The sequence below is a fragment of the Sus scrofa genome, chromosome 2 (genome assembly GCF_000003025.6).
Source record: "Sus scrofa isolate TJ Tabasco breed Duroc chromosome 2, Sscrofa11.1, whole genome shotgun sequence".
Taxonomy (NCBI): domain Eukaryota; kingdom Metazoa; phylum Chordata; class Mammalia; order Artiodactyla; family Suidae; genus Sus; species Sus scrofa.
In genome coordinates this window covers 3,000,381-3,061,328 of record NC_010444.4, presented here as the reverse complement: position 1 = coordinate 3,061,328, position 60,948 = coordinate 3,000,381, and the positions used below count along the sequence as shown (strand labels likewise).

General features: G+C 61.1%; 2 protein-coding genes across 14 annotated transcripts in view; one reads left to right on the top strand and one right to left on the bottom strand.

The window, feature by feature from the left end:
• On the top strand, positions 533-30,226 carry CTTN (cortactin). 13 transcript variants are annotated; one of them, XM_021082648.1, is made up of 18 exons: positions 535-623; positions 4,953-5,047; positions 6,947-7,033; positions 7,157-7,230; positions 9,977-10,106; positions 13,046-13,156; positions 13,950-14,004; positions 16,062-16,172; positions 18,237-18,347; positions 18,835-18,945; positions 19,256-19,366; positions 20,575-20,630; positions 22,003-22,072; positions 24,018-24,166; positions 26,319-26,408; positions 27,011-27,167; positions 27,909-27,980; positions 29,101-30,226. In XM_021082648.1, exons 3-18 carry the CDS (start codon positions 6,947-6,949, stop codon positions 29,235-29,237), a joined length of 1,632 nt encoding a protein of 543 aa, XP_020938307.1. In that variant the 5' UTR covers positions 535-623; positions 4,953-5,047; the 3' UTR covers positions 29,238-30,226. The 13 variants fall into 13 exon arrangements, with proteins under 13 accessions (XP_020938313.1, XP_020938307.1, XP_020938310.1 ...); XM_021082650.1 differs by having other exon boundaries at positions 544-623; positions 4,957-5,047; XM_021082649.1 differs by having other exon boundaries at positions 594-809.
• Positions 44,370-60,948, bottom strand: part of SHANK2 (SH3 and multiple ankyrin repeat domains 2) — a 499,107-nt gene continuing 482,528 nt past the window's right edge. Inside the window, 5 exon segments of the mRNA XM_021082645.1 lie at positions 44,370-48,221; positions 56,098-57,712; positions 57,715-58,497; positions 59,849-59,869; positions 60,659-60,770. Of these exon segments, the coding sequence (XP_020938304.1) occupies positions 47,651-48,221; positions 56,098-57,712; positions 57,715-58,497; positions 59,849-59,869; positions 60,659-60,770 (3,102 nt within the window). The 3' untranslated portion in view covers positions 44,370-47,650.

The following is a 60,948-nucleotide window of genomic DNA, read 5'->3' as shown; positions in this document are numbered from 1 at the left end:
GGTGGGTGGAGGAATGGATGGTGGATGGATGGATATGCGGACGGATGAACGATGCATGGAAAATTGAGGGAGGCTGCGGACGATGTATGTATGGGTAACAGGTGGATGGACGGAGGAGGAGGAGGAGGCTGGTCCCTCAGGCGACTGGCTGTCACAGTTACCTCCTGCGTCCTCAGAGCTCAGAGTACTTGGCATTGTCCTCCTGCCTGGCTCCTTTTCTCTTTCTCACCTTGGGCAGTGCTATAAGTCCAGGAATACCACCCCGGATTGTCTGCCTCTGAGCAGCCTGGTCCGCACACGGTGGGCGCTCCGTGATTTACTCCGCAGAGTCATTTCCCTGTTCGGCACACTTTGCAGGCTTGAACCCGGGCGGAGCTCGCGCCCGTTCTAGCGCTGGGCGCCGCGGGCGCCACGTGGACCAGGGAGACGCCAGAGAGCGGGGAGGCTGCGGAGAGCGCCGGGCCGGGGCCCCCTCCTCGCCTCGCAGGGCGGGGGCGGGGCCTCGCGGGACCCGGATGCGGCCCCGCCCCCGCGGAACCGGAAGTGGAGCGGGGCGCCTGGGAGCGGCGGGCGCGGCGGAGCCGGGACCGAGCCGGGCTGGATTGGACCGGCCGCAGGCGGCGGTGAGCGAGCGAGCGAGCGAGGCTTCCGCCGGGCGGGGAGGGCCGGCTCCTCGGTTGAGGTCCCGGGGCGCCTCCAGGTCTCAAAACGGGAAGGAAGCGGTGGCCGCGGCGGTCTCGCCGCACTTCCGCTCGCGGTTTCGGGCGCGGGGGGAGCGCGGACGAGGCTTCCCCGTGCCGGGGACTGAGGTTTGAGAGACGGGGCTGGGCCGGCTGGGGCCAGCGGGAGGGGGCTGGGTCGCGGAGAAGGGGGCGGGTTGGGGGGAAGGAAGGGGCCGGGCCCGAGGGGGAAGGGCGCGCGGTTCCAAGGGGTCTGCGGGAGGGAGGGGGAGGGGCCGGGGCTGCGGGGAGCAAGCGGCAGGAGAGGGGCCGGCCCGGAGGGGTCCGGGGTCGAAGCGGAGTGTGCCCGGGCTCCTAGGAGGAAGAAGCCGGAGGGCCGAGGTGGTCCAGGGTAGGAGAGGGGCCCTCTTGGGAGGAGTCCAGGACCCAGGGGGTCGGGGGGCGGAGGGCCGAGGGGGAGGGGCCTGGACGCAGGGGTTTAGGGGACGCGGGCAGAGAGGGCTTAGGGTTCGGGGTAGGAAAGGAGCCCTACGGGAGGGGGGTCTAGGACCCAGGGGGTCAGGGGACGAGGACGGAGGGCCGAGGGGCAGGGGCTGGGGTCTCCCCGCAGCCGGGCGGGGCCGTCGCTGCGGGGCTCCTGCGCCCGCACCTACCGGGAGGTGTTGCAATCAGGTCAGTGGAAATGCAGCGACTCGCGCAGCTGCGGAGCCGAGAGGCTCTAAATCGGGAACGATCCCTCCTCTGGGTGTGGTGGCAGTCACCTGGTAGGTGCTTTGGGTAGTATTCCGACTGGAGCCGGATGCCCCGCCGGAGGGTCTGGGGTGTGGAGGGGCATCCCCGCCCCTCACCACCCCCTCTGGAATCTGGCGCGTCGGGCCTCCGGGGGAGGAATTCCACTTTCCGCTGCGCTGCTCGCAGCTCCCGAGGCGTCCCAAGCAAGTGCTCCTTGCCTGGGCTCCGTCGACCAGGCCTCGCGGGACTTTGTCGGGGCTTAACTCAGCGGTCCAACCGCGTGATTCAGCCTGGCGCGCCGCAGGCCTGGGCTGGGCAGGGCCTGGGTCGGAGGGCCCGGCCCGCCCCGCCCCCGTCCCCGTCCGGGGTCTGACTGCTGGGTGAATCACCGGCTGCCTGCCCGAGGCAGGCCCGCTCCTCTCCTGGACGGAAAGTAGGGGCTGCGAGGGGTCCTCAGATGCAGGGTTGTCTTTGATGCCCTGGAAGTTTACCCTCTACCACACTTCACTTTTAGTTGAAGCATTTTGAAGGACTTACCTGTAAAACACTTTTATTTTTTTTTTTAAGGGCTGCACCAGCGGCGGAGGCATATGGAGGTTCCCAGGCTAGCGGTGGAATTGGAGCTGTAGCTGCCTGCCCACTCCACAGCCACAGGAACGCCAGATCCAGGCCTTCTCTGCAACCTACATCGCAGCTTGTGGCCTCACCGACCGGATCCTTAATCCACTGAGCAAGGCCAGGGATTGAACCTGTGTCCTCATGGATACTAGTTGGTTCCTTACTGCTGAGCCAGGACGATGGGAACTCCTTATCTGTAGAACACTTGTAAATCAGATGAACCTCACTGGTGATTCAGAGCTTGGATGCAGGCCCCAGGTGGTCCTGTGAGGCACATGGCCGAGTGAGAGTTGTGAGCCCTGGGCACTGCCCCACCGCGGCCCTGGGGCAGCCGGGAGCTGGGGCTGGGCTCCACCAGGGGTCTTGGGTGTCCCTGTGCAGGCAGTTGCTCTGGCTCACCGTGTGGAGATGGACCTGGCATGGGAGTCCGGGGGGGGCGGGGTCGAGTGGGTCCTACGGGCCCAGCTCTGGCTGCTCAGATGCCTTTTGTTCTCTGGTTTTCTATCACGCTGGAGAGGGCCGGGTTACTGGAAAGCTAGTTCTGCCTGGGTGGCTTCATCGTTTTTCATCCCGCACAAAGAAAGCTGCCCTCCCCCCCAGGCGACCTGTAGCCTCCTGTTTGTCCCTAGGCTGGCAGTTCCGGCCATTGACATAAGTGGGACCGTGTACTGTAGGCCTTTTGCAGCTGGCGTCTTTCATCTGGCAGACTGCTTTCAGGAGTCACCCGCGTCGTAGCCTGTGTCAGCTTTTCACTCCTTTTATTGCCAAATGGCATTCCGTGGTGCAGATAGAGTACGTGCTGTGTGTATCGGTTACACAACACGGACGTGGGTTGTTTTCACCTCGGGGCTGTTGGGAATAGTGCCGCTGGAGCTCCCATTGTGGCTCAGCAGAAATGAATCTGACCAGCATCCATAAGGATGCAAGTTCAATCCCTGGCCTCCCTCAGGGGGTTAAGGATCCGGCATTGCCATGAGCCGTGGTGTGGGTTGCAGACTCAGCTCGGATCCCGAGTTGCTGTGGCTGTGGTGTAGCCGGCAGCTGCAGCTCCGATTTGAGCCCTAGCCTGGGAACCTCCATGCGTCATGAGTTCGACACTAGAAAGATGAAATAAAATCAAACGTGCTGCTGTGAAGCTTCCTGTTCAGGTTTTGTGGGAAGGGTTCCTCTCTCTCGGGTGCACCCCTAGGAGTGCAATTGCTGGGTCACGTGAGACCTCTGTATGTAACTTTTTGAGCAACTGCCGGATTTTTTCGTTATCTGTTCCCACCAGCAATATGAGAGGGCTCTGATTTTGCCACACCCACACCAAACTTGTTATTGTCTGTTTTGCTTTTTTTTTTTTTTTTTTAGTTGTCGCCACACCCCCGGCATGTGGAAGTTCCCCTTCCAGGGATTGACTCCAAGCCGCAGCAGCTGTGACTTAGGCCATAGCTGTTGCAATGCTGGATGGATCTTAACCCACTGCGCCCCAGCGGGGACTGCGGTGTGTGGTTTTGACTTGCATTTCCTTGGTGGCTAATGATCCTGTCTGTTGAGGAGCTTATTATCCTTTCGTGTACCTTTGGAGAAATGTTTGTTCAGATCCTTTCCCCTTTTAAAAACGTAGTTAATTGTCTTTAATTATTACATTGTAAGAGCTTCTCTTATATTCTGGGTGTGTGATCTGAAACAGTTTCTCTCATTCTGTGAATTATTTTCACTTTTTTGATGTGTTCTTTGAGGCGCAAAGTTTTATATTTTGTCCAATTTATTTTTTTCTCTTTTCACTTGTGCTTTCGGTGTCGTGGCTAAGAACATGGCCACGTTCAAGGTCACGAAAATCTATGCTGATGATTTTTTCTAACAGTTTAATTTTTGTTGTTGTTGTTGTTGTTGTGCCCACAGCACATGCATGTTCCAGGGACAGGGATCAAACCAATGCCACAGCAACCTGAGCCATAGCAGTGATGACACTGGATCCTTAACCACTAGGCCACCAGGGAACTCCAGAGGCATTATCTTTGGATAACAGCCAGGCTTTTGATTTTTCAAAGAGTTGTTTTCAAGAGTTTTTAAAAATTGTAAACATTTGAGAGGGTAAGAAATTGTTGTAGCTTTGAGCTCTCACCGCCCTGGGGTAGATTTTTATAGATGCAGGCTGATTACAATAATAACCACGGTATCCAGAATGCACTCAGCAGCCTGCAGAAGTTAGGGTTTCCAATGGGGAAGTTGAGGAAGGCCAGCAGGGCACCGGCCCCAGGTCCCTAATTCGTCCTGAGCTGCTTGCTGTACGATTGGTTTGTGCTGGTGGCTGGAGAACGAGGGGGGGGGTTTTATTCATCTGTAACGTGCAGCAGTGTGGGGTCCAGTCAAAGCTGCTGTCTGGCCTTAGGGAAGAGATGGTGAGCTGGTGGCTTGGGGAACTGGGTTCTAGATCCTGTGCAGTAACCGTATCTCTCTAGAAATGCACCCTGCTGCCCATGTGCTCCCTGAGTCACCCCTCTGCACTTTCCAACAGCAGCCACTGAGCTGGGTTTTATCCCAGCCACGTCGTGATCCCATCAGGAAGTGCCTTTCTTATATTATTTTTTAAAACCCAGAGTAGTAGAACTGTATTATTTTTAGCAGTATCAGAAATTAAAATGAATCCAAAGTGGAAACCTATCAGGATTATAGCAAACAGGAAGTGTATGCTAGCAGTTGAGGCAATAACTTCTGTTGGCGTTAGGAAGAAACTTCATACAGTTCTAAATCTCACTGTGGCTGAAAAATGGGCGGAGTTTCTTTGGCTCGTAAAATGCAAATCTTCCACCTTCCTCTCGGATTTCGCTGCAGCATTCAGAGGCCTCTTCCACCAGCCTGTCTGCGCCTTCGGATCTGCCCAGAGTGCCTCTCAGCAGCCAGCCTTCTGAGCTTCTTACCCTTAATCTTTTACAGACAGAATCATTCCCAAATGCCGGGGAAGCCTCGTTGGATCATTGTGTTTTAAGCAGAGCTTGGTGAACAGCTTCCACCTTCCCCTGGAAGAGAAGGTGTGTGCGCCATGAACACTCCAGCAGTCTCTCCCCTGGGCGGTCAAGGGTAAACCCCTTTGACGAGACAGGGCGAGACAGGGCGGCATGTCCTCTTGCGGGCTTGGCAGAGATCGGGCCAGTATTTTTCTGGGAGGGAGTTCCTTGTTTGGGGGAAAAAGTCAGTTTCCAGCATTGCCTGTGGTCCAGAGAGGGGCAGGGGTCCCACGGGATGCTGAGTGGACGGCCTGGGACCTCCTCTCTGGGAGCCTCCACCTGGCCCTTCTGCCGCTTCCCTGGGTGGGAGCAGCCTGGGGGCAAGTTATCCCCTGGCGAAGCTGGCTTCCAGAACGATGGGAAAGGCTGGGCGCTGCTGGCGTTCTCCCGATGCGTCTGGGGGTGCGTCTGGGACGGTCGCAGGCCAAGGCATCTGCTTACACCTTGGCTTGAGGGGGGACCTGAGCCTCGCTGTCGCTGCCCCCCCCTGCTGTGCGACTGGTCCCTAAGCAGCCGGAACTACAAGCTGCTGAAGTCCTGCAGGTGGGCAGCCCTTTCCCTGGGGCCGGGAGGGGCCCGGGGCAGACTTGGCTCGGGGAGGCCGAGGCGGGGGCAGAGCATCGGCTGTCTGGGCAGCCGCCCTCCGTCTGGAAGCGGCCCTGCCGGGCGAGGGTGTCCGGCCTTCCTGTCGGGGCTGAGCGGTCTGGCGGCTCTGGAAAATCGTGTCGAAAAGGCCCCCACCTGGGAAATTCTTGCCGAGCTTCGGCAACCAAGTCGGCGGGAACAAGGCTGGAGGTGGCCGTGCCTGGGCGTTGACGTCCTACCTGGTGGCACACGACTCCCTGCCCAGGTGACATGACAGGAGTTGTGTCTGGACGTTGGAGAGCCCTGTGTTTGCTTTGAACTGGCCACCCGCCGGGGCTGGGCTGATGCGCCCAGATCGGGGGCTCAGGCTTGTCCCGTCTGGTCTGCACGGAAGGCAGTGTGGTGGCACAGGAGGCGAGACCTGGGCGTCCTCAGTGTGGACGTGGCGTGGTCAGTTGAGTGGAGATAAGCTCTCACTTGAAGTGTTAGGAGTCCCTTTTGCAGGGAATGAGTCGGTTCTCATGGGTCGTTTTCTCTTGAAACCCCTAAAGGCAGCTCTTGCCTTTGAAGTTACGAAAAGGTCGCACACGCTCCGGTGCAGCCGCGTGAGTGTTCCGACCACAGATAAAACGTGGAGAATTCCAGGCCCTGCCAAGGGAGGGAGGACGAGGCCGACTTCAGGGTTTGCTAGCGCAGGAAGCTGGCTTGGCATCCCCTGGGCTCCCCAAGCAGAAGGCAGAGCCACCCTCGCGATAGATGCGTCCGAGGCCGCGTTAAGAGCAGCGTTGCTGGGTGTCCCGTCACCCGAAGTCGGAACGGGTGCTTTTTAAGGACCCTCAGTTGGGATGGCGCCCCTCCGGCAGGATTTTTAAGGACCCCCAGTTGGGATGGCGCCCCTCCGGCAGGATTTTTAAGGACCCCCAGTTGGGATGGCGCCCCTCCGGCAGGATTTACCGTCGGTGCTGTTGAGCACATTCACGGCCGGGCAGCGCTGTCCTCGGGTCCCCAGGGGACGGAAGGTCTAACGGAGGGAGGATGTGCACGTGTGGCTTTTTATCTCGGTTCATCTTCTGGGCACTTGCTCCCCCGCGAGGAGGCCGGGAGGGCGTCTCTGGGCTTCCGGTGCCGTTTGATGGCAGTGTCAGGGCGTCCCCACGTCTCTTTGCTCCTTGTGCTGTCACGCAGGCATGGGGGGGACACGGGGGGATGCGGGGCGGCCGGACCATGTGGCTCCCCCCGCCCCCGTGCCGTCTGGGGCTCTGGGGCCTCCGCAGCGCGGGCCATTGGCCTCCGAGGACGGCTGCCCCGGGCCTCTGTGACGCCGCGCTGCCCTTTCAGATGTGGAAGGCTTCGGCGGGCCACACCGTGTCCATCGCCCAGGACGACGGGGGAGCCGACGACTGGGAGACCGACCCCGACTTCGTGGTACGAGGCTCCAGCCGGCCGGCCTGTGCCTCTCCCCGAGCTGCCTTTCCCAGGCTTCTGTTGGGGCGGGGGGCTGGTGGCTGGTCGGTTTTACAGGGCGAGCTGGTTTGTTGTTCTTTTCAGAATGACGTGAGTGAGAAAGAGCAGAGATGGGGGGCCAAGACCGTGCAAGGGTCCGGGCACCAGGAGCACATCAAGTAAGAGACTTTGGTTTGTTTCTTTTTTGTCTTTTTAGGGCCACACCCGTGGCATATGGAGGTTCCTAGGCTAGGGGTTGAATCAGAGCTGTAGCCGCAGTGAGGGATCCGAGCCGCGTCTGCAACCTGCACCACAGCTCACGGCAACGCCGGATCCGTGACCCCCTGAGCGAGGCCAGGGATCAAACCTGCGTCCTCATGGATGCTGGTCGGGTTTGTTAACCACTGCGCCACGACGGGAACTCCACACAAGAGAGTTTGTGTGAAATGACGTCCTGACCGACGGCGCGAGGCCGCAGGGAGCGGCCTCCTCCCCGATTCTCACATTGGGCGCCGCGAGCGTGACGATGAGCGTGAGGCGTGGCGTGTGTCTGGATGGAAGTGTGCGTGTGTGCGTGTGTGTGCACGGGCGTGCTCCGTGCCTTAAGACCTCGTGTGCAAACGACCTCTCTGCGGGTCGTTCTAGAGCCTCTTCTCAGCCTGTGAGTTTCAGCAGGAACACGGGTCCCAGCCCCGCTTTGTGCCGACGGGACGTTTGCTAAAACAGGCCTCTCTCCGTGTCTCTGAACACCTTAGACCCCAGCCACCCCCCTGGATTTTTATTTCTTTGTCTCTTTCTATTAGTTTCTCCCTGTCTGTTGAATTCTCAGCACTGTATTCTCATAAAGCCCAAGACAGGAGGCCGAGTGAAGCCTGTCATTGTTCCTGCCTTGGCACCATCTCAACGTGCCACCTCGGGCAGCTTGTCTTCTCGTCAGGAAGTGTAGCTAAAGGGACTTCCAGAATGTGCCCAGATTTGTTTCAGGCTGTGCTGGCCGTGAGGCTGTCAGCACGGACCAGTGACCTGCTTCGGTCATTTGCAAAAGTTTGTCTTCCTTGGTCCTCGTAGCTTCTTTTTTGTGGCTGTACCTGTGGCATGTGGGTGTTCCGGGGCCGGGGAACAGATCCGAGCCGTAGCTGCCCCTGTGCTGCAGCTGCAGCATCACTGGATCCTTTAACCCACTGCTGTGGGCCGGGGGTCTAACCTACGCTTCTTCCGCCACCCGCACTGCCGTGCTTGGATCCTTAACCCACTGTGCCACAGCGGGAACTCCACCGGCCCTTGTATCTCTGCCATAAAATGGAGGTGTTCTCGGCTGATAAAGGTTCTGTAAATTGTCCGGAAGGGAGGTGAGTCTGCAGCGCGGGCGTTTTGGACGTAGGTCTTCCTCCCGCCCTGACTGGCCACACCCACGCCCTCCACGCAGACCCCTTAAGGGCCTGGGGGGTTCCCGTTGTGGTTCAGTGGGTTAGGACCCTGGCCAGTGTCTGTGACGATGCAGGTTCGATCCCTGGCCTTGCTCAGTGGGTTAAGGATCTGGTGGTGTTGCAAGCTGTGGCACAGGTTGCAGAGGTGGCTCCTGTCCTCAGTGGCTACGCCTGTGCTGTAGGCTGGCAGCTACAGCTCTGATTGAACCCCTACCCTGGGAACCTCCTTAGGCCACGGGTGCGGCCCTAAAAAGACAAAAAAAGGAAGGGCCTGGACAGAGGCTTGTCGGGAGCTGCCTCGGGTTGTCTGTGAGAGTTAGGCCGCCTTCTACCTGCTTTGTCACTCGTGCCCCTCTCTTCTGTCCAGATGTGTTGGGGAGGGCAGGTTGGAGCAGACCCCCCCTGGGCAGGTGGCCTCCGGGTTGGGTAGGGTTCTGAGAGGACATGGGGACAGGGCTGTCGTTGGTGCCCTGTGGGCCTTCCAGGTTCCGGCCATGCTGGGCCTCCTTCCCCTGTTCGTCAGGCGCCCGGCTGGGTCTTTTTAGGGCCGAAGGTGCAGCATATGGAAGTTTCCAGGCTAGGTAGGGGTCAAATTGGACTGCAGCTGCCGGCCTGCGCCACAGCCACAGCATTGTGGGATCCAAGCCACATCTGCGACCTACACCGCAGCTCACGGCCACGCTGGATCCTTAATCTACTGCGCGAGGCCAGGGATTGAACCATATCCTCATGGGTACTAGGTGGGTTCTTAACCCACTGAGCCACAATGGGAACTCCCCCGGCTGCTTCCTAAGCTGCAGTGCTGGGCTTGTTCGGATGGTGAGGTGTGGACGTGGGTGTCTCCCAGGCAGAGAGGCACCACGTGAGGTGGCCTTCACGCTGCTCCGGCTTCCTGACCGTGGCAGCTGCAGCGGCCCCTGGCCTGCCTGGTGTTGGCACCTCACGTGGTCTGTTCCACTGTCCCAGTGTTCAGGGTACAAATGGCTTTTACGTTGTAAATTCCGAGAGTGTTTCACTTCACCTTTGCATAGAAAGTGGAGTCCTTCAAGTAAAGAGACTCCGTCTAACTGTTGGGCGTCTCTGGCCTCTGTCCGGGGGCGTCTGGACAGAACCTGCGGGGCTGTGGCTGTGTTTGCCCCTCAGCTTCGGCTGACATTGGTAGAACCAGCTGTCCTGGCTCAGGCTTCTGCTGAATGCCGAGCGGCTTTGTCCATGCGGGAGAGAGGCCACGTTTCAGCGTGCCTGCCTGCCTGCCTGCGTGCGTGCGTGCGTGTGTGTGTGTGTTGGGGGGACCCACCGTGTGTGTTCAGATGAGGTTCTTTTTTCCATTCACTTGCTCGTGACTCTGCGAGCCCGGAGTCGGGGGAGGCGGGATCTGGGCCGCGAGTGAGGACGCGGTGCGGGTTTGCAGAGAGAACGTCCCGTCCCCGTTCTTGCCCCGCGACGCCGGCACGCCGGGCTCTGAGCGGATGGCGCCGCCCCGCCTCTTCCCTTCCAGCATACACAAGCTGAGAGAGAACGTGTTTCAAGAGCACCAGACCCTCAAGGAGAAGGAGCTCGAGACGGGACCCAGAGCCTCGCACGGCTACGGAGGGAAGTTCGGCGTCGAGCAGGACAGGATGGACAAAGTGAGTGCGCGGCCGCGTCGTGGGCAGACCTTTTCCTGGGCCGGGGAGCTGGGAGTCCGCTCTGGGAACAAGATGGGCCAGGGGTTGACCTCACCTGTGACGTGCGCCTCCTTTTTAGAAGCTTTTTTAGGGTTCTGAGCTGCTGGGGAGCGGGGGTGTGCAGGGGGCCTGGGGCAGGAGAACAGGCCTCCCAGGGGTCAGCCCGGCCACCAGGCAGAAGCCTGGAGCAGCCTGGCTGCAGGGGCGGGTCCCCCCGGGGGTGTGCGGCGTCCCCAGTGGGTGTGTGCGAGGTCCCCACCAGATGTGCCAGGTCCCCAGCATGTGTGCGAGGTCCCTGGTTGGGGGGGTGCAGGTGCCAGTCTGCAGCCGAGGCCGCGGGTCTTGTTTCACGTTGTGGGAGAGAATTCAGCCCACAGGCCCGCTGTTGTCCTTCGTCAGCCTCTGGTGACCTTCAGAGAAGAGCCTGGGCCCCAGCAGCAAGCTGCTGCCCGCCGGGCTAGGGGCAGCCACGTCCTCGTAGGTGAGATAGGTTTTAACGGATGTCACGGCCGGCACGCGAGGTCTCCTCTGCCCTCCAAGGAGGGCGCACGTCCGCCTGGGGCTGGTTCCGCCCGGCAGAGAGGACGGCGGAGTCGTGTGCGCGCCTGCGGTGAGGCGGGTCGCTGTTGCGCAGGTGGCCCTGGAGCCGATCGCTCGCCGGGCTGGGAACCCGAGATGCCGGCCTTTATTCCGTGTGGCGGCGTCCGCTGGGGTCGGGTTCCCGACTGTAATTCCACACTTGCCCCTTGTGCGGATGGGACTGGCGTCTGAGCTGGCACCACCGGGCCGTGGCACAGGCTGCTGCCCACCCCCGGTCACCAGGGAGCAGGGGCTGAGATGGGAGGAGGCTGCAGGGGGCGGGTGCTCCTCAGTGACTGTCAGCCCAGGGGAGGGCTGGACAGCAGACAGGGCGCCGAGCCGCCCTGCACCTCACAACGTCTGGTGGCTTCTAAGAGCACGCGGGCCACCCCGGGTGTGTCCGCAGCAAAAGCATCGAGTGGGTAGAAGCCCTTCAGACCCCAGTGCTCGCAGGGTACCAGGGACTTGAAGCCGGCGGGAATTGCGGGTGCCTTTGGTTCTCAGCTCTGGGTTGGAAAAACGACGCGTCAGGGAAGATGTTGAAAATCCCCGGGAAGCGCTGGGCGAGGCCCACGGGACTGCTGTCACTTTGGCTTCTCTGCTGCCGAGGGCGCTGCCCTGTGCCGGCCAAGTCTCAGCCCCCAGGCCCTCTGCCCAGGCCTCCCTCCGGCAGGTGGCTGCCTCTCGCGGGCCTTCCAGAATGAAACACAGGCGGAGCCAGCACGCACGTGGCAGGGGGCGAGGACGGGACGGCGGAGCAGCCCCGGGATCTGGTCTGCATGGTGGTCGGAGCATCTTACACCCCTCCTTCAGGCTCTAGGGGGCTGTGGTCCCCAAGCCAGGCCTCTTCCTCGACAGCCACAGCGGGGACCAGTGTGTACCTTCATGCTGCTGGCAGCGCTCTGCCCGGTGCCCACTGTCTGGTAGTAGTCCGTATAAGAGCCAGGGCAGTTGGGGGACAAAGCCGCTTTGACCAAAAAGCTGGAGGAACTGCTGAGCCATTGCTCTGGCCGTGTCTTCAGAACAGCGCTGTGACCTTCTCGTGGTGAAGGACTGCGCCGGGGACCCTCTGGTTGCGCTGCCGCTTCCATGTTCGTCTGCCAGTGTTTTGGGGGTGAGACCCTGGCAGCTGCGGTGGCTGGTCTCTGCCATCGGAATCTGCAGGGGCTCTGTCTCTGGGGCTGGGCACCCAGCAACGGGCATCGGAGCGGCCCCCGGAGGAAAGCAGCGGCTCCAAACCCACTCGGCCCCTGGCCTGTGGCAGGCGTGGACAGCTGGCGCTGCTCTTGTAGGCCCTGACCAGCGTGTGAAGTGCTGCGTGGCCGGGCAGCGCCCCCCTGTAGGAGGTGGCGGGGGGCCCTCCGGGGTTGGGGCTGACTTGCCCGAGGAAGAATTAAGGTTCGGTCGTGCCGCCTCCTCGCCCGGCACTGGGTCACATGTTGGTGACGTGTCATCCCGTGTCCTCGATGTCTGGGGGGGGTTCCATGGCCACTGGCCATCCTGCTGAGGCAGCAGGTCTGGCTCCTGGTGCCCAGCTCCAGGGGTGAGGAGCCTGTGAGGCTGGAGCAGGCGGGGGCCGCGCAGAGTCAGGGGGAGTCCGTTCTGTCTGCTTTGCCGCAGCCGTGGGGCCCCAGGCAGCTCCTGAACTTGCTGTGTGGCTGCAGCACGGAAGCGGCCTTAGAGCGAGCGGGAGGGGACAGCGTGGCTGTGTCCCAAGAAGCTTTCTTCCCCAGACGCTGGGGTGCCGGGTGTGCCCCGCGCCGCCGTTTGCTAACCGCGTAGCAAACGCTGTGGAAAGCCGGGGGCCGGCTGCTTGGACAGGAGGTGGCCTTGAGCAGAACGTCACCAGGCTCACTCCCTTCTCTGTCAGCGGTGCTGCCACTGCGGTGGACAGGCCCTGCTCCACCCTGGACGCCTGAGTGGTCGTTGTCAGCAGCTTTCCTGTGAGGGACCTTAGGCAAGCTGTAGGCTCCGTGGTTTCTGGGTGGGGACCGGCCCCCTTCTTCACTCCCAGTCACGTCAGGAGCCCCCACTTGGGCCGGGGCTCCTGGGCAGCTTCTGGGGAGCTTGAGAGGGAGAGAGTGCGGTGAACGCTGGACCGGGCGCCCGGAGTCAGCCCCGCGCGCCTGCCCAGGGCTGTGACGTTGCGATGCCCTGGGCGTCAGCCCCCTGGGCCAGCTTCCTTGTGGAGTGGTTTCAGCCGGGGTCGCCCACACTGACCCGAAGCGGGGGCTGCCCCCGAGACCTTGTCTGGGGAGGGAGGGCTCCAAGGTGGGGACACTGGCGACCGTCTGATTCTTGGTTTCCGCGACCTGTTCCAGTCGGCCGTGGGCCACGAGTACCAGTCGAAGCTTTCCAAGCACTGCTCGCAGGTCGACTCCGTCCGGGGCTTTGGAGGCAAGTTTGGCGTCCAGGTGGACCGCGTTGACCAGGTGAGCAAGGCCTGTGGGCCCCTGGGGCCCCTCCTTGTAGGTGGGAGCTCGCTGCCAACACCGACGTGCAGCCAGGCCTGTCCTCCAGACCTGCAGGGGTGTCGCAAAGGTGCCTCGACTGGGTCAGCAGGGCTCAAGGGGCCCCTTCCCAGCTGCTTTGGGACGAATGGTCCTTAGGAGGCGAGAACAGGGAAGGGCCAGGGCGTTTTGCACTGGTTGCTGTAGCAACCCCGAGTTGGTCTCTCTCATCAGATGGCCCCGGGAGCCTCACGTTTGCCCGAGAATGCCAGTGGGGGCTGTTGAGGATGCAGACATGGCAGAGCGCCCCCACGCCTACTCCCAGGGCTGTGCTCAGCGCCCACATGCCGTTTGGGCAGCTTGAGCCCCAGCCTGTCCTCCGAGTCCCTGGCCCGGGGCTGTCAGCCCCTTTTCTGGGTTTTCGCAGTTGAGAGCCTGGATCAGGGAGCTCGGCTTGGCCATGTCAGGCCCGGGTCCACACCTGCCAGTCTCCTAGGCCATGTGCCGTGCCCGCCATGGTGCCGGCTCGCTGCCGTTAATGTCCCTCTCCTGGAGCCCGTTTGAGGAGCCAGCTGAGCTGGGCAGCCCCCAAGCTTTGGTGAATGTTTCACGGGGCGCAGGTGCAGAGCCCCAGGGCCTGGGCATCAGCGGCTCAGGAAATCAGGGATCAGAAAGAAGATGCTCCAGGTTTTCTGCAGCATCCTGTGCATCGTGGCCGCGGAGTAACTCTTTCAGAGGCATTCGAAAGTGCGTTTCCTGTTTTCTGTCCCTGCAGTCGGCCGTGGGCTTTGAGTACCAGGGGAAAACTGAGAAGCACGCCTCACAGAAAGGTACGAGGTCGGGGCGCAGGTGACATCCGGAAGGCAGCCCCGCCCGGCCGCCAGCAGGAGGACGCGGTCACTGGAGGCCTCGCCTCGCCCTGGAGCAGGGGTCACCGTGGGGGGGACATGGCTCTTTTCTCCGGGCTCTGGGTCAGCTGGGTATCATGTGACGGCGAGGTCCCCACATCTTGTGTCCCCGAGCAGCAGCCACGTTGCAGCAGATGCTCCCTCCCTCTGTCTGAGCAGCCTGGTCCCCTGAGAGGCTGGCTCTTTACTTGGCAAAACTACCTTCCCTCCAGGGACGGGTCCCGGAGCCTTAGAGGACTGAGGGTTTTGCCGCGCACCTGCGGTCCTTGACGTGCCGTCGGCTGACCCTCACCGAGTCGTGCTGGCCTCGGGGAGCCTCGTTTAAACCAAAGCCTGGCCCTTCCTCAGAGCCCGTGAGGCCTGCTGTGCAGGCTTGTTTACTCCTGCCTCTTGCAGGTCCTCGGATGCCCTGGGGAAGTAGCTGGGCCTGTGAGCACGCTCGGCCCGGCCTGCCCGGTCCCCTGGCTTGCCCTGTTGCATCCAGTCTTTTCTAGAAAGGGTTTCAGGCTGTGCAGCTTCCGTTGTGCACTGACCTCTGCTTGAACGGTTCCTTCCCCGGTGGGACTGCGGCTCCTTTCTGTCCTCCGGCAGTCAGAAGGGGCCAGGCTGCAGGGCACAGGCGGCATCCAGTGTCGCTCATGTGAGACACTGGGTGGTGACTCGTGCATTTTAAAATGTGTGCTCGTCTGTGTGAGTAGATAACCCACAGAGACCTACCGCGGGCGCAGGGAAGGCCGCACGATGCTTTGTGATATCCTGTAACGGGAAAGAGCCTGAAAAAACACTTATGTCCGTGCGTGCCTCTAACCGCGTCGTCACGCCCTGCCCCAAACTCAGCTCCACGTAGTAGATTGACTGCGCCCCAATAAAATGCGAGCAAAAGAACTAAAACAAGTCACACGTAAACTGCTTTGCCCGTAGAAAGGGCTCATCTAATGACTTGATAAAGGCGCTTTCATAGTTGGAAAGGAAAATAAGAGCTGTGCTTGATCTCTTGGTGAGTTGTCACTTGAGACCATGTCTTGCTTAGTTTCAGTTTATTTTATTTTTTTTCCCACACCTAAGGCATGTGGAGGTCCCTGGGCCAGGGATCAAACCTGCTTGAGAGCAGTGACCCAAGCACTGCAGGCACGAGGCTACATCCTTAACCCTCTGAGCCACAGGAAGATCCCGTTTTTATTTATTTTTGTTTTTTTGGTCTTGTTGCCATTTCTTGGGCCGCTCCTGCGGCATATGGAGGTTCCCAGGCTAGGGGTCCAATTGGAGCTGTAGCTGCCAGCCTGCGCCAGAGCCATAGCAACATGGGATCCGAGCCGCATCTGCGACCTACACCACAGCTCACGGCAATGCCAGATCCTTAACCCACGGAGCAAGGCCAGGGATCGAACCCGCAATCTCATGGTTCCTAGTCGGATTCGTTAACCACTGCACCACGACGGGAACTCCCCGTTTTTATTTTTAAAATGTTTTTGGCAGTTCCCATTGTGGCTCAGTGGTAACAAGCCTGACTAGTAGCCTTGAGGACATGAGTTCAATCCCTCGCCTTGCTCAGAGGGTTAGGGATCCACGGTTGCCGTCAGCTGGGGTGTAGGTTGTAGACGCATTACGGCAGCCGCCGGTGAAGCTGCAGCTGATTTGACCCCTAGCCTGGGAACTTCCGGGTGCTGTGGGTGTGGCCCTAAAAAACTAAATAAGCTTTGATTGGAGTAGAGGTGTTGGGCAGCGGTGTAGTCCTCTTGGCTGTGCCGCAGGGACTTGGGCACATGCACGGGCACACTTGTGCTCCTTCTCTGGGTCTCCTCCCGCGTGGGTCGTCACAGCGTAGCGGGGAGAGCCCCCTGTGTTGCACAGCAGTCTGTGAGGCCGCCACTCCTGTCCAGGAGCTCGCCCGCGCCGCCCCCCCAGGCTGCGTGTTGAACCAGAGGGACCCTCCTGGGTCAGGCCCCTTTGCTCGATCCCCTGCTGCCCTGTCTCTGCAGATTACGCGAGTGGTTTTGGCGGCAAGTACGGCGTGCAGTCCGATCGTGTGGACAAGAGCGCGGTGGGCTTCGACTACCAGGGCAAGACGGAGAAGCACGAGTCGCAGAAAGGTGGGCCCTGCGGACGGCCGGCAGCCCAGCCCAGCGCGGGCTGTCCCGGCACAGGCGCCTCCTCCTCCCTGTTGTCAGTGGGTGTCTGTTATGGTTACATGCCTTTCTCCTCCTTCCTCTGCCTTTTTCTCTTTCTCTCTTTTTCTCTCACCACACTCGCAGCATGGGGAAGTTCACGGTCTAGGGACTGAACTCAGGCCACTGCAGAGACAGCACTGAATCCGTAACCCGCTGCACCGCGGCGGGAACTCCTGACTTTACGTTTTTGATCCATGCTGCCACCTTGTCCCTAGAAGCCATCCTGCCTCTCCGTGCACTAGGCCATGCATGTACGGCCTTTTGTCCCCCGAGGTGGTGCTCGTGGAGGTTGACTTAGAAGACTCAGCCCCCACTGCCGAGGTCCTGCTTTGTTGGCGCTTCTGTGTTGTTTGCTTTGTTTGGCCTGCACGTTTAAATCTGAGAGTAATTGCCAGCGTATAAACCGAGAGCTCACATGTTTTCAAAACCCCACATTTTAAGAAACAGGAGTAAAAGGCACCACCGGACCCACCCCAGGCTTGGCCTTTCCTGGGGAGCCGCCGTGGGCCTGAGGGGCCCCGGGTGGGGAGGCCCGCTTGCCCCGAGCGCTTGGCCTGCCGCGGGATTGCGGTAAACTCGGCCCTCTCTCTGCTTGAAAACAGCCTCTGCTCCTCTGCCCTGTGGGCCCCCCGCTAATCAGGTCCTGCTGTGGATCCTGTCCACTTTTGCCAGATTTTCTCCCCGAGATGCCCTCGAGGAAGAATAAATACGCCTCCGGGAAGTCGGGGAGCAGAGGCCGAAGTGCCTGGAGCAGCATGGCTCCTGGGCAGCCCCAGGCCTTCCCGGGAGGGATTTGACCGTGGCTTTGGTTCATTCTACTCCGTTAGGGAGTCCGAGGCGGAGCCCTGCCTTAGCAGAAGAGGACCCGCGTAGAAGAACGGAGGTTCCCGCAGGACGTTCCACGTCGAGCCTGCGTCGCTGACTTTAGCTTAGGACGCAGAGGCCTTTGCACAGCTTGCTTCCCTAGCTCACCCTGCCCTCAGCCACCCTGTGTAGACTGTTAGTTCTCACTCCCTTTTGGAATGAAGGGCAGATGCCATAGCAGTTAGTCCGTCCTGGTCACTTCTCCTCATAGACCTGTTACTACATATAGATAACGCTGGAAAACTTTCCACTTTCGTGATCTCTCAGTGACCCGCAAAGGTGTTTGGTCTGTTTCTGTTGCTGTTTTCCTCTGGCCACCCCATAGCATACAAAGCTCCTGGGCCAGGGATCAGATTTGAGCCGCAGTTGTGACCTATACCACAGCTGCGGCAACACTAGATCCTTTAACCCTGGAGTTCCCTTTGTGCCTTAGCAGTAATGAACCTGACTGGTATCCACGAGGACTCAGGTTCGATCCCTGGCCTCGCTCAGTGGGTTGAGGATCTGGCGTTGGCTGTGAGCTGTGGTGTAGATGGCAGACGCAGCTTGGATCCCATGTTGCTGTGTCTGTGGTGTAGGCCGGCAGCTGCAACTCCGATTGGATCCGTAGCCTGGGAACCTCCATATGCCGTGGGTGCGGCCATAAAAAGGATCCTTTAACCCACTCCACGGGGCCAGGGGTCGAACTTGCATCCCAGCAAAGCAGAGGTGCCACCAGTCCCACTGAGCCACGTCGGAAACTCTTGGTTTGTTTTTCAAGATTGAGTGATAGGAGTTCCCGTTGTACTCAGCAGGTTAAGAACCTAACTAGTATCCGTGAGGATGCAGGTTCAATCCCTGGCCTGCCTCAGTGGGTTGAAGGATCTGGCGTTGCTGTGAGCTGCAGTGTAGGTCACAGACCCGGCTCGGATCCTGCATTGCTGGGGCTGTGGGTGTCGGCCGGCAGCTGCAGCTCCGAGTGGACCCCTAGCCTGGGAAGCTCCACGTGCTGAGGGTGTGGCCCTAAATAAAAGGACGAAATAAGGAAATAAGATTGAGTGCTGAAAGCGCGCTCTCAGACTGCTAAACCGCAGCGCGCTCGCGGCCTTGCTGGTGTCTGAACCGCCCCTTCCTTGTTTGCAGACTACTCCAAAGGCTTCGGCGGCAAGTACGGGATTGACAAGGATAAAGTGGACAGGAGTGCCGTGGGCTTTGAGTATCAAGGCAAAACGGAGAAGCACGAGTCCCAGAAAGGTGTCTTCCGTTGTCCCTCATTCCCCACCACCTGGCGCGGCAGGTGTAGGCCAGAGCCAAGTGGAAAAACCCAACAGAAGCAGCAGCCTTCAGAGGCGAGGGCTCGCTCTCTTAAGCGGTGAACTTGAGAACCGCAGATCCGAAAACAGCAGTTGCGTTAGAAATCCGGTCTTTACACTTGCTTTGGCTCTGCCGCGGCGGCTGTGTCGCACGTCCGTGTCGCACGTCTGTGTTGGTGAATGGTGAGAGCGGGAGGGCTCGTCAGCCGGGTCAGGCTGCCTGCCCCGCGGCTGCTCATGCGGGCACCCGTCCGTGTGCATCCGAGGTGCTGAGGTCGTGGGCGGGGTGGTTTTCCCGACCCGCCCGGGGCGGCCCTCCTCTGGGAGGTCCCCGGCCTCGTCCCGAAGGGCTGGGCGCAGCGGGTGGAGCGCGCGCTCCCTGTGCCGCAGGCCCCGTTAACACCAGACTGGCCTCTCTTGTCCCGTAGACTACGTGAAGGGCTTCGGAGGGAAGTTTGGCGTGCAGACAGACCGACAGGACAAGTGTGCCCTCGGCTGGGACCACCAGGAGAAGCTGCAGCTGCACGAGTCCCAGAAAGGTACGTCCCCGACGGCCTCCGAGGAGCTCGTTTGCGTTTACAGGTCCGCTCGCGCCCGGGAGGCCGCCCTCCCTGTTGGAGGGGGGCCTCTGCCTCCCGCGGTTTGGAAGGAAGCCCCTCCTCGCGGGGAGCCTGTGTCGGGAGCCCCTCTGAGCGGCCTGGCCCTGCCCGCGGGCCGGCCCGCGCCGCGCGCTCCCGCTGCCGCTGCCGCTGAGGACGCGTCTGACCCCCGCACGTGCTTGGACGACGCTAACCAGACCTGTGTTTCCTCTCTCGGTTGTCTTCCCCACTGTGGCTCGTGGATTTTCAGATTATAAGACTGGTTTCGGAGGCAGATTTGGTGTTCAGTCCGAGAGGCAGGACTCCTGTGCTGTGGGGTTTGATTACAAGGAGAAACTGGCCAAGCACGAGTCCCAGCAAGGCACAGTTGTCCCCCCCCGCCCCGCTCCCCCTCCCCCGGGCTGCCGCTTCTAGCACAGACCCCAGGGCTCAGCCCCCGAGGCACCCCGTCCCCGGCGGGCCCCTCGGGCACCTCCCCGCCCCGGGTTGCAGACTCGTGCCCCTCTCCCTGCTCGTTTTTTTCTCTCCCGTGACCTGCGGGGTTTGCGTTTGGCAGAAGCAGGCGTGAGGTGGCAGGTCAGGTCGGCCTAACCCGGGACGTGACGGGTTTCTGGAGCGGGGCTCGGGCTGCAGCTCCCGCTGCTGACCGGACTTCTCGAGCGTTGAGGGAGCCGCCTTCCTGCTTCCGAGACCAGGCGAGACGCTTCTGGTTCAGCCCGATCGCTGGCCGAGGACCAGAGGGCGGCGGGCGTGTCCGCGTGGCTCTGTGTCTCCCTGTGGTGGCATCTCTCGGCCTTCGTGTTGTTTTCCTGACGACACCACCTGGGTCTGACTCTGGCACAGACCCAAACAGTGCAGACATGCAGCTGAAAATCGACGGCCAGGCTCCAGGCGGACGCTGGGCGTCCAGGTGGCTGGCACGCTTGTGCCCAGAGCAGTTACCCTGTGGCGGCCACACTCACGCTGGGTCCTCGTCCTCACGTCCCAGGGTCGAGTTCCGGCTCTTGGTCCTGGTGTCCGGGGGGGTGGGGAGAGTTCCCTGGGGAGTGCCCGGCAGACCGCGTGGCTGTGGTCTTGGCCCTGCGTGGCGCTGGTTCACCACACGACCATGTGACTGTCCCGTCCGTCGTGACATGAGCCTTGGGCTGGTAGAAGTCCTTGGGGATTTTTTTTTTCTTTTAAAAAGCAGAAAAAAAAAAAAAGGGCAAGTCTGCATTGGCGCCTCCTTTTAAGCACTTGGTAGAGCAGGACGGGGAGGCTGGGGGGCCCGCTGCTGGGCCAACTGTGCTAGGAGCTGGCACCCTGCCCGCCAGCCGCCCCTGCACGTCCACCGCACCCCCCCATGCCCACCCCCTCACCCCCGGCCCCTAGCGCGGGAGCATGCCACACCCCTGCCCTGCCCCACTTGCTTGGCCAGGGCGCCTGGTCCGGTGCTGTGGTTTCTGCTGTGGTTTGTGTCGCCCCGCCCCGGTGCCTTCGCGGCTGTTTCTGGATCTGTCCGCATGCTTCTGCTGGCGGCGGCCCCCGGCCCCCAGCCCCAGGGTAAGCACTGGCCGTGTCACGTTTCAGATTATTCCAGAGGATTCGGCGGCAAGTACGGGGTGCAGAAAGACCGGATGGATAAGGTGAGTGGTTCACGTCTGGGGGTCTGTGGTGGGCGCCGGGCGCGGGTTCTCAGAAGCACGGATGTCTCAGGCAGGCCCGTGGGTCACTAACATGGGGGCCGGTCTTTGTCTGCTGCGCTGTGGGTCCCCGTCACGTTTTGCGGGGAGGTAGCCCCCAGCCGTGCAGGTGCAGAGCCGGGCCACCGTCCCAGCCCAGGGCCGAGGCGAACACCGCCAGACCTGGGGCTGTTTGCGCCGAGAGTACTCAGTGGTAAACCATGGTGGACCTGGCTCCGTGTTCACGCTGGCCACGTGGCAGTGGCTGCGAACCCGCAGCATCTGTGTTGCTGCAGGAGGTCCCAGCAGCGTCTGCCCAGAGACAGATGGCTGGGTCCCGCCCCAGGGACCCCTCGTCACTCGGTTTCCGCGTCCCAGCGAGCCGGTCTGCAGCGCAGCGGAGGGCCGGTTTCCTAGTCCGAACTCTGGGCGTGTCGGGGCAGTAGACTTAGGGTCACCTTCGCTGTCCTGGAGGTGCCTGTCCCTGCAGCTGGGGGAGGGGCGCATCCCAGAGCCGCCCGCAGGCAGCTGCAGCCGTGGCCTGGATGCCCTCGAGTCCCAGACTCCTCTGTGGTCTGGGTGTCAGAAGAACCGGGCCTGCACTGAGCCCCACGGTTTCCTGGGGACGCCTGTGCTCACCGCGCGGCAGGACGGGCTGTGCTTCCCGGAAGGGCAGGCCCTCCAAGCTCGCAGAGCCAGGTCCTCCCCCAAACCAAGCCAAGAGCGCGCTTCTCGGGGAGAGTGGAGGCGGGGGCACTTCCCCGGGGAGCAGGCGCTCCCGCGCGCCCTCCTCAACACCAGGCCTCTGTGTGGCCAGAGCCTGCGAGGGACGCGGACTTGGCTGTGGCTGTGCAGGTGGAGGTGCACGGTGGGGCCCTTCTTAATGTGGTTCTGCTGCCTTCTCGAGGCGCTTTCTCGGGTTGGACGGCAGCGTGCTGGCGTTTCCCCCACGCCCTCCTCCACTCGCGCCCCCATCCGTCCGCGCGTCTGTGAGCCCATGCTGAGCTGCACCCTGATGCCGGAAGCCGAGGCCCACTCGGGGCTCACTCCCGGGTGGGGCCTTGCATCCGCCGCCCCAGGGCCCTGGCCCTGCTGCCTCACCCGCCGCGAGTGTTTCTTCTCTGATGCCGCCCCGTGTGGCCGCCCGTGCGCTTCGGCACCTGCTCACGCCTGTTCGCTGGTGGAGCGGGCGGACCTTTGTGCTCCCGGCGGGTGGTTGCAGGCGGGTGGTTGCGGGCACTCGCGGGCAGGCGCCGCGTTGGTGAAGGTGAGGCCCTCAGGGGCCGCGGAGTCGGGGGAGAGCTCGGTCCCGACCTCCCCTGTCCTGTCTCGGTAGAACGCCTCCACTTTTGAGGACGTGGCCCAGGTGGCCCCCACCTATCAGAAGACTGTCCCCGTGGAAGCAGGTAAGTCCCCGCCCCCAGCGCACCGCGGGTCCCCCAGAGCGGCTCCAGGCCGTGGGGGGTGTCCAGGACAGCGCCGCGGGGGAGCGACAGTTGACGGCGTGTGGGCTGGGAGCGGACGGAGGGCTCCAGGGTGAGGTTCTGTGCGTTTGCCAGACAGCAGTGTGAGGGCGCCTTTGCTGGAAGCGGTTTCCGCAGTGGCGCAGAGGCACCTTCCGGAACGGCTCCTCGCAGCTCTCTGGCCTGGCAGGGGCTCTGTTCAGGGTGGGGGGGATGCTTTAGCAGAGCAGGGCTGGACCGCGGGTCCTCCAGGGCCCTCTCACGGCCGGCCTGGGCTCTGGGTGGTCCCTGCCGGACCTACGCCCCCAGCCCTGGCCACCTGAGCTCCTCCCTGTGCCTGTGGTGTCTGAGCAGCGAGTGCCCACGTCTGCCTGAGCCACAGGCTGCCCGCGCCCTGCCCTCCGGGCACCTGCTGGCACGCCGTTGGATCATGGGCCGGGCGCAGAGGAAATACGATTTGGCTGGGGGGGCATTTACACGGGATAGAAGGGCTCAGGCACACCCGGGAAGCAGAGGCCACTCTTCCCTGTGGGTCTGCAGCCTGCAGACTCTGGTCTTGGGGCACAGGTAGAAACTGCCGAGGCCCTAGAAAGCGTTGTTTATGTGGGTCGTGTCTCTTGAGCTTTATTGTGTTAGAATTAAAACGGAAGAACTGAGCGTTTTAGTAACTTGTGTGACATAGTGAAACTCACGTGTTGACGGAACAGTGCCGTCCATGAAAGAACCACACGCTCAAAGTCGAGGGGCGAGAGGAGTAGCGTGCTTTGAATCGACTTTTGTGGACTTGGTTTGCAGTGTCACGTTAGCGCAGGTGTGCAGCACGTGGTGATTCAAAGCTCGTGCCGCTTACACCCCTTCTGGTCGCCAGTCTGGCTGCGGTCCACGCTGGTGTACGTCGCTGTGTCTCCCCCGCGTCGGACGGCTCAGCTGGCAGCTGCTTCTCCGTCCCGTCGGTCTCTTGGGACAGATTCGATGGATGAAGAAAACCTGGCCTTGGCCAGATTCCAGTTAGAAAAGGGAAGGGGTCCTCACGGCCCTTGCCAGCCCCTGGGGGAGTCTTCGTACCCCTGTCCGGCAGGTGGCCAGTCAATGGTTTTCTTAAAGGCCAGGCCCCCTTGTACAACCAGCCTTTGCGGCGTCACGTCGGGGTCACGGGAAGGTCGCGGTGCCCGAACTGTGGCGATTCCCGCACCCAGACGCGCTTTCGTCACTCAGCCCTCATCATCGAGCCTGGCAGAGGCGCTGAGTGGAGCTGGGAGTGGGCACAGGCGCCCCAAACCTCTCATTTTGTTCGAAAGCTTGAATTTTCCCACCGACAACAAACACTGTAGTTTTTGGCACAAGAGGCTCCGCTTGCTCCTTTTGGAGAACGGGTCTGCGCTCACCCAGGTGACCCAGCCCTGGTGCTTCCGTCGTGTCGTCTCAGGGAGGAGAGAGTCCACGAAGAACGGGCTCAGCTGCATCTCAGAGAGACACACGTGTTTCCGGGGGGCGCCACCGCACTTGCGAGGCAGCAGTCGTGGTGTCCCCGCCCGCCCTTTTGGGCGCAGAGTGTGAGAGGCTGGAGGTGTTCTAAACGTCTGGGCTTGTTCCTGTCTTACCAAGGGCGTCCTCGGGGTTCTCCTGGCGAGGCTCTGGTGGGAAAGGGCACAGCCATGGCTGGAGCCCCCCGGCGTTCCCCACGCAGGGCTGTGCTGCGAGTCCTGCCACGTGTGGCGCCTCCAGCAGAGGCGCCCTCACCTGCTGTGTGGCAAACGCACAGACCCTCACCCCTCGAACCCTCCATCCGCTCCCAGCCCACCCGCTGCCAACTGTCCCTCCCCCGCGGCGCTGACCTGGACACCCCACACTGCAGGCGGTGCTGAGGGCACCTCTCCTTCCTCTGTAGTGAACAGCAAAACGAGCAACATCAGAGCCAACTTTGAAAACCTGGCCAAGGAGAAGGAGCAGGAGGACCGGCGGAAGGCGGAGGCGGAGCGGGCGCAGAGGATGGCGAAGGAGAGGCAGGAGCAGGAAGAAGCCCGGCGGCAGCTGGAGGTGAGTCAGCGTGGCCAGAGGGCCCAGGACCTCGGGCTGCGGGCTTGCCTCGCTCCCTATCTGCGATCCAGAGAGGTTTTGGGGATGGCACTGGGCTCGCCCCGAACGCTCTGCTCTCAGGGACCTAAATTGTCCCCAGACGCTCGTCCACTGACCTGCCCCAGTCCTGCCCCTGCTGACCCAGTGCTGCGGCGCCCACCAGCCTGTCCTCAGTCCCGCAGCCTCTGCGCTCGTCGCACCCCAGGAACCCACTCTCTGGGGGGCGGCTGGGCTCACAGGGGTTCCCCATGAACGCAGTGCGCCTGCCCGCGTGGCACCTGCTCCTGGAGCCTGGGGCTGTGGGGCGGCCTGGGACCTTCATCCTGTTTTCCCACGAGGGAGGGTGGAGACGGGAGCCGTGACGAGTGAGCAGGAGGGTGTGGACTCGCCTTCCCCAGCTTTTCTGGAGGGACTGAGGCCTAATGGCTCTGGTCCCACCTTGTCACCTGCTCTGGGCGACCTGGGCTCGGCTCTGAGCTGCTTGTGGAAGCCCCTCGACACTGGGGGCGTAGGTAGAAGCTGAAGCGACGTGCGTGATGTATCACAGACCGCGAGGCTTTCCTTCCACCGTGGACACCCCCTCCTGGGTTGCAGTGAGGGCCCTGGGAACCCGGTCCAGCGAGAACGGTGGTTGAGGAAAGAAACGCGTGGGCAGGAAACGCCGGGCTCTGGGGACCGGGTTAAATGAGCCGATCCGCGTGCTGGCGTGTGCGTGAGGTCGCAGTGACAGAGGCCTGCGTGATGACCACGTGCCGTTCCTGAATTGCTGGGACGTTGTGGTTTCCCTTCGTCGTAATCACGCTGTGAGGCGTCTGTTTCTCGTTTTGTGACTTGGAGTTTAACCCCCGAGACCTGAACGATGCAGAAGGAGTGGAAGGCTTGGGAAGAAAGTGGCTTTGGGTCGCTGTATCCAGCCTCTTGGCTTCACAGGTTCCCTTGCAGTCCCTTTGGCCGGGTTGCCCTCTCCCTGTCCACCTGAGCCCTGCAGTGTGGGGGGCGCTGGCGTCTGAGTACTTACTCCCCTGGGCAGGCGGGGTTCACGATGCTCGGCTCTCAACTCTTGAGAGCTCGAGAGCCCACGGGTGTCTCTGTTCCCGGCCGGGTCGGGAGTGGCTGTCACAGAACCTTGTGCCACTGCAGTGTGGCCACAGGCCTGGGACTCCGGGAGCCCATGCTTAGCCCAGCCCAAGCGTGGCCGCTTCAAGGAGACATGGGTACTTAGCGCTGTTCCAGGCGCTGTGGGGCCTCGTGACCGCCCTCTGCAGGCCATGCAGAGCTGCTCTGGTGCCGAGAGCTGTGCGGGTCTCAGGACACACGACAGTGGTGCCGTCCCCTGTAGGAGAGGCAGGCTGGCGGAGCAGGTGTAGCTCCTGCCCCACCCCCCCCCCACCCCCAAGAGCCACCCACCTCCCTGGAGCCTCAGGTCCTTATCTGTGGCGGGGAGGAAATCCAGCCTTTCGGTTGTAGCACTGGCTTCCCGGGGCCGCTGCGCCGTGTTCCCACCGTGCAGGGGCTGGGCCCCGTTTGTCAGCGCACCGTCTGGACGTTAGCAGTCCTAGGCGGCACGGCGCTGGCTCCTGCTGGCGGCTCCCGAGGAGCGTGTCCCTGCCTCTGGTGCTTCCTAACCCCCACGACCTCTGCTTTCCCTCTGCCCCCTCTTGTAAGGACACGCCAAGGCCACCCCGCAGCTCAGGTCCTTGCCTGGCCACCGGTGCAGCCTCGTGCCTGGAAGGCTCCGTATTCGCAGGCCTGGGGTCAGGACCTCAGCATCTCCCCCACGGCCCGTTCCCTGTGTCTGGAGGTCGCGTCCATGTGACGTGCAGAGACCACTCCCTGTGTTTCCGCGTCCGAGGCAGACGTGGGCCCCTGGGGCACGTGTGGGTGACCGGCCGCCTGCTGCCTCTGGCTTGGGTCCCAGCAGCCCCGGGGTCGTGAGGGGCGGCGGGGGGGCGCGGGCCCGGGGGTCTGTTGGGAGGACTCACGGGGACCCGTGCTGCAGAGCAGACCCGCCCCGACGTCTGCAGTGTCCCCTCTCTGCGGACTCCCAAGGTGCTGCTGCCGGTGACGTGGCGCGGCCGGCTCCCCGCTGACCACCCCCGTCTCTGAACCGTAGGAGCAGGCCCGGGCCCAGAAGCCCACGCCGCCCGCGTCCCCCACGCCTCAGCCCGCTCCGGAGAGGCCGCCGTCGAGCCCCGTCTACGAGGTGGGTGCTTCTGCTCAGTTTGTAGGTGAGTCTGACTGCCCGGGTCAGCGCCCCGTGGACACGGAGACCCTCAAACCGCGGCTGGTGTCAGGGCTCGGGGAGTTTGGTTGCAGCTCGGGGGTGTCAGCAGAGCGCTGTTGGTGTCCTCCTGCGTGTGACTCGGTGGTCACTCCCTCGCCTCCCCTCCACAGAGGGCCTGGCGCGAACGGCCCCCCCGCCCCCCGGGCTTGGCTGCTCTGGCCGTGGGATGGGGAGACGCTGTGGAGCTGCCCTCAGAGGTGCCCTGGGGGATTGGGTGGCCTCGGAGGTCTGGGGCCTGGCAAGGCAACAGGGCGAACCCGCCCCTGGAAAAAGCAGCCCTGACGGCTGGCGGTGCCGGCAGGTGGGCGCCCGACGGGTCTCCGGTGGCAGTAGGACAGGGGTGTCCAGGTGCGAGAACAGGACTGTGGGGGAGGGGCTGGGCCCTGGTCCTCTCGCCGCTGCCGCTGTACCATGGTTGGGACCCAGGCGTCCTCAGTTCGTCTCAGCTGGGACTGCAGCGCGGCTGTGTGGCTCAGGGACCCTGTCCGGGCCGCGAGAACTGTCTCCCTGACCCTTCACAGGACGCGGCTCCCCTCCAGGCCGAGCCGAGCTACAGGGCCCCCGAGAGCACACACGAGCCTGAGCCGGTGTACAGCGTGGAGGCTGCCGGCTACCGAGAGGCCTGCGCGCCGGAGGCCGTCTACGAGAGCACGGAGGCCCCGGGCCACTACCCAGCAGGTGCGGCCCCTGCCTTGTCCCCTCTGCCCCCGTTCTCTGAAAGTCGCCTCTTCCCCTGCTGCCCCCCGCCAGCCGTGCCCTCCGGCCTCCTCTCCTTCTGGACGGGCCCAGCCTCGGGAGTCGGGGTTCCAGGAAGACCCCTGAGTGTGTGGGGGCCTCTGAGCAGGGCGGGCCTGAGGGAGGGGGTTCCTGCTGCCCTCTGGTCCCAGTCGGTCTCTGGACGCTGGCAGGAGCCAGAGCAGCGTGAGGCCTCGGACGTCTTCCCAGGGGGCTGAACGCCGAGGTCCAGCTCTTCCTTGTAAAGATGAGGCGTCCGGGAATGTCCCCGGATGGGCCTAACCCAGGCCTTCTCCGCCTGGGAGGGACAGGCGCCTCGTCCCAGAGTCGACACAGGGCAGAGCTCTTGCCTCCCCCAGCGCGCTGTGAGGCGGGCTCGGCCGTCTCCCACTTGCCATTCCCCTAACTCGGATGTGACCGTTCTTAAAATTAGTGCGAAGTATTTAAAACGTAAAAAGTTACCTTCTGAAAGTGTCCTGGGACCTGTCAGAGTCCTTGGCCCTCGCCAGGTGGGCTGGAGCCGGGAGCCAGGCCCTTGAAGCCCGTCCTCCTGGCGGGTGGGGCCTGGCCGCCCCAGGAAAGCGCCCTCCCGCCTGGCCTCCGCTGCAGCCTCGCAGCCTCGCAGCCTCGGGAAGGTCGTCAGCGGAGGGGGCCCGGGCCCTCACGGGGTCCTCTGTGTTGCAGAGGAAGGTGCCTATGACGAGTACGAGAACGACCTTGGAATCACGGCCATCGCCCTGTACGACTACCAGGCTGGTGAGAAAGGGGCCCGGGCCCCACGCGGGAGGGCCGCCGCCGTCCCTCCAAGCCTCCCTCACCGTTTTAGAAATGGGGATTTCGCTGCATTTTCCAAGTTACTTGAAAGAGTAAATGCAGTGCAGAGAGTTCCTGGCTTTCCCTCCCTGAATCGCCTGAGAGCTGCAGGGTGCCCCGTCCCCCTAAAAAGCCCAAACCGGGACACTGCTACAGAAGCGGTTTCCTCCAAGAGTGCAGAGTCACTGTTGAGACCGCCACACCTGCAGAGGCCCTCACGTTTACCAGCTGTACCCAGAACTCTCTGGTCCTGGTCCTGTCTGGGCCTGGCCCCAGTGCCCTCCCATCCCACCCGGAGCAGCCCCCCAGCAGCCCCCCAGCAGCCCCCTGCCCCTCAGGCCCTTGGCGCTTTTCCTTCTGGGGTGACCCTTGGCGGCCCGGCCAAGGCCCTGCATCCTGGCAGCGTCTGTGGCTGTCTGTCCTCCGTCTGTCCTCCGCCGTGGTGGTCACCACTGTCACCTGGCCCACTGGTGCCAACCACGTTCTCCACTGCTAGGGCCCCACGTCTCCCCTCGCAGCTGCTGAGGATTTTGTGGGCCCCCCAAGGTCCCGTTCATCCTCTTCGAACTTCCAGCCCCTGTAGCGTGGTTCCTGGTCCAGGCGTCCAGCCACTCCGGGGAGCGTCCTCTGCCCTGGGAAGAGCTTCCCTCCTGGGGGGGTCTCGCCCGCCCCCGCCCGCCCGGCCCCTCCCGTTCAGCCGGGGCTCCCTCCAGGCTTCCCTGTTCAGGAGGAGCAGCCTGGCTTTCGGAGCCTCAGCGAACGCGTTCTTGCCCTCGTAGCAAGGGCTGCTTGGCTGCCTCCGAACCCTGGTGTGTTTAGGGGCCGCCTGCCACCTGCCTGTCCTCCCCCAGCAAGGACGCCGCCTCCCCTGGGGAGGGGGCTGGGGGCGGTGGGAAGGAAGCGGGTCGCAGCCGTGGCCCCGCGTCCCGAGGGCCCGCTTCCCGAGGGCCCGCGTCCCCAGGGCGCGTGCGGTCCGGGCGAGAGGGCCCCGTGCCTGGCGGGTTTTCCCGGCGGCGGCCCCGGCATCGCCGGGTTCACCGCTGCCCTGTGCCCTGCTCCGCAGCGGGCGACGACGAGATCTCCTTCGACCCCGACGACATCATCACCAACATCGAGATGATCGACGACGGCTGGTGGCGCGGGCTCTGCAAGGGCAGGTACGGGCTCTTCCCCGCCAACTACGTGGAGCTGCGGCAGTAGGGCGCCCGCGCCGGCCGCGCCTGCCTCCTGCTGGTTCCGCGGGGGGCCGACCCCAACGGCTTTTACATTTAATACTTTTGCTGATGCTTTTGGAAATGTTTACGCCACAGAATTTGCTAATATATTGTAATCATGCTCCTCGGAGGGTCGGTAATTGTTTTTATGCATTTAAGGTATTTTCTTTCTTTGCCAAATCGACTGTCGCGGGGAGTCCTTGGGGGACCTTGGGGACCGGGTCGTCTCCGCCCATTGTCGCTGGGGCAGGGGGCACGTCTGGGGAGTCTCTCCTGTCCCTGTGGCTGGGAATGGGGAGGGGCCTGTGGAAATGACCACAGGGACAGCCGCTCCGAGGTGGGGACCGGCCTCCACGCCCCGGAACCCCTCGGGCTCCAACGGTCTCTGTCATTCTCTCCGCCTGAGCCCCGGCCCCTCGCTGCAGTGTCACCTGGGCCCTTAACGACTGCCCTTCCTGCAGTCTCCCGCCCCCTGGGTCCGAAGGCCTGGCCGGCACTTGCTGGTGGCCCCTTGTCACCCGGCCAGTGCCGGCCCTGGGAGGACAGCCTCTCCGCTGCGGGAAGGTGGGTCCCTTCCCTGTGGTGACCTCCAGAAACGCTTCCCATCAAGGGAGCTGTGCTCTTCTGCCAAAATACCAAGTTAAGAGACAACCAGATTTGCTCGATTGACCTGAGAACTGGGAGCGAACAAGGGGGAACGCTCTGGCCCGGAGGCTCCGTGGCCCCTCTGCGTGGTCGCTGCGGGAGCCCGTCCCCGAGGGACCCGGAGGCCCGCGGGCAGCGCCCTTCCCGGATCCCGTGGGTGGTCTCGGGGGTTGGGTGGCAGTGACCGAGGGACGGCTTTTCTTCCCTGAAGTGCATTTTCACAGATAGGTCGGGTTTTATATGCAATTATTGTATCTAAATTTCTGTAGCACACCTCATAGGTATGGTTTTTTTAAATTAAATGTTCCAAATAAACTTTTTTTGATCCACCTGCTGCTGGTTCGCTTTGTGCTTGGTGCCTCATCCTGCAGCGAAGGCCGCTGGGCCCCTCGCACACAGGCTCGCCGTGCAGGAGCGGGACGCGGCTGGCTGGCTGCTGGGCTGTTGTGGTCCTGCCTGGCCGGCTGGTCACGCTCCCGTTTCTCCCTCGGAGGAGGGAGCGGCCCCTCCCGCTGCCTCGCCCTGTCTGACCCGGGCCCCAGGAGCGGGCCCCGAGCTTGAGCTGAGAGCATCTTGCAGGGAGCGATGGAGTGAATGGGACGCGTCTTAACCGGGAGAGGTAACGACTGTGTTAGGAGCTCGTTTTTCCTGAAACAGTGATGTACCTTAGTCTCAGTCCATGTTTTAAATCCTGGGTGGTTTTTTTTTTCATCACCCCTTTGGCTGTTTCTGCCCTGGGCAGACAGAAGCTGCACTTGACTGACCGTGACGATGACACACGGAAGGGAACGCAGGCGGATGCGAATAGGTCAGTGGGGTGGCCTGTTGTTTTCCTGCCACTGGCAGACTTAGGGCTGCTCTTCCTCACCCACGTTTAAAGCCAGCCGGCGGGTTCGGCCGTCCTCAGGGATCGCCTGCTGACTTGCACCGTCTAGGTTTGACGGCAAGATTTTCTCTGTTGATTTGACCTCGTGGTAGACCTGGAGACGCCACCTCTGGCGCGGGCAGGGCGAGGAGGTGGGGGCGAATGTCTGGTGACCCTCAGGTGGGCTGAAGTCCGCCCTCCCAAAGGTGACCGTGGGCGACCCCGGGACCTGTGGCTGTGTCACCTGCAGGGCAGAGGGTCACCCTGACCCCTTCTCTCCCTCCGTCTGCTCTGCCAGCGCATCCGACCGCACGTCCCACTTGCGACTAGTCTGTGACCTGCCTCCCCGCCAGCCCCGTCCACGCACCTGACTTCTCATGGGTTGTTGAAGCGCCTCCCCCTTGGGGCTGCTCCCACCTCTGGTGACCCCTAAAGTTATCTCAACATCTCAGGCTGTGACCTCCACGGTGGCCCCAGGGCCTCCTGAGGCCCCCTGCCTTTCCTCCCACTGTCCCTTCCTGCCTCAGCTCCAGCCACACTGCCCAGAGCCCAGTGGCCTCTCCCACCTGCCAGCATATTGCTGCCTCAGGGCCTTTGCACTGATCCCCCCTCTGCCGGGACCCAGGTGCCTGCAGCTTACTCTTCCTCCTCCAGCCTGTCTGTGCTCTAGGCCCACTTTGACCCCCTCCTTAAAACTGCAGGTCTCTCCAGACCCAACCCTCTTACTGTGTGTGTTGGGGAGGTGGGTCCCCCCAATCCACAGCCTGCAGCATCTTGATGTGGAATCTGAGTTCCCGGACCAGGGATGGAATCTGGGCCTCGGGGTGAAAGCTCCGAGTCCTAACCACTAGACCACCAGGGAGCTCATGTGTTTTTTCTTTTGTAGGGGTATCACTTAATATCACATTACATGATTTTTTAAAACAGCTTTGTTGAGATGTAATTCATAAATTGTATGTCACCTATTTAAAGCATACAGTTCGGTGGTTTTTAGTATATTCAGAGTGGTGCAGCTGTCACCACAATCAATTTTAGTACATGTTTATCACTCCAAAAAGAAAGCCCATGCCCATTAGCAGCCAGTTCCCATTCCCCTGTTTCTCCTTCCTATAGTCTGGGATATGGGTGTGAGGGCTGGAGCTCTGCCAGCTCTTTTGGACTATGAGGCACATTGAAGTTCCCTGCTGAGGATGGTGGAGTAAAAAATAGAAAGAGCCTGGTTCATGATGACATCATGGAGCTGCCACACTCGTCTTGCCTGCTTCTTCTTCTTTTTTTTTTTTTTTTAATGAGTCAGAGAAATAAACTTAAAGAATGCTGCCCTCCATCCAGTTCTACAAGGATCAAGTCATTGGTCACCGCAGTTGCTAACGGACTGCAGCCCGAGAGGAATTCAGGATGGAGAACAGGGTGAGGATTTCTGAGCTTTGGAAAAGCACAGAGATTTTAGATGGTTAGATGTCTCAGGAAGAATTTTAATGAGCCCAGATTCTCGCATCTTCCTGTACAGAAGTGGGGGGTGGGCACTAAAATCATTCACGGAGAAACCTGTTCCTCGTGACTCGCAGTAACCTTTTATTGAGTTGTGTGCTTGAGCACGCATAGCTCCAGCCCAAATCGTGTCTGTAATTGCGGCCACTTCTCCTGCCTCTTTGGAGCCATTCTTCAGAGCTACCAGAGAGGCCACCTCCAGGCTGTCATTCACTAAGAACCGGAATAAAACTTAAATCCCAGCTTGTGTGTGTGTGTATGTTTAAATCAATAAGACTTTCGTTCTAGAAGTTCCCTTCATGGAGTTCCCGTCGTGGCGCAGTGGTTAACGAATCTGACTAGGAGCCATGAGGTTGCAAGTTCGATCCCTGGCCGTGCTCTGTGGGTTAAGGATCTGGCATTGGCGTGAGCTGTGGTATAGGTCCCAGATGCGGCTCAGATGTGGCTTGGATCCCGCGTTGCTGTGGCTATGGTGTAGGCCGGCGGCTACAGCTCTGAGTAGACCCCTAACCTGGGGACCTCCACATGCTGCGGGAGCAGCCCTAGAAAAGGCAAAAAATAAAATAGAAGTTCCCTTCATGGTTCAGTATTTAATGAACCTGACTAGGATCCATGAGGATGCAGGTTTGATCCCTGGCCTCGCTCAGTGGGTTAAGGATCTGGCGTTGCTGTGAGCTGCGGTGCAGGGCACAGAAGTGACTTGGATCCCACGTTGCTGTGGCTGTGGCTGTGGCTGTGGCTGTGGCTGGCAGCCTGAGGCTCCGATTCGACCCCTAGCCTGGGAACCTCCATATGCCGCAGATTCGGCCCTAAAAAAACAAAAAAGCAACCCCCCCCAACAGAAAACTTTCATTATATTGAAACCATTGTTATTTCCAGTATGTGCTATGACTGCAAACACAATTTCCAACTGATTTGCCGGGTAAACCAATATGAACTTTCACGTTCTTCAAAGGTCTGCCCCAGCTTACAGGCCAGAGTATGTTGCTGCCTACTTTTGCCAAACGCAAGCATCGTAAACACTGTAAATCGTTGACACTCTAATAATTGAAAATGCATATTGATTTTGTTGCTTATGTTTCATTTTAATGAATGCCCCCTTCTTTCTTCTCTCCTTTTTTATAGTCTGCATGTTTGCTTTCTTCCTTTTTTTTTTTTTGCGTCCTCATAGAGACTAGCATAACAGTATTTTGTTTTTTAATTTTTTTTTTTCCTTTTCCAGGGCCGCTCTCGCGGCATATGGAGGTTCCCAGGCTAGGGGTCTAATCGGAGCTGTAGCTGCCAGCCTACGCCAGAGCCACAGCAACATGGGATCCGAGCTGCGTCTGCAACCTACACCACAGCTCACGGCAACGCCGGATCCTTAACCCACTGAGCAAGGGCAGGGATCAAACCCGCAACCTCATGGTTCCTAGTCGGATTCGTTAACCACTGCGCCACGACGGGAACTCCTATTTTTTAATTTTTTTTTTTTTTTCCTTTTCCAGGGCCGCTCTCACGGCATATGGAGGTTCCCAGTTTAGGGGTCTAATCAGAGCTGTAGCCACTGGCCTACGCCAGAACCACAGCAACGCGGGATCCGAGCCACGTCTGCGACCTACATCACAGCTCAAGGCAATGCCGGATCCTTAACCCCCCTGAGCAAGGCCAGGGATCGAGCCCGAAACCTCATGGTTCCTAGTTGGATTCATTAACCACTGAGCCACGACGGGAACTCCTCCTTCCTTTTTTTTTTTTTTTTTTTTTCTTTTTCTGTTTTCCTTTTTACGGCTGCACTTGCAGCATATGGGAGTTCCCAGGCTAAGGGTGGAGTCAGAGCTGCAGCTGCTGGTCTACACCACAGCCACAGCCATGCAGGATGTTTGCTTTGCTTTCTTAAAAATACAGAAGTGATTCTCTACAGATTGTGATAAAATTCAAACAAGGATTTTGAGTTCTGGAACTACTGGGGATTAGACATGAAAACCCCCTCGCTGCAAAACACCAGGCGTTTTAGGTAAATTTAACAAAGGTCTTTTACATGGAGAGGTGGGCTTATAAGAAGGCAACGTCTTTGGGGCTGAAACAGGAGAGGACGCAGGAACACAGCGCTTGGAAAGCCAACCCCACATCCTGACAACTGTGAGGTTATCATTTTGTCAATATCTGGACCTAGAGCCTAGGGGCTTGCCGGCACCTGGGGCGGGAGGTAAGGCTTTAGGTCCAGCAAGCTGTGCAGCTGGAACCGAGGGCCTTGGGTCCTTAAAGGGACATTGCCTTCAGGAAAGGGTGGCCCGGGTGAGAACCTGCCCACTGGCACAGAGATGCTGCCCTAACTTGTCTAGTCCTCAGATCTGGGTCGCGGGGAAAAGACGTGGTGTGATATTTGGTCGGAGGTTTTGCCAAAAGTAGACTAGAGACGGATGAAAAGAGGTGGAAAGGTCACGCGTGGGCAGGACCCGCTAAGGGGCGCGAATGGAATGGAGCCGCGAGGAGGTTACGCGAGACGTTTCCCCAGACTGGCCACTAGATGGTGCTGATAACGCAGCACAGCTGGGTTGCCCTCTGAGCAAAGCGGGCATTTCCTCTTCCAGCGTCGCCTGGGCGACGTCGTCCTCAGGACCTCCGCGGACACCCAAACCCTTGGATGTTCCAGTCCCTTATGTAAAATGGCCTAGAATTTGCATATAAGCTATGCGCATCCGCCCATAGCCTGAAGTCATCTCTACGTTATGCATAACATCTAACACTCTGTGAAGGCTCCTGGATCCTTGCTGGGTGCGGGGGTGCCACACCCACGAAAACGGAAAGCTGACCAGTGCATGTCCTCGCCTCTTTGCATAAGAATTGGTGCTGTAGAAATAAGAGAGACAGCCTCAGATAATCCACAGAAAGACTAGAGGCTGGCAGGGGCCGGGGACGAGGTGGGGGGGGCAGTGGCTGCCGACCGGCTTGGGTGTCCTTTCCTGGTGATGAAGACGTTCTGATCTGGGTGGTTGACCTGCCCCCTGAAACGGTGTCAAGTGATTTGGGGACAGATTTCAGCTCTTTCAGGCGTATACCAAGGAGAGGACCTGCTGGGTCATACAGTCACTCGGGCTTGGACCTGATGAACCGCGGGACCGGTTTCTGCCGCCGCTGCACTATTTTACATTCCCAGCAGCCCTGGAGGACGGCGCCGCCCTGGAGACTTTTAGGGAAACTCTGTACTCAAATATTTGCACACCCATGTTCACAGCAGCACTATTCACAACAGCCAGAAGGTGGACACAACCCAAGCGTCCATCATTCATATCCAGATGAATAAACAAGATGCGGCCCATCCAGTTAACGGAATCTTACTCAGCCATAGAGGGAGCTGCAGTGACACAGGCTACCCCAGGTACGAACCTTGAAAATATGCGGAGTTCCCATCGTGGCTCAGTGGTTAGCAAGCCCAACGAGCACCCACGAGGCCGTGGGTTCTATCCCTGGCCTCGCCCAGTGGGTTAAGGCTCTGGCATTGCCGCGAGCTGTGGTGTAGGTTGAAGACACGGCTCTGATCCAGTGTTGCTGTGGCTGCGGTGTAGGCTGGTGGCTACAGCTCCGATTCAAACCCTAGCCCGGGAACCTCCGTATGCGGTGGGTGTGACCCTAACAAAAAAAGAAAAGAAAGCATTATGTTAAGTGGAAAAAAGCCAGGCACAAAAGGCTGTGTACGATTACATTCATACGGCAAATCTGCAGACACAGACCGTAGATTCGTGGTTTCTGGGGGCTGAGGACAGTGGGAGGAATGCAGCCTGACCGCTAACGGGGTCAAGGTTTCGTCTGGGGCAGTGGGACTAGGTAGTGGTGATGGTTTGTACAGCATTGTGAAGGGACTTCATACTTTAAAAAAAAGACTTAGGGAGGACACTACCCAGACACTCTTGCGACAACATCTGCCGCTGACCCAGCCACTCTCCAGTCATCTTCTGTCTTTTCACGCAGCCCCGCCTAGTGAGGGGGAGGGGGAGGGGGAGGGGCAAGCTAAGTGAAGGGGGTTAAGAGGCCCAAAGTACTAGGTGTAAAATCAATTACAAGGATGTTATGTGCAGCACAGGGGATATAGCCAATATTTTATAGCAGCTTTTTATGGAGTATAATCCATAAAAATACTGAATCATTATGTTGTACACTTGGCGCGAGTATCATGTTGTAGGTTGACTAGACTGAAGAAGAATACTTAGTGAGGACACTCTCCCCAGTCACTCTTGTCACAGCATCTGTCACTTGCCCACTCTCCACTCCTCTTCTGTTTTTTCACGCAGCCCCATTTTCGTTCCTAGCAGGACCGTGCCAAGCTAAGTGCTCCCTTCCCTGGCCTTCCCTATAGGACTGTTGTGGCTGCTGGCATGTTGGCAGACACTCCTGGGGAAGCACTGGCTTCCCGGTTCAAGGGGGACAGATGCAGCTGTCACAGTCTCCTCTTCTTCCTGCCTTGGAAGAGTGTGATGTGTGGAGCAGCAGCAGCCTTTTGTTGCTGTGAGGCTGAGAAGTTTGAGGTAAGGGCTGAGAGAGTCTCAGCCTTGACATTGCTGACCAAAGCCAGGGACCACCTGCTACCAAACCAAACTTGGGTTTGTTTGCCCTGGAGCAGTAAAGCCATGCTACTGACCCCAGTTATGGGGAAGGAAATTGCAGGGTTTATTGCAGGCACCAAGCAAGGAGTCCAGGCAGCTGGTGCTTAAAAGGCTGGAACTCCGCGAAGGCTTTCAGGGAAAGGGTTTTAAAGACAGGGTGGGGGGAGGGGTTGGGGGTGTATGATCGGTGCACGGACATTCTTCTGATTGGGTGGTGGTGAGGTCACTGGGCGTGAGCATCATCAACCCTCTGGTTCCAACAGCCTAGGGTCTACCTGCTGGTGGGTAGCCTGCAGTTAACTTCTTCCACCTGGTGGGGTTTCAGTATCTGCAACACAGCTCCAAGGACATGGCTTCAAATATCATCTCTAGCCCTTGAGGAGGAACTTGGGCTTTGTTTAATGGTTAAATTACGATTATTTTGTCTGGTTGGATTGCTGTTCTTGGCTTCAACATTTCCTCACTTCTTTGATTACTTTCATTCTTTGACTAAAGTTTTTCTACAGACAAAAGGCAGGCAGAGGACAGGTGGTGGTGGGGTCCCATTCTGGGAAGGCTCCCTAGGATCCTGCTCTGTCACGCACCCATCTAGCGCCCTGTCATTTATGCACTCCTCCAACATTCCTACCTGAGAACTTCCTGTTCTGGGTGGGGGGTAATGAACAAGACAGAATCCCTGCCCTCCTGGAGCTTACATTTTTGTGTCATGTGGAAAAAATAACACACTCTTTGTTGAAGCCGCTTTCAAACAGGCTTTCTATTACTGGCAGCCAAACATGGTATCACCCGGCACAAGGATTACTTAAATTGATCTGCTTCCAGGGATAAGAGTAAAGGTGTCCCCAGCTGTGTGGAGCTGCCCTAGTTGTGTCGCTAACAACCCGCTGTGCATGAGTTTCTTGAGCCTGGACCCCAAACTCTTTCTCACAGGGCTTACTTATATCTGCCCCACCGGTCTGCACAGAACCTGCCCAGCTTGTGTCCCCGGGGGCTGAGGCATGTGTGGCAGTGATCCTGAGCCCACGCCTCAAGAGATCGGGATATAAGATGATGCTGCAAAGGAGAAAAGTGGAAATTACCTTTAAAGTCCAACTAAAAGAGGTTGTCAGAGAAATTACAGTGTACCTGCTCAGTGGGATACTGGGCCACCATCACTATGAAGAGGAGGGGACACTATGAAGGCTGGGGGTGGAGGAAGGTGAAATCGTGCATTATGGCTGGAAAGCAGGTAAGGGGTGTGAGGGAGGAAGGTGACGTCTGCCTAAGGCTAAAACTGTATGGCGGCAGGACAGCGGTAATTCTGTTTCTCCGTGTGCGTGCGCCGCCGTGGTTGCGAAGCCTTGAGACTCAAAACAACAAAGCTACTGGGACAATGACCTAATGTGCTCCCATAGAAAAGCGGGGCTTGTGCCTGGCTCCCTGGGCCCCACGACAGAGGCGCCTTCCCGGCCGACAGCTAGACGTGGACGTGGGGGCAGGTTGGGGCGCACAGGGGCCTCGCGTGGAAAGGGAAGCCGGGCGGCGCTCTTGGCCCCCGCAGCTCCCACGGCTTCTCACTCGCCACCCGCCTCCCTCCCCGGGAACACCTGCAACTCCGCCCCCTTCAAGCCGCAGTTCCCGGTGGGCGGGGTCGCCTAGTCCACCGCCCGCCTCCTGGCTCGTGGATTGGTCAGAAGCTGCCCTGCCTACTTCAGTTGGGCTAAAGGTGGAGCCCCCGCTCCTTTGCCAGTTGTGATTGGTCCCAATGGGGCACGTGGCCAGCAATGGGCTCACACAGGGCACGTGATCATCGGTTCCTTTGTCTTCATTGGCCCACGTGGGGCACGTGGCCTGTGGTCCCTTTGCCAGTCTTCATTGGCTCACAAGGGGCACGTGGCCAACGGGACCAGCATCCTCCGCGCCCTGCTCCAGAGCCTGCTCCCGGTGGGAGCGCACGGCCGCGAGGCCGGGGCCCGGTTCTGCTGGGTCCTCTGGGGCCCTGGGGCAGGCAGGCCCTGGGGCCCGTGGCCGCGCTGGTGCAGGCGTCCCGGCCTGGAGGCGCTTCCTTCGCCGGCTGTGCCCGGGGCGAGCAGGGACGGGGGCCGCAACCAAGATGGCGCGCGAGGCCCCTCGACGCCCGGCGGGTCCTTGTGACCTCTGTGAGCCCCGTTTTCCGTCACTTTTCCACCCAGAGCCTGGCAGGAAAGGCTGGCGGCCTCAGCCCCCGCGGGCGTTCTTGTGGTCCGCGGAGCGGCTCTCGGGAGCGGAGGGCAGAAGGGAAGCCGGGAATGGAGGTAAGTCATCCCAGACACCTGTTTCTGGGGGTATCTTTGCGCACCCAGCCTGGACGGCTCCGTCCTCCCAGCAACACCTCCCCGTGGTGCTGGCGCTTTCCGCTTACTGGAGCGGCCCAGCCCGGGGGAGGTGTCCATCCCTGGTGCGTTGCATCCAAATGGCAGGCCCGGCAGGCAAGGGAGAGGCCCCGAGGCTGTTGAGCCCAGGCATCTGCCCAGCGTAGCCAGCCTCGCTGCCGGTGAGGGATTTGAGAAATGCTCCTCTCCCCACCTAGTGGCCCACATCCTCCAGCTGGGCATGGCTCTGATTTTTGCTCTGTCAGCCTCTCCTGGGGCAGGACCGGAGAGGCCTATAGCTCTGGACAGAGAAGGTGCTGGGTTTCATGGGGGTGGCGGGAGGGGGTGGCGTGTTAGACCCAGAGGAGCAGATAAATGGCTGGGCCAAGGGGAGAATTCCCAGTAATTTTCCAGGCCAGGGGACAGGAACAGTCAGTACAGGGGCGGGCAGTTCTCTGGAGAAGTCCCTGGAGGCACTAGGGAGGTCTCTGTCCTTACCAGGTCTCTGAGGATCAGATGGAAGCTTCTGGAGCTGCAGTGGGACTGAGGCTCGAGGGCCAACCGGAGGCCTCTGGAAGGAGCAGCAGCTGCCTGTGCAGACATTGCCCGGGCCAGGGGAACAGCAGTGCCTGAGGTAGGCAGAGCTCCCGTCTTCACAGGGCTTGTCTTCCACCAGTGTGGGGGGATAGGGTGGGGGCGGTGGTGGCAGATGGTCGGTAAGCAAATTAGTAAGCCAGTCGGAGGTAGCACTAAGTGCCATGAACAGCGTTCCCGTCATGGCTCAGCAGTAACCAACCCGACTAGTATCCATGAGGACCCGGCTTCGATCCCTGGCCTCGCTCCGTGGGTTAAGGATCTAGCGTGGCTGTGGCTGGCAGGTGTAGCTCTGATTTGACCCCTAGTCGAGGAACTTCCATGTGCAGCACCTGCGGCCCTAAAAAGCCAAAAACAACAAAACCAAAACCATGAAAAAAGAAAATGGAGAGAGATGAGCGTGCGATTGGGGTGATTCTACCCTAAACTTGGTGGTCCAGGCCCTGCGAAGATCAGGGAAGAACGTTCTGGGTTCAGCGGGCCCAGAGGAGTCCCCGAGGTGGGAACATGGCTAAAGCAAAGGAGGAAGAGCGAGGAGAGGTCGGCGGGGGGGGGGGTCAGATGACTCAGGACGAGGTGGGCGTGGGGCCTGATGGCAGAGCTGGGGTCCACGCCGTCTCTGTGCTGCGGCCGGGGACACACTGTGGCCTGTACTTGGTGACGTGTCCAGGCTTCTCTCTTCGTGATCTCTCTCCTGCCGCCGTAAGAGCCGCCGTGCTCCCCGCTTCGTTCTCCTGGTTGCTCCCCGCTTTGTTCTCCTGGCTGCTGCCGGAAAAAGCTGGTCGTTGGTGCCTGTGTGGGAGGGGCAGAGCCGGGCTTTCCTGACGAGCCCGTGGGGTGCTAAAGGTTTCAGGCCATGCGGTTTGCCCTGGAGCCTTGATGTCTTCATCAGGGCCTTTGTAGTCACATTTATAAACTCCGGCTTGGAAAAGGAGGCTTTATTTTTAGCGTGCCCAGCTGGCAGGCTCCAGGGCCAGGGGAGGAGGCTGCTGCTCCATGCTTTGGCCTGATGGGAAGCTTTGAAGCCGTGTGGGCCTCTTAGGCTCATTGTCAGACTCTGTGCCTCCTCATCTTGCCCTCAGTCCGCCTTTGTCTCTGCCACAGAGGGGAGTCGGGAAGGGGGGTGGGCTGCCCCAGTTGGAACTGCAGAGGGAGGCTCCTGGTGTGGGTGAGATGCGAGGTGTCGGGTCAGGCGCTGTATCAGCCGGAACCTGCAGCTGTGTGTGAGCAACAGAAATGGGCTCAGGCTGGGCCGGGCCAGGAGGACTGCACTGGACGAACCGGGGCAGCTCCAGGCCTGGGGCGGACTCAGCCTGCAGGGTGGCTGTTCAGCCACGGACACTGGGGGAGGTGGTGCCTGGTTTCTCTGAGCCTCGGTCTCCTCCGCCAGTAAGAGAGATGATCAGCTTGGCACTACTTACCTGGGGCCGGGGGGCGGTGGGTTTGGGCGTTAAAGCTGATGGCACACGTCATGCATCTCGGAGCCGTGGCTCCTCTACAGACCTCACGTCTGCTGGTGAAAACCCGGAACCCTGGGGTCCAGGACCCCTGACTCTAGTCGAGGGAAGTGAGGTAACCAGGTTACCTCTGAAGTCAGTCTCCCCTTTTCACAACCCTGAGGGGCCTCAGTGGGGGCAGCCCCCTCCTCGCCCAGCTGCCTGGGCCCCTGCTGTGCGCAGATGACTTCGGAGGGAGCAGAGCGAGGTGTCCCTGTCATCAGTGGCGGGCCTGACGCCAGCAGCACTTCTCCGGTTCTCTGCTACCCGCAGACGTAGCTGCGGAAGCTCCCTGCACGTCCAGGCTCTGCCCTTCCCGTGGGCCTTGGCCAGACTGTGTCTCCTCACCGGGAGAACGGGGTTATTCGTTCCTGCCTCACAGCACCCCAGGTGCCTGGTGGGTGCCGGGCCAGCACGGAGCCTGCTGTGGGGAGGGTTACGGTTCTGCCCAGCCTGTGCTACCTCCCGGGACCCTCCCCGGAAGGGATGACTTCCGCCTCGTGCTGTGGTCACTCCCCTGGGGCAGCGAGGGCTGGGTCCTCCTGCTCTCTGGGTTCTGGGGTTTCAAGAGCCCAGCGCATTCCCCCTCCGTCTTTGCGTGGACTCAGGGTGGCTCGAGGCGCAGGAGCCTCAGGTGTGCAGGCCGCCAGCTGCAGGTGAGCCGTCACCATCTGTTCACCTGCTGATCCGGTCCCCATCTCACATGGGGCCCAGGCTTGGCTGCCCGGCGGCTGTGCTCAGGGCCCTGGCTCACTCCTGCGACTCTCGGACACACGTATTTCCAGCAGAGGCAGCAGCAGCAGCAGCAGCATGTGGACTGGGGCCCCCAAGGGCCCAGCCATCTCTCCACAGCCCCCCGCCCCGCCCCTGGTTCAGGTTCTCAGATATTGGCTCCATTTGTTGCTTGAAATGAAGAGTCTGGGTATCTGATTGGCTTTGGCCCCAAAGAGCAGCACTGCTGATGGCCCTGGAAGCAAGCAGGCACTGGCTCACTTAGCAGACCAGCCTAGGGTGTCTGCCCAGGGGCCCCCGGAAGGTGGGGCGGCTGCTGCTCCCACCTGGCCGAACTGCCCAGCAGACTTTCGCAGTGGCTGGGATTAATCCAGTCCCAGGCTGAGGGGCAGCTCCTAACACACTTCATACACCCCAGACCCATCTTCCAAGATGACAGGCTGCTGGGGGCGGGAGGGAGGGGACAGCGCGGAGATGACAGTTGGACTCATGTTCTTCTCACCTCGTCCTTCTTGCAAGAGCCACCCAGACTGTTGCTGCGCCTGCAGCTTGGAAAGGTGTTGGTAGTTCTGTGGTGATGAATGGCCCGGATTGCTAGAGGACAGGCAGGGTGGGGGTAGGTGATGGATCAGAACGGCTGACGTGGAGAAGCACTACCAGAAAGGACCACTGGGGGGCGACACAGCACTCGGGAAAAGAGGCCTCAGAGCCCCCGGCTTCTGGTCGGAATGTCATGCCTTTTCCTTGGAAATTCTCAAACTTGTTCTGTTTTAACTAAATGAAAATATGGGAGTGGGGTAGCAGAGAGGACTTTTAATGGAAAATTAATTGATAACACAATCTTATTTCAATTCTCTTTTTATTTTTTAACTTAAATGACTGTGTAAAGTCCACAGTCTTGCGATGAGAAAGGCTCCAGAATCAGGTCTAGGTCTTCTCAACATTTCATTTCTCGAGTCATTTTTTCACTTTTCGTTGTGCATTGATAGGGGCTTCTCAGATCAGAAACCAAGGCACTATAACTATTTTATCAGCTACATTAATACATTGAAGGTAGAGTTACCCTTTCGTTAAATATACAGCATTTGAATACAGTATGGTTTTATGCAGATCAGGTTCAAAACACCCAAGGCACACACTTTATTTTTTCTTTTTTTTCTTGTTTCTGTATTTATTTGAAGGCTCATATGAAAGTTTCAGAATTGCTATAAACAAAGAGTTCCAGAGTAGAAGCAGTGGACGGTGATTGTTGTAATTTTAAACATAAAAAACACGGTAAAGACTGTGAAAGGCAGAACCAGGTCACAGCAACAGCAAACGAGATCACGGACACAGCACGGGTTCGACACGGAAGGGCTCCGGTCTGCTGAAGTCTGAGAAACGAGTCTGGAAAGTCCCCGACTCCCCACAAAGCATGCAGCTGCTGGGCTGCCCCAGCCACTGGCATGTTGGCCTGCTTGGGAATGGACGTGTGCAAACCCCGCGGGACCGGCCGGTTCACTGGCTGCTGAAATGCCTCCGGGTACAAACAGGAGAAAGCCTTCCCCTGTCCGTGTCTTAGCGAGACAGACGGATGCATTTCTCTGGAGGCGGCGGCGCGGCGGCGGCGGCGGTCTGGAAGGAACCACAAGACAGGGAGGATGGGGGTGCTTAAGGTCTGGGAGGAACCACGGGCGGCGGCGGCGGGAGGCCCGAAGGGGGGCCCGGCCGCAGAAGAGGCGGGCGGGGCTGGTCCGGCCGAGCCACCGAGCGGCTGCCGCCCAGACGGAAGATGCGCCCGCACGGGGGGAGCCGCGGAGGAACGGAGGCCGGCGGCGAGGTCCATCGTTTAAGTTTCAGACACGCTTCCCGGCGGCAGCGGGAGGGAGGGCGGGCCCGCGCCGTCCTGGCTCCGTTCTTCTTCGCGGCCCGGGCCCAGCTCCCCGGCTCGGGGTCCGGCGCTGCGGGCCGACGGCGGCGGCGGGCGGGCGGGCGGGCGGGACGGCAGCCGCCGTGGCAGCGGGGAGCCTCTGCCCTGAGGAGGGGGCTGGGGGCTGGAGGCTGCCTCGTCCCCCTCTTCGGCGCCTCCGCTTCCATCCCGGGCGGGAGAGCCAGGCCTCGGCTCCCCTCGCCCCGCAGGGTCCGCCGGCGTCCGCGGTGAGGGTTCCCAGGGCTCTGATGTGGCACACGGTTCCATCTGCGCACGGGGGGGCCTTCGGTGGAAGCAGGGCAGGTCCGCTGTCGGCAAGGAGCACTTCGCCTCTTCCAGGGAGGACGGGGCCTGGTGGGTTTCACAGCGGTCCGGTGGCTGCGACGTTCGGCTAACCTACACTCGGTCGTAAGCTTGCAGCTCTGTCTCGTTCAGACAGTTTTCACTGTTTGCAATCAGAACCACAACCTTAGTGCAATCGTATATTTATTTTTTTAATAGTAATTTTGGTTGCCATACAAGAGATTTAAGGATTGGGAGAAAGTGCAATTACAGGAGCTCGTTTTGTTTGTTTGTTTGTTTTTAATAAGGTCTGAAAAGAATAAAAGCACAAAAGTAACAGAAACATAGATAATGTGAACAATGTTACACAAACTATAGTGTGAAGACATATTAGTTTCTAAAAAAAAACAGAAAATTTGTTCATGGGAAAAAAATCAGTATTTGTGGCCCACACACACAAAAGGTCATTGCCAGATCACCCTGGGTAATGCCTGCTTGTTCAGTAACTCAGAAAAAAATCACCGTTTTATTAACTAAAGTACCACAGACAATTCACTTTGTGAAGTTCAGCAAATCAACAGTCACACGGAGGCATTTTTATATTGTATGAATTAACCTAAAATGCGCCCCGACGCCCTGGAGAAGGTGTCTTGGCAGGTGTTCGTAGTTGACAGCTGGAGCAGTTTCCGTCTTGTATACACAATGTTACAGAAAGTAGGCCTGTAAATGCAGTTTATTTAAACTACAGCATATGACAAAAGTTGATCTTCTTAAAACCTGGAAGAGTATTAACAGAATCTTGATGTGAGCAGTTGAACATGGGTTTCAGGGGTGAAGAGGGGTGTGGAGTAGGTGGGGCCTGGTCCTGACCTGTCCCAAGGGGCTGGGGGGAGGGGCAGTGGGCGGCAATTTCAAAGAGGAACTATTGCTTTCTGTGGCAAATCCGTCGACTAGAGCTAGAGCCTGAGGCGTCTTGGCAACGTGTTTATGCTCGTGTCAGTGCAGGTTCTGGGAGGTCCTGTGACTTCTGTAGTAAGACAGAAAATAAACGGTGCCACCAGCTCTCTCGCCTGGGTCAGGTGCACAGGACTCGAAGTCTCTACTTAAGAAAGGGAAGAAGGGCCAGCTCTCGCCTTCTGACTACCAGAGTTCAGGGACCCTGACGCCCCTAAGTGGCCGTTGGTTCCAGGCTCCCCACGCTTCCTTTCCTCTCGTTCTGTCTAGCCTTGTGCCTGGCCCCTGGCAGAGGGGGAACCCTAACAGTAGGCAGGGGAGAAAAAAACCGCGGCCAAGTGGAGGACTCACTGGATTTGGCAAAAATCACCAAATGGAAGACAAATAGTGGCCACACGACCAGTTTTACCTTTTTGGAAATACTGGGCTGCTCAGCAGGCTGCCTGCAGTATCCTGGCTAGAAATTCCTCTAGGGTGATGCCTGTTCAGCTCGTGATGGAAAAATTGAAAGTACGTAAGGAAGTAAAGTGCCTTAGTATTCAACTGATTTCAAGTTGGAACGGACGGTTCAAATAGAAAGATTGACCTGTGGAAGGTTTTGGAACACAGGGTCCAAAACGCCGTTTCCAGTTGAGGGGCTGGAAAAGCGATGTGGCGTGCGCGTGTGTGTTTGGAGAAACTGCTGCATTGTGAGTTACAACCACTTTTGAAGAAATAATTGTCCTTCGATGACGAAGTTCTAGCAAAGATAGAAAATGTAACACAGCTCTGCTGGTTCCGATGCATCCAAATAAGTTTGATTTAAAAAGGTCATACTTTCATAATTATTCCACAGAAATAGTATCATTAAATCACAAAAGTTTTTTTTTTTTCTTTAACTTTCTAGCACTGAAGTGGCACAAAGGCTGCCTAGTAGACCAGCCACTTTTTTTTTCTTAAAATATTGTGCTTATAAACTATCTGTACAACTATTTAAACTTGCAGTAAAGAAAGATTTTCAATTGCTAAATTTTATGCGTTCATTCTAGAGCTGTTCCAGACCTAGTCAGACACTTGATTGTGAGCATAAAGAAAAGGAAAAAAAAAATCACGTTTTTATAATTAGAGATGGGCTAGGCTAGTTCTGAAATCATAATAAAAGCCAAAAACCTGACGTTCGTTGTCTCTTCCACACGCCTGTGCCTGCCTGGCTGGCTGTTCTGCACGCAGTCGTCCACCTCCCTGGGGAACTAGAGGTATTGTTACAGGGGAGGGGGCTCCGGGGGAGAGAGCGGGGCAGGCCCAAGGGAGCCTCGCCGCCGCTGCCGCCGGAGAGGCGAGCCTGGCAGTCCCGGGTCCCCCTGCCCTTTCCTGTCGTGGTTCATCTGTGTCACACCCTGGCCCCGCAGCCCGCCTCCTGTGCTTGACCCTGGGACCTGTCTACCTGCACCCACCGGGTTCCCCGCAAGCCCTGTGCTGTTAAGACAAGCTGGTGGGATTCCTGACACTCAGAGGGGGAGGGAAGAAGCCCTCGGTCCCCGCTCCCCTGGCCTCCGAGGACAAAAGGGCTTTCTTGGCACAGCTGCTTCCCCTTGGCTGGGCTCAGAGCTGAGGCCCCCCGCTCCCCCAGCTCCCACCAGAGAGAGGGGTCCTGTCCCACCTGGTGGCACATGCCCACCTCGTGTCTCGTCCTGCATGCCAAAGTGGGTGCCTGCCTGCTCTGATGGTCGCAGAATTTAACACACGTTGTGCGAGGAAATTCCGCACGGCAGAGAACCCCTCCTCTCCGTCCTGGACGGAGGCTCCCGGCAGATGGCCGCTCTGCCCCTTGAGCGCCGGGCCAGCTCTCCCTCCCCTGGGAAGCGTGACTTTGTGCTTCGACTCACTCCATGTGGCATCTGTGCGGCCACTTTGGAGTTATGCTAATAGATTTGCAGAAAGAAAGAAAGCCAAGCCAAGCTGGGCACGATCCCATTCAGGACACCCCCCAACTGCCAAGAACCTCGTGGCCAGGGGACCGTGGGAGGCCGAGGGGCGGAAGGTCCGAGGAAGAAAGTCTGTCTGCCTTTCCGAAGGGGCGCCGCGTACACACGCACACACGTCTGCAGGCATCTAGCCACGAGCCAAGTACGGGAAAGAGAGCCCGCGAGCGCTGCGTGCCCTCGAGAGGCCCGGGTGCGAGGGCTGCCGGCCCACAGAGGGGCCGAGGGAGGTGTGGAGGGCGCAGTGGTGTCTGCCGGCGGGGTGAGGGCCCCTCGCTGCAGCCACGGGGACCTCGGGGAGGCCGGCCGCGCGGCTCCTTCCCGATCCAACAGTCCCCCCCCGACCCCCCCCCCCGACAGCAACAGCCCCGGCGGCCCCCCTGCCCCCCCAGGAGCTGGGGGCCAGGGCCTTGGCGCAGCCACGCCAGGGACACACCGCGTTCCTCTGGGACCGGAGACAAGCCCGCGGGCTGGGGTTGGTGCGCGCCCTCCGGGCCTTTCAGCGTAAGCCCATCTCTATTTATAACAAGAAGTCTGGGACGCGAGGGCAGCCACCCTTATCTGTCCAGCAGCTGCTTCAGAGCCCTCTCTATGTTCATCCTGTGCCCGACCCGCGTCACTCCCAGGTCTATGAGGTCTTCCTTCTGGAGGTTGGGCAGGTGGCTGCCGTCGATCTCGTTGTCCATGAAGGCCTCTTTATGCTCACCCAGGTTGAGGCTTTCCAGCCAGTCCGCCACGTCTGGCTTGGTCCACAGGTGGACGGGCTTAGCTGTGAAAGGCTTATTGGAGATTGGCTGTTGCAGTATCGAGGGGGACGGCGACCTGCTGCGTCCCGCTGGGTTCAAGCCAAACAGGTCCCCGGCGGGGGGCTGGCTGGGGAGGCCGAAGACGTCCGAGAGCGCGGGAGAGGGCGAGGCAGCGGCCGCGGACAGAGGGGCGGGCAGCATCTCTTTGCTCAGCTCTGTTGGCGAGACCACAGGGCTGGGGGCGCGTCTCGTTCCTGAGGTCCTGCTCTCATAGTCTGGGGGCCGGCTCTGCAGGGTGATGGGCTGGGAGGTCCCAGGGCGGACGGTGAAGGTGACGGTCGTGCTCCGCGAACCTGAGACGCTGCTCATGACCTCTGGGCCTCTGCAACGGCAGCAACAGAGAAAAGCATCACAAGCCTGGCCACCGAGCAGACGGGCGCGGGGAGGGGGGGGACACCTGGACCACGCCGGGGCCTGAGGGCAGGTGCACCGGCAGTGGGCGGAGAGGGGCCAGGGAGACCCGGGGGCAGGCCGGAGGCACCTCATCTCCCGCTCCTCCTGCTGTCGCTGTCGCCAGAACCACTTGAGGAAGTGACCGCTCTGCCCCCGCTTCAGCCAGCAGAGGGAAGGAGCCCCGAGGAGAGACCCTCCCTTGGCCTGCCCCCCGCCGCCCCCACCCAGACTTTCCATGGTCCGCCTGGCAGGGGCAGGGGCAGGGGAGGGCGCCTCGCAGCCGGCCCTGCTGGAGCAGGTGGAGGCCCCGCCCCTGGGGGTGCTGGCGGGCGGCTGCAGTGTCTGCGAGCGTGGGGCGGGGCCGGTCTGCGCCTGGACCGTCCCTTTGCGCTGTTTATCTCCCTTGGTCCACGTTTGGGTAGAGCGCCAGTCGGCTGCCAAGGTGCCGCTGAGCCTTGGGGTCTCCTCCACCTGGTGGCGGTCACTGCTGCCTCAAGGGCCAGCCTCCCCCTGGGGAGCAGCAGCAGAGCCAAAGGGGGACGGTGCCGGGCCCCAGCTTCGATCTTGTCCCGAAGCACTTCCGGGGCAGGGGATGCCCTCAGCTGAGACCCCCACCCACCCACTGTCACTCCCATGCCATTTCCTGGAGGGCCGGGGGCTCAGGGCGGGCCTGGTTACAGGGAGGAGACCCCGTGAAGCACCTCACCGGGGGCCTTGGTTACTGCTTGTACTGGGTGTATCCCAGGTGAAGGCAGGCAGCCTCAGGCGAGACTTGTCCACCTGCCAGGCTCACTACTCAAAGGCGAGAAACGGAGCAACCCCCCCGGCCCCCAGGACCTGGACCAGGTTCTGGAGGGAGGCGGGTTGGGGACACAGCAAGGCCTTGAGGAACCCGCACATTTCAGTGCTCAAGCAGGACCAAAAGATGCGCTCTGGTTCCAACTCAGGACGGCCTGTCTCCCCTCTGGCCTGGCCCACAGCTGTCCACACATCTGTTTGGGGCAGGCTCACGTGAACCACTCAGACACCACAGTCCGGCCAAGATGGCTGAAGGAAAGTCATGAGTCGGTGTGAAGCAGGTCCGCCCAGAGGGGCTTGGGGTGTTCCTTAGGGCCTCCAGGGAACAGAGGGGTTTTCTGGACGTGGGTCAGCACAGCACCAGAACACATGGCTCAGGCGAGTCACGGCCTTCCTTGAAGGCGGCTCTGCGGGTGCTGTGCCCGTGACCCTGGCGGTCGACCCGCTGTGGCAACGCAGCTGGGAAGTGACCTGACCGTGTCGTCGTGGGTCTTTGTAAGGCAGAGGCTAGTTACGCTCCCAGCGTGAGAGCAACGGCTTTAAACCCAGGCAGCGCACAGTGGGGGCCCCTCTGAGCCCCGGAGAGGAACTCCCCGAGCCCTTGCCACGGGGCTAGCTGGGTTTTTGAACAGGCGGGCCCTGCAGGCAGCCGTGGGCGTAGCGAGAAGCAGCCCCGCGTTGGCGGCAGCAGGCAGGGCGGAGGAGGGACAGTGCAGCACACCAGAGAGAAGAGACTTCCGCAGGCCACTTACTTCCGTTCAGCACGACCCTCTTCTGTTAACACCCGCCATGGGAGCAAATGAAAATGACAGAATGGCCTGGGTTGAGACAACACTGCAAAATGAATTACAATTAGCAAAAGAAGCTTCCTTCCGTGGGTGAAATGAAAGCAGAGTGGCACAGAACCTAGCCATGCTGGTGCCTTCCTGGCCTCGGAGGCAGGTAGGGTGGGCAGGCCACAGAACCGCCCAGAACAGGGTCCAAAGGGGCCTTGCTCTGGCAGGTGGGACAGTCACAACTCTGCCCTCTTTGGCTTGGGACAGTGTGAGCCTAAGGACGGTGCCCAGGAAGAAAGAGAACACGGCGGCATGGGAGTGAGCTGAGCCTCTGCCCGAGGTCCCTCCGACCCAGCTCGTTGCTGACACTGCAGTGTGGGTTTCTGAGCCGCCCTTTGTCCCGGCAGCTTGGGAAGGATAAATGGCTGTTCCTGGCGGGGGGAAGGCCTCCCGCCGACGCGGGCCTGGCTTGAGTCCGCGCCAGGAGATGAGAGCCGGCGGCCGGGAAACAGGGCGTCAGACCCGGCCACAGTCCCGCTGGATGCCGCTGTGGGCAAGGGTGACCGGAGCATCTGGGGAGCAGAGCAGAGGCCTGCCGGGGCCGGCCCATGCTGCGCTCCTTCCGGGGGCTTGGCTCCGTCTCCCTTAAGCCCTCCGATGTGATTCCCTGGATCTCCAGGCTGCGGAGATCGTCATGTTGCTAGGCAACCACTAGGTCCCGGGCGGAACCCACAGGAATCGGCTGCCCTGATTTAGAACAGACACAGACACACGCTCACGCCCTCTCCTGGAATAGTACTCGCTCTCCTGCCTTTTACATCAAATCCATATGGAAACATGAGAAGTGAAACAAAAGTTGGGACTTGACGCACTCAGAGATGCGTTGGTATTTTATCAGTCGGCGCAGGTTACCGGGCGGAGGAAGTGAGTGTTCAAGTCGCTCCTTCATGGTGTTTACAGATTCACTTTGGCCCTTGAACCACAGCTGGCCGCGGGCCAGAGGCTGTCCAGTGTCGCCGCCGCGAGGCATGGTCGGCTGCCCCTCCCGAGCCGGGGGTGGGCTCTGAACCCGCAGCGCAGGCCCCTCCAGGGTGCCTGCCCCTCTGTGCTTCGTCCCTGGAGGGCTTTGGTGACGCGCCCTGCTCTTGCAGAACTGCTCGGAGGAAGTTTTGTCTTTAGAGCGGCTCAAAGACGGGCATGAGAGAGAGGGGGAGGCGCCACAGTGTGCACAGATCGGCCCCGGCCCGAGCGCGCCGGCCCGGAGTGTCCCCTGCCTGGCCGGGCCCACGCTGGGTGCTGGGTCCGTGACGGCTGAAGGCCAGTGATGGCCGTGAGGGAGCTCGTTTCCCAGATGGGAAGTGACGTGACGGGGCCAGGCCGACCGGCCAGAACTGGGAGGGCAGGGGCCGCCGGGGGTTCCACGGCCCCCGGCAGGAACCCAGGCTTTCTGCTGGGATGCTCACCCCTAAGCGGGCCGAGAAGCCGGGGCGCAAGGGCCAGTGGGGAGGGAGGCCGTGGGGCCGGACCTGAGGGATGAAGTGCTGCAGGCAGCCCAGAGCCCCCCCAGTGCCATCGGCGGGGAGATTCCCCCCCCCCCACCGCCGCATTCACCTCGTTACAGGCCATTTCCGACACTGACATGATCTCACCTTGTCTCTTGCGGCTGTGACGTGATAAAGCTCTGCAACGGCGCCGAGGCCGCAAACACGCCACGAGCGGCTTCTCTTATCAAGTCATTTTGAAGTCTGTGCCCTGGGACCAGCCGGGCAGAGATAATTTTTTAACAACCCCAAATGATTTATTTTAAAACCAAGAAGTTCTCAGGGTAATACTGCTGAGAGCTGGTGCTGCGCTCAGCAGGTGCAGCACCTGTGGGGGCAGCTGGGGGCCCGAGGGTGGCTCCTGAGAACTGGCCACGCCCCGCCTCGGGGAGCCTGGAGCTCTGGTGGTGCCTCCGAGAGGTGCAGGCTGGTCCCAGAGTCCTCTGCTCCTCTGAGACGGGTGAGGGGGTTTGGAGGGAAACAGGGCAGGGGGTCCTGGGGGAGGGCACCGGTGGGGCCCCAGTCGTCCAGTCACTGCTTTGATTCTCCCAACAGCGAGGGTGAAAGCCAAACCCAAACTCCGCTGCCACTTCAGTGAATGTGGACCAAGAGCAGATCTCTCTTGATTTAAAAACCATCCTCGGGTATCTTAGGTCAGGCTCCTCTGTTTCGGGTCAAGGTGCACGTGTCAGTCCGGCCGCTGTTCCCGGCTCCCTGGGGCACCCTTCCTCCTCCTGTCTCCAGAGCGGAGGCTCCCTGGGCCCTGGGGCAGCCTGCTCCTGGGCCTCCCTTTGTCACCCTGACCCGCCGGAGCACAGAGCTGCTGGGTCAGTCTTGTGACACCGGAGTCAGGTCCTGCCAAACCTCTGCTTAAGCCCCTGATGGCTGCCACCACTCAGGGCAACCTGCCCTCCTTGTCCGGCGGTTTCTTGGGCATGGAGGACCGGGCTGCTTTGCTCTGGGGTTTCTGCATGGCTGGCTCCTTCTTGTATTTCTGGTCATTCAAATGTCACTTCCTTAAGTAGGGTCCCCTCTTTCCCGCCCAGTCACCGAGCTGTTGGCACGCCGTCATCCCTCGGCAGTGCGGGCCCTTGCGTCTGTGTGTTTATCGTTTCTTATCCACTCCCCCACGAGCTACTGCAGCTTCACAGGAGGCGAGACGTCGCGTGTTTTCTTGTTCAGGGATAAACCCCGGGGCCCAGCACGGTGCCTAGCACCCAGGGAATCAGATTGGACCAGTGACCTGCTGCCCAGCTTCTGAGGGCCCGGGCCTCCTGCCTGGTGTGTGGCCCGCCTGTGGCCGGCCGGCCGCCCTCAGGCCTGCCACCGGCTCTGACAAGGAGCCCCTCGGGGCCTCCTCGCCTCGGACCGCGAGAGGCCCCCGGGGCCGGGCGGAGGGTCCCTTCCCAGCTCTGGCCCGGGCAGCCTGCATGGGCCCTGTGGCTTTCGGGGAAACACACGCTCTGACGAGGGCATCGCTGCTCATGCCCGCACCGCCGATGCTGAAAAGCCTGTGAAACTGGCTAGGTCACCAAGGGGCTCGGGACAGCCAGCCACGTGGAGAGGGGCGGGACCTCTCGTGGTCCCTGATGCTCCTGCACCGGTTGCAACAGCAGAGCTGCAGCGCACACTGTCCCCACGGTCACCCTCCTGAGCTTCACCGGGAAGGAGGCCGAGGCCTGCAGCGCACTCAGCTTAGGGTGCTGCCCAGCAGGAGAGCCCACCGCCTCGCTGCAGGGGCTCACACGCGCCCCCCCCCGCCGGCTTCCCTTGAGGATCTCTTTAAAGATGAGACGCTTCCCGGGAAGATGAGGCCCGGCCAGAGGAGCACGTGCGAGCACTGCCTGACGGCCTGGCCTCAGGGTGTTTGTGGATCAGGCCCGAGGAGCTGCGTCTCACAGTCCCTACTGAAGGGACTGACGCGACCCCTTCTCGTCGCCAGCCTTCTGTAATCAAGGTGAAGCCAGAGGCCTGTCGTCCCGATTTCGGGGCACACACACTCGTAGCGGAAGCTCACTCACGGCTCAGGTCCCGTGAGCAAGGATCGAGTGGCTCAGTTTTCTCTTCTCCCCCAATCCCGCCCTGGCTTCGAGCACCTCTGAGTTGTGGTGAAGACCCCGAGGCTGACGGTAACTTCCAGAGCTGCAGGCGCGCCTGTGCTTCCTGCCTTCTCAGTGAACCAGCCGCTGCCCCTGTCTGTGGAACTGAGGTTTCCGCACTGCTGCTTGTCTGTCGCTTCACAGAGCTCAGCGGGTTCTCCGTTTTCTCCGGGAAAACTCAGTTCCTGTCCCTCACTCGGAGGCCCCTTCCTCCCGTTTCGTGCCTCATTTTGCCCAGAGCCATTCACAGCTCCGAGTTTGGAGATGCATTTAAAAGCAGCACTGAGACACCCATGCGGGTGCGCCCTGGTGGAGAGGACAGCCTGGGACTTGTCTGATGCCTGAATGGCCAAACATCCGGGCCTCTCAGTGAAGGTGCCACCCTGGCAAGGGGAGGCCTGTCCCGGGGCCGCGGCCGGGGGATCGCGTGAGGGAAGAGAAGTGGAGCTGGCGCCCAGGGCTCGGTACCCCGCTTACCCCGGTCAGCGTGCTCGTGGCTGAAGCGCACGTCCACTTTGCCTTTGACGGGTGAGGTCAGAAAGGTCAGAGGCGGCAGCCGAGTGCCCAGCTTAGTGCCTTAAGTCAGCGCTGCCCTTCCTCCTTGTCCTTGGCCCTTAGGGCTGACCTCTTCTTGGTCCAACTCAGTGTGACCCTTGGCAGTGAGAACAGCGGCCCCCCACCCCGGCCTTGGTGGGCTAAGCCCTGCCGAGCTGATGTTCAGTCAGGCAGCTGCCCTTCCTTGCAGGGGGAGGAGCCGACCCGCAAGGCTGCTCTTGGGCCGCTTATCTGCTTCTGTGCCTTCCAGCTGAGCCCAGGGCCCAGCACTCCAGCTCTCTGACCACGGGAACGGGCTCAGGCCCCGCCCCTGGCGCCCGAGGCGAGTGTGCAGTCGACGTCAGCTGACGTTCGTACTGTGCCTGGCCTGGGTTGAAGATAACTGAATGGACAGGAGGTGCCCGTCCTGGGCACTGAGCACGGGCCGGTCAGAGGCCCAACAGGATTCTGCTCCGAGGCCCCTCCCACCCAGGGAAATGCAGGGCAGGAAACCCTAGGGACCCCTGCAGCTTGGAGACCCTTCTCCCGTGAGCCCAGGGGAGCTGGCTAACAATCCAGATGCTGTTCAGAGAGGCCCCTGGACTCCTGGGCGGGAGGGCCCCGGGGAGCATGGCGCCATGCAGGCTGCCCTGAGTTCACGCCCCTCTGCCTCCCAGATAGCAGATGGTGGTGACGATGGGACGTGCCAGTCAGAAAGCCTCGGCCTGGCCCGGGCTCTGTCTCCTGCTGCTGTGCCCGTGGATGGGCCGTTCCGCCTCTCTGAGTCTCCATTTCTCCTTCTGGAAAGTGGGTGTAATTAATGCCTGCTCCCCAGCAGCCACTGGAAAGAGGAATCGCCCACGTCCAGTGGTTTTGTAAAGTGTGAAGCTCTGAGATGAAGCATCGCGATTGTGCTTCCCATGACCCAGCAGCTGGAGACCTGTGCTGCCAGGTAATGAGAAGGGCAAAGCGAGCTCTCTGCAAGGGGCCCTGAGGCCTGCGCGCGCTGGTCCCCCAGAAATGGGGAGTCTGTGAGGCACTGCTCCTCAGCCGCAGTGCTTCCGAGCGGCACGGGCAATGGGGGCCGCCCATAAAAGATCGCGGCATCAGCACGCTTCTTTCTCCCGGGCCTGGCCCGTCCGTGTTCCCCTGCGGGGCCGTGGGCCGTCCACGCCGAAGGGAAACCGGGAGAACGGTGGCTCTCAGCACGCATCCCCGTGTGATTCTGCCCAGGAGCGGACTTGACCGCGACTTGACCGCCTGCCCAGCAGGACTGTGAAGAAAGACTTCAACGGCTGACATGAGGAAAGCTGAACGCCGAACGCTGTCGCCTGGGGCCCCGGGAAAGGGTGTGTCTCGGGCGAAGAACCCTGGCCCGTGAGTGGTGGCCAGAGGCCCGGGCTCTGGTGGGAACCGCAGCAGCAGCAGCAGGCAGACGGCCGGGTCTGTTAGAGCGCGCCCCGCCTGGACCGCCCTTGGGGTGGCTAGGACGCCCCGGTTCCTAGGCAGCAGCTTACACTGCCTGACCCCGGGAGCGGCCCACGCGGGGTGCATTTTGCTCTGAGCTCAAGGTGGATCCACAGCCTGGTCCCACCCCGACCACTTAGTGACAGAGACGGGGAAGAGCCCTGCACACGCACGCGACCCCGCACACACCATCCCGCACACGCACGGCCTGGCGCGGCCCCTCCCCTGCAGCCTGCTGCGCGGGGCTGGGTTTTGGCTCCAGAGTAGCCTTTGGGGGTCCTGGCAAAGGTCTGGAGGACACGGGAAGAAGGGGAGCGAGGGGTTCCTCTGGGAGCCCCCGTGGGGATGGCCCTGTGGCTGCGTCTCGTTCCGCATCTCCATGTGGGGGCCAGATGACTTGGCTGGGCTGCGCGCAATCCAGGGACCAAGAGAGGAGCACGTGCCTGCAGGACAGAGGCGGCCGCCACAAGAGGCTCTAGGAGCGTCCCCTTCGTGTCCACTCTGGTCGCTCGTCAGCGCAGTGCCCGGTCAGCGCTGGGCGGGGCAGAGGAAGCCCGGCCTGGTGGCACCAGGTCCATCTTGGCACTTACCTCGGAGCGAGGCTGGCAGGCTTGGTTCCCGTCGGCAGGTCCAGGCCTGCCCCCGGCTTCGCTGACTTCTCTCGGTTCATTTGCTGCAGGATTGAGTTCAACTCGCTAATCACGTTCGCCTTTGGGCCTGAGAGAATGGGGCTTTTGATCTCTGAGACGTCCCCCCACAGCTTGGAGGTCCTTGGCTGGATGACCTTGGTTGTCCCAGGCTGGACAGCGCCTGGCGGCGGCGGGGGCGCGGGCGGGGGGATCACAAAGCTGCCCACGTCCTCCTCCAGCAGCGCGTCCTGGAAAAGGGCGTTGCCTTTGTGGACTATGGGCTTCATTTTTGGCTTCGGAGGTACCGGGGGCTTGTCGACCATAAAAGCCTGCCCGTCTGCATAGACCGTGCAGGTGTCCGCGTTCTCCCCGCCCTCCGAGGACAGGGTGGAGATGCTGGACACCGTGGAGATGGTGCTGGTCGTCTCGAGGTGGTGGTCGCTGCTGCTCCGGCTGTCCACCTCCTCGATCCCGGAGTCCGTGACGGCGTCAAAGCTCTCGGGCGGCGGCAGGAACGAGGCGGGCAGACAGTTCGAGAGGCCAGCTGGCTTCTTGGCGTCTGCGGAGTTGGCTGGCTGGCTGGAGGGTAACGAAGGGGACTGGGAGGCGTCGTTCTTCTCCTGCTTGGCCAGGTCTGTGGGGACGGGGACAGGAGCGGCGCGGTCATCGGGGATCTCAAAACTATTTGCAAATTCCAGGGGGGGAGGCAGCGGCTCCGTGAAGATAAAATCCTCGTCCAGGTCCACGGACGCCAGGGGCGGGGGAGGGATCCGGAACGGCAGGATGGCCGCCTCCTCCACGGAGCCCGCCGCCGTGACGGTCCTGCTGGGCGCGGTGGCCGCGGGCTCGGGGCCGGCGGGCATCGGTAAAGCACCTTCGGTTTCGGGGACGCCTTCCGGCACCTCGGACGGCAAGTGGTCTGGCTCTGTTTCCTCGTCAGCCTTCTCGTCCTCTTCCTCCAGGAAGTCGTCCGGCCTGGCCGCGTCCACAGTGTGGACCATCAGCAGCCCGGCCGACTTCTGCTGGGACGCGTCCACGATGCTGATGAGCGTGCCCTTCTTGTCGTCCTTCCGGTCGGTCTCGTACTTGTTCTCCGTCTCCTGCCGCCTCAGGGGCCCCCGCGTGTTCTGCCTGGTGACCGGAGGGAAGCCTGCTTCCGTGCAGGGCCGCATTTTGGTATCGATGTAGAGAGGCTTGTTGAGGTCGGCCTTGGGGGCCTCCCCCCTGGGGCCCTGCTGGGACTCCTTCATGGCTCTGTCCCTCGCGGAGAGCGCCAGGGCCAGCGGGGAGCTGGGGTCCAGCAGCCTCCCTGTGAGCGGGTGCACGTAGTTCTCGGGCCCGGCCGTGCTGCTGCTCTTGGGGGGCACCGCAGGGCTGCCCTCGGGCCCCTTGGCTTTGGATGTGGGGTTCAGGGGCCTGCTGGCCTCACCCTGAGCCCCGGCCTCGCCACCGCCCGCAAAGTGGTTCTCGGCCTCCCTGGGCGCCGCCGCTGGCGTGGGGGACGCGAGCGGCTCAGCGCCGTCCTCCTCGCCGAACTCGGCCTCCTCGGGGAAGGTGGAGGGCCGCGCCCGGGGGCGGGCGGCCCCAGGCCCACGTCCTCGTCACCCAGGTCTGTGGACAGGAAGGCCGGCGAGTTCCTCCTGGCTTCCAGCCGCTTCTCCCGGTCGCGGACGGCCCCGGCGATGGCGGCGGCGAAGGGGCTGCTGACGGTCAGGCTGTCGTCGGGCCGCAGCTGGCCCGGCTGCTCCGAGGCCTGGGGGTCGATCTCCATGCTGCTGGCCTGGCTGCTCTTGCCGCTGCTGCTGGTGGAGGGCTCCTTGACGATGATGGTGGGGATGGCGATGGCGCACGTCTTCTCGGGGCTGTCCTCCACGTTGGACTGCTTCACCAGCATGCCCTTGCGCCTGGCGGGCTTGGCGGGCACGTACACGGCCTTGCTGGCGATCTTGCCCACCTCGGAGTAGGGGTTTTCGGGCATCTGGCCCCTCTTGCCGCGGAAGGTGCCCTGGGCGGCGGCGGCGGCGGCGCGGCTGTAGAGGTCCTCGGAGTCCAGGGAGTAGCGGTCCAGCTCCCTGCGGTAGTACAGCCCCTTCTCCCTCACCATGGTGGCCACCGTGTCCGAGCGAGGCGCGGGGGACACCTTGGCGGCGGCGTTCTGGTTGAACGCGGGCTTGATGGTCCCGTAGACTCGCGGAGTCGGGGACTTGGGGCAGTTGTAGGCGGTGGGGGAGGGCGGGGGCGGAGACGGGGGCACCGCCTGCGGAGGGGGCGGGATGTCCTCCGAGGTGTCCGGCATGGACAGGCTCCTGGTGAACTTCAGCATCGGGGGGGCCAGAAACTGTCGCTCTTCCTCCGTTATTCCTACGAGCAGAGACAGGGTTAGGTTGACACCGCGGCCGTGACCCACGCCCCCGAGCTCCGGAGTGGCGTGCCGCCCCGTGTCTCCGCACACGCACGGAGAGTCACGATGCACGCTCGTTGACGAACACAGCACAGCCCAAGCCACAATGCCAAGAGGTCACGCGGCCCATTCCGACCTCCCCCGCATCAAGGGAAAGAGAAGCAAGGCGGAGGCGCTGGAAGGTGCTGAGTGCGTGCTGCTGAGACGTTCCGCCCGGTGCCCCGAGCGGCAGGCGTGAGGGGCGCGACCCAGGCCAGAGGGCACCTGACTCCTCGGGGCTGCGGGTGCATGCAGGGCGGGGGCGGGCTGGACCCAGAGGCACCCCTGCATCAGGCTTGGCCAGGGGCCCCCGGGGGGGAGATTTGGGACCCCGGACGAAGGCTGTCACGCTGCCCTCTGGAAGAGGGCAACGTGCACGCAGGGGGTGGCTTCGCCGGCCAATGGGACGCGGACGGTGCCGCCGTGGAGGGGCACAAGCGCCAACGTCCTGCAGGTGTGAGGGGAGGCCTGGCACCCTGGAGCACAGGGACCCGGGATGGCCTCGCCCACGTGGCAGCAGGGACCCTGGGGTACATGGTAGGAACCTGTCTTGTTGCCCGACTTCTCTGGGCTCCCTCGTGCCTCAGGAGGACACCCAGCGGCAGGGAAGGCCCGCGACGGGAGGGTCCGGCCCTCTCACCCGAGACCCCCGCCGAAGCCAGGAGCAGCGCCTGGGCAGAGGCGTGGCTGCGGCCCCAGCCAGCCCCTCTGGGTCCCGCCTGAGACGCCCCGGGCTGAGAGGCCTGGTGGGTCACCACAGTCCCAACGGGGCCCAGGTCCGTGTTGGGCGACCTGACCCAGGGAAGCCGTGGTGCTGCGTGAGGCAGGGTGCCCGTGTGTCGCCTGGGTGGGCTTTCCGACTCTTCTGACCGCCCAGGGTATACACCTCAACAGCACGCACTCGGGGCGGGAAGCCAGACGCAGACACAGACGCTGACAGACGTCGAGTGCCAGGACCTCACGTGGGGCATGCGGGTGTTTCAGGGAGATGAGGGAAGGAACTGCTTCAAGGGAGAAGCAGCTCCCAGGACAGACGACAGTAAGGATCCCAGTGAGAACTTGGGTTCGATAAGGGTATTCCAAATTCCACATACTCCTGTGGGGACGCTTCGGCGTCGCCAAGAGGGCTGCTAAAAGGTCCTCCTCGTCGCGCGACTGCGTGCGCTGGGGCCTGACAGTTACGTGCCCAAGGAGTAATGATTAAGAATACGCCTTATAGAGCAGACTGGGGTGCATTCACAGGACAGATTGCAAACTGTAAGGTCCACTAACCTGATAGAAAGATTCTGCTGTCTGACAGGAGGAAATCAATTGTTATTGACCAGTCACAGAGCCGGGGGCAGGACGCGGTGTGTGGCTGGTCTGCGTGGCCCTGAGCTCCCGGGAGGGGCTCTGAGTGCCAGCAGGCGCCACCTCCCCTCACTGTTTAGCTCCTGCCGGCTGCAGTCCCCTCGGACTAGTGATACAGACGCCAGGCCTCAGACCACGGTGCTGGACACAGAGCTGGGTCCCCAGGGGCCGTCTGGGTGGCTGCCAACGTCCCCCCGTGTCCGGCAGTGGCCTCAGTGTCTCTGAGGATTTACACGGTAAGGCCCATGCTGGGTCACCTCACCAGGGGACTGTCTGAAGGGGTCCCCTTTCCCTGGCCTGGAACAGGCAGTAGGAGTCGCCGTGACGGGGACCAGGGGGCACACAGCATGTCACAGCCTCAGGACGCGAGACCCCGACCCAGCCGCCCTTAGAAGCGTGTCCCTTGAGCTGCTCCACGAGGCATGGCAGTGGTGGCCGCGGGGACGAGGGGTGCGCGGGGAGGAGACCCACGCGCCAGGGCCCACTCTGACGGCGCAGGGGCGGGGGCTTCCTGGACCCGGGCCACCACCTCCCCCCCCCCCCGACGTGGCTCTCAGGGTTGGGGTTGGTACCCAGAGGGTGGAGAAGTGCCGGCCGCTCGGAGGGTCAGAGTGCTCCCTGGGGGAGAGACCAGGTGCCCGCCCTCCAGGAGTGGGCTGGGGGTCGCTAGGGGCGCTGCCAAGGGTGCTGAGAGCCAAGGGGCACCTTGGCGGGTGCGGCCACGCTGCTTACCTATTGATTTTTGCCTTCGCATCGTACCTCGAGGGAGGCCCAGAAACGGGCCTTTCGGGCTCCCGGGAACAGTGGGCGTCATCACGGCGATCCCCTGGCGCTCGAACACAGACTGCGGACCAGAGGGCCGGCTGAGCCCGCCGGCCCCGGCCCCCCGGCCCCGGCCCTGCTTCCCCGGCTGCTTCTGGGAGCGGCTACGTCTTCCGGCAGGACGCACCAGCAGCCAGGACCCCCGAAGGGCCCCTCCACCCTCCAAACACTGGCCAGCCCTGCTCGGTGAAGCCCTGGTC

What these genes read in the sequence shown, in the direction of transcription:
- CTTN (XM_021082648.1), top strand. Translation starts at nt 6,947, where the DNA reads ATGTGGAAGGCTTCGGCGGGCCACACCGTGTCCATCGCCCAGGACGAC. An exon ending in GGGCACCAGGAGCACATCAA is followed by an intron (nt 7,231 to 9,976) that starts GTAAGAGACTTT and finishes CTTCCCTTCCAG; the next exon opens with CATACACAAGCTGAGAGAGA. An exon ending in GAAGCACGAGTCGCAGAAAG is followed by an intron (nt 16,173 to 18,236) that starts GTGGGCCCTGCG and finishes CCTTGTTTGCAG; the next exon opens with ACTACTCCAAAGGCTTCGGC.